We start from the raw sequence: 72,089 nt of genomic DNA, 5'->3' as shown, positions 1-72,089 counted from the left end.
TCCAAACGGCTAAACCATTATAACTCATGATTTTGGGTTCAGTTGTCCTAAGACTTTGAATTTGGTAAAAAACCACCTACCCAGGTGGTTAAATTGTTGACCCAATATATATATATTAAAACTTGTCCTCCCTTGTCAGCACAGCTCTACTCGTAGGAAACCCCCTTTCCTAATTCTCTATTTTTTTAAATTCTACATAAGTACCCATTAAACCAATAAGGTATACCTAACTATTTCTAACAACCATAAAGCTTTTCTAATGTTTAGCCAAGTGGCACCACTTTCCCCCACTTCCTCCTAAATTGTCTCTAATTCCTATTTATCTCCTAAATTATCTCTAACTCTTATTTATCTCTTAAATTATCTCTAACTTAGTAGAGAGATTCTCTCCTAAACTATCTCTAATTCCTATTTATCCTCTCCCCCACTTTTTATCAATATCTATTTAAAGAAAGTTTCAATTAAAAAAAATCAGAACTATTTAAATGTTATAAGAAAATTATATATTATTAATAGATTTAATAATATTCATATTATTAATAATTCATTATTTTTACAAAATTCATCATGAAATTATGTAGTAAAAATAAAATTTATAATTTTATGAATTATTCAATTTAAATGTTATTCAAATAATAAGAATTTAACATAAAAAATAAAACATTGTTTAAATATCTCAATAACTAAAAATCTTAAATAATTAATGATTTATGTAATATAAGTAAATAATATTGTAAATAACTAATTTCACTTATATCGATTAATAAATATAGAAAATAACTATCAACAAAATTATATTTATTAGTAATAATTTTACAATAAAAGTGTATATTCATTATATATTTATATTTACTATAATTAATATTTATTTTATTTTCAATAATTATTTATTGTTTTTAATAAATATGCTTTCAATAATTATTTTTAAATGTATTTTTATTTTGTTATTTAATAGAAAATTGTCAATAGTTATTGGAGATTAAAAAAACTATTATTTAACTTTTGAAATTTAATTTATCATATTTATAGTATTTTTGTTATAAATTTATTTTTAGTAATTATATATTTTTTATAATTTAAAGATTAATACTTATTAGAGATTAAACTATTATTTAAGATTATACTATTTATTGACTAATTTAGTATATTTTTAGTATTTATTATATTTTTGTAATTATTGTATTTTAATTATATATCTAGTATATTTTCATTATAAATTTATTTTCAATGATTGTGTACATTTGCTATAAATTTTCAATAATTATTGGAGATTAAACTATTGTTATTTATTAGAGATTAGACTATAAATTTAGTTGAAATTATGAGTGTTCAATGATTGATTCAATTCAGTTGTAGGCTACTTTGCTAACCAAATTGATCTGGTCAAGTCCATAGTTTGTCACTCGAAATCGATTGACCATTAGTGAAAACCCACAAACTCGGGTTGTATCGAATTGGGTATATTTTTGGTTTAGTTTGATTGTTCAAAAGATTTAAACTTAAAAAGTTAACTTTAAATTTCATAAATTACAATGATATTATTAAAAAATAAATTACAAAAATTAAATCTATGATATAAAATATTTTAGACTAACAAATATGTGAATTTTCCTACTTTTTTGTATTAAAAAATTAAATTTAAAATATAAAATAATTTATTAAACCAAAGCCAATCTAAAATACTAGAAAACCAACTAACTTGGGTTGAGTTTGAACGGATTGTTTATTAAAAAGTTCAAATATAAAACAATTATATACTTTTATGTATTTCTATTGTTTAACTTTCACTTAACAAAGCACAGGTCCTCGTCACCATACCTCTCCTTGCTCCATTATCCCTACCCTGCATTCTCTTTGACTTTCTCTCCTCTCCCCTTCCCACCACTCCCGTTAAGCCATGTCACCCAACTACCTAAAAATATTCCTATAATCTCTCTCCTAAGATATCTCATTTAAACCAATGGGAAAGTATCATGTTGCCTCACTCCCTAATGAATTCCTAAAATGCATCCCCCCCAATTTATATCCACTATCTCTTGTTTAAAATATTCATATTAATTAATAAATAGTTAAATACAGTTAATATTTAATCCCACCCATATTCAATGAGTATTAAATAGTGTTATTACCAAAAGTTAATAAATACGGTTAGTAAATTACCAAAACTCTTTAACTAGTTTATATAAAATTGAGAAATAAATTTAACAATTATCAAAAATTATAAAATTTTAGTTATTGTTATTATTATAATTAATAACCAAATACAAATGGGGGAACAAAATATTATAATGTTAGAAAATGAAACTATTAACTAATTTATATTGAAAAATAAAGATAAATTAGTGTAATTTTGTTAGTAAACTACCAAATAAAAATATATATTTAATAATTTTAAAATTTTTCAATAAATCCATATAGTTACACAAATGTAATAAAATTTTCAAAAATTTTCATAAAACTACATTTTCATAAAATAACATTTTTGAAATTAAAAGATATAAAGTATTTGAAAGTTTATATAAAATGCATTAAATAATTATTGAAAATTATTAGAATATTTTGGAAATTTTAGGAAAATATATTACATTTGATAGGTTTTGGAAAATCATTGAAAATTTATGTAATTTTCATTGCAAATTATTGAAAATTATTAAAGATAAATGACTATGGGAAACAAAAAACTATAATTTGAACAAATAATGACACAAATTATTAAGATAAATTAGTATAATATTGGAAAAAGGAAATTATTGGTTAGTTTATATTAGAAATTATAAGATAAATTAGTATAATTCTATAAGTAAACCATTTAAAAAGAAAATAAATTATTTAATAAAATTTTCAAATTACACAAGTACAATAAATTTTCCAAAATTTTCAGAAAATTATATTTTTTAATATTAAAAACAATTTAGTGTACTTTTAGAAATTTACCAAGTGTTTGATACTCAATATATCATTTTGATCATTTCTATCATCAAATTGAATATTGGGTTGACGGGGATAGTGTTTTCAAAACTAGATCAAACCAGATGGTTAGACCAAAAAATTGGGATTTGGACACCGTTTCTCCATAAAACCTTTTTTTTGTCCAAAAACTGTTTATTCGGTTAGTGAACCGCTGACTTGGGCGGTCAAATCATCAACCCGGACAACAGTTTTTGGTTTTTCTTGTTTTTTCTATTTTCTATTTTTTATTTTTGTCAAAGTGGGTTATCCATTTGACAAATAGGCCGTTCGACCCCAAAATTGTTCCATATCCAGTCCAATTTTGAAAACCTTGGACTGGGAGGGGTGCCTTGCCTTAAGATTGGCTTGGTGTGTGGCATGGCCTTGCCCAAGATTCGGTCCATGGACCAACCTAACCCACGACATTGCACAACCCTGTGTAGGCTCGAGCCATGGGTCATGTTGAACCAACCCCCCAAATTATCCTAGAGGAGGGAGGCATGGCCTAGGACACCTCGTGGGCCAGCATGACACGACTCGCACTTTGTGCGAGCCACATGCAGGTCGTGTCGTGTCGACCCAGCACGACCCAATTTACACCTCTACTTGAACCTGCCCAATATTGGGGATGGGGCAGGAAAATTCGAGGATTCCCCATTCTTGATGAGGAGTGGGGTGCCTTGCCCTTGAACTTGTTCAACATTGAGGAGTGGTTACCTTGACCTAAACCTGCGTGACACTGGGGATAAGGCAGGGATGGGGTGCCCTGCCCTGAATCCACCCCGTTGTCATTCCTATATAATTGTTAATTATTAGTGGAATTAATAAAAATGTTAGGTTTTATAATTATTTTTATTTATTTTAAAAGTAATCAAAATTTCTTTTAAAAATAATAAAAAGAATAAAAATTATTAATAAAACTAAATTTATTAAAAAATATTTATTCATATTCAATTAATAATTATAATTTTTTATAAATTAACATTAAATGAAAAATAAAATTATTAAATCTTTCAGATTTTTCCCGTGCATCACGCACGTCCCTGCTATATATATATAATTTAAGAGTACATAGATTTGTGCTTGGATGTTTGATTGGGGTGTTCTTTTAGATAATTTTTCGATACCCATGTGTCCCAATGTGCCTTGCCCTCCTATTTTCCTAAAAAAATATTTTTTGGTTTTAAATCTTTTTTACAAATAAATAAAAAATTAAAAACTAAAAGTATATTTTAAACATAAATTAATACATGTATATATATTATATTTAGAAAACATAATTATATATTAATATATTGAAACAATACGTGTTTATAACTTATATAAATATGGTTTTACATTCAACAATGTATACTTACATTCAACTAATCACCACGTCTTATGTTGCACATGCAGAAGATACACCATATATTTTGTCATAAATTAATAAAACACAGAAATGATCCCTTTTTGTTTTGAATTCCAATCACAAGAGTGCAAGACAATATATATATATATATATATGATGTAGCACAATCCGATCACTCCTATCTGGCGCTCGCGTGGCTCCTGAGATGCACTTGAAACGAGAGGAAGGAGGAAGAACTCCCGGGGGGTTTCCCGGTGGGAATGCTCCGATGCTTAAGTTAGTATTGCATATAGGAAGCAAAGAGAGAACGAAGGCTAAGAGTGTTGGTTGCGCTAGTGATTTTTAGATACCTTGTTCCTTGAGGGTAAGTTCCTTATAGCTGAATTCCGTTGCTCGCGGCCCTCTGACTTCTGACAGGGCAAATATAACCACCACTGTCAGTCTACCGTAGCCACTACAGGCAGAGCTGGGTGCCACTCGCGGGGCCGTCGTGCAGGGTACATGTCTGTCAGGTGTGGGACGCTTTCCTAAAGGTGGCAAGCGCGGCGAGGGGACATGCCTGCAATTCGCAGGCTTGTTAGGTACGACAGTCGGGCAGGAAGCCCTCCTATGGTATACCGAGTTGTTCTCTTGTGAATTGCCCTGAGCTAGGCCGTCTCTTAAGTGATGGGCTGCCTGCATCTGGTTATGCCGAGCTAGTCGACTCGAGGTCTTTGTGCCTCGAGGCGTCCAAAGAAGAATCGATGTGTTCTTGCTTGGGAGTGGCCCGAGGTCCATTGGGAGGAGCTCGGGTCTCAAAAAGGGGTCAAGGTGCCCCAAACTCGGGACCCCCCGAAGTCCCTTAACCTCGGGGAGGAGGTGCGAGCGAGGCGGATTTCGACGAGTAGTTTAACTGCCGAGTTGCCGTGCTCAACTCGATGGGACTTCCCCACCGAGTTGTGCTCTTGCCCGTTGTGCTGTCATGCTGAGTCACTGTTTGAGCTAGGTCATGCCTACATGTACCCGAGCTACGAGGTTGGACCAAATCACCCCCCATCAATTGCCCCCCACTCCCTGCGCTAGTGGCGGTGACCCAACGCGGGGAGGTCATGACGCGTCGGGTGGATTTGGCGTCAGTGTTTGTGTTGCGTCATCGCCCATTCCATCTAGTTGTGCCGGTCTAGTGCCTGGCTTGACCGAAAAGAGATTCGGGTCGCATCCAGGTTACACGCGGACTTCACGCGACTTGAACTTCACATACGTCAAAAACGCGCTAAATCAAATTCGCCTCAAAGAACCTGCGGTTGCGGCTATAAATAGGGGGTCCCTTGGCCATTTTCTCCACCACAAAGCCTTCATCGTTAGCGTTTGAGCTCGCGCCAGAGGTTTCTTAGCTCGGGTCCTTCAGTTCGTTCTGTTCTTCTAGTCCGGTCACGTTTCTTTGGTGAGTCCTCCCGAGCTTCCTTTTCCCTTCTAGTTCGCTTTTTTCTGTTAGTCCGGTATGTCATCTAGTCTAGACGATCTCATCGACGAGCTCGAGGTAGGTACCTTGGCTCGGGATGTCCCCTCTACTACCCATCCATCCGAAGTACGGGTGGCTTCGGGTCATCTGGCGTCTACCTCCCACCGAGGTCAGGAACCAGATCAGTTCGGGCCTTCCATAATGACCTCGAAGAGGCTTCAGAACCTCATACAGAGGTTCCGCCTCCCTAGCGAGTACTCATATAGTCTTCCCACCGGCAACTTCCCATGGGAGCACGGTCCCAACGAGATCGTGATCTTCAAGGAGCAACTGATAGCCGGACTCAGACTTCCACTTCACCCTTTAATCGTTGAGGTGTTGGTACACTTTAACATTACCCTGGACCAACTCCACCCGAACTCCATACGGAATGTGGTGGGGTCAATTTCTCTTTGTTTTGACCATTCCCTTTCCATAGATTTAGATGTTCTTAGTATGATATTGACTATAAAGAAGAGCGCTTCGGGCGCTCTCCCCGGGCATAGGCGGTCTTACTACCTGTCCCCCCGCCCGGGTTTTAAAATCATACACAACCTCCTGAGCAAAGTCCCAACTTGGAAGCGGGACTACTTTGTAGTCTGGAGCAGCACGGGGTGGCCCTTTCCCACCGACTGAAGGATAGCTACTCAAGACCCTGGTGTCATCCTGGACGGGAAGACCAAGGAGGAGCTCCAGTCACTGGCTAAGCTCGGGTTGCATTATAAAGACTTCACCTCTGAGGAGAAGCTCGTCCGAGCGGGCTTGAGTCCGGGTAGGTTTTTCCCCCTTTGGCTTTTCCACTCATATATTTGCTTCGAGTTACTGATGTCGTACTTCACCGCAGGTCCTACGGAGGCGGAAAAGATAGACAACCAGAGACTCTTCCACCAGATGAAGAGGAAGAAACGCATAGTAAAGAAGGCGCGTGTTGGGTCCCCACCAGCTCCAACCGAGCCTTGACTTCCGCAGACCTCTACCTCGGGGCCTGAGGTGGCAGCCGTGCCCGTCATAGACATGGAAGAGGGGGCTGTGCCGAAGGGGCCCGAGGTGACGGTGGAGCCCGTTGCTAAGCCTACGCGACTTGCTAGGGAAAGCGTCACCGAGGCTAACGCCGCTACTACTAGGGCTCATCCTGCTGAAGATGCTGCCGAGAGCTTCGAGAGCTCCACTCACGATGTGGAGATGACGGCTTCCAGCTCGGAGGGTCAGGGGAGCCAATCCGTCCTGAACCCCAAGTGCAGCCTGAAGAAGAGTACGCTTGCTGCATACCCAGGGGAGGTCAGCGAGTGGGCTGAACTCACTCCTGGTCAGCTCGGCGCCCGAGCTGCCACTCATACTATGGTGGTGAGTTTCTCTTCTTTTTCTCTTTTTCCTTCTCTTTTTTTTTGATTGGTTTCCCTTTCGTAGGTGAACACTGCCATCCGCACATTGACCCTCCAATCAGATCGGCACCTGAGGCGGGCTCTGGAGGCTGAGGAGTCGTCTCGCGCAGCCCATACTGAGTTGAGGGCAGCTCGTTGTCAGGTTCACCGCTTGGAGAGTGACGCCTTGGCTCAAAAAAGCTTCATCGAAATGTTAATGGCAGAGAAGGGGTAGCTGGCCCGAGACAAGGACAAGTTGAGGGCTGAGGTGAACGACCTTAAGGTCGGTTAGGAGGCCTTAGGGCTTGAGGTGAGCAGCTTCAAGGCTGAGTGGGATGCCTTGAAGCTCGAGGTGCAAGGCCTCAAGGAGGCGAAGGGGAAGCTGGAGCATGAAGTGGGGTACCTCCAAGAGGACATAAGGGAGAAGACTGCAATCTCCGAAGTTATTTTGAGGAGGCCAAGACCCAAGTTGTCATTGACTACGTCAAGTCTTTGAGATTCGACGATGTGATGACGGAGGCCTACCGTAAGGGCTTCAAGCTCAGTCGGTGGCTGATTAGGCACCTCTACCCCGAGCTAGACATGAGCTTCATTACTACTTCGCGGATCACTAACGACATCATGCATCAGTCAAACGATGACCCCAATTCCAAGGATGAAGGTCCCGAAGATGGAGTAGAGGATGCCGGTCCAGACACTGTCCCCGAGGGGGTCCCTGATAGAGGCGGCGAGTCCCTGAAGTAGTTTGCTCCTTATATTTGTAACTTAATTTTTTTTTTCTTTCTGAACTGTGAATGTATCATCCTAAGCCTTCGAGCTTGGGTGAAAACTCTTTTACCTGAACTCTCTTTTTAATGAAATATAGTTTCTTTCGAGTACCTCTGAATGCAAAAATACTTCTAAGAGTGAGCGGACTCCAAACTGGTCAGTTTAATGTATGGGTTTCCCGAGCTGTCAAGCCACCGAGTTGGTGGTAAGGGTGACTGAGTGAAGTTGTGTTACTTCGGGTTGCACGGGTTACCGAGCTGAGTAAGAGCAGCAAGGGTATAGACACCATAGGGTTCACAGCCGAGCTGTCTTTCCCTTAAGGGTTAGAGATAACCAGGTTTTGGTCAGTTTGCTATGCCGAAGTGACAACTAGGGTTTTCTTGTGGCCCTTAGGCTTAAGAAGGGACCCGTAGTCTGTTCTTAGGTTTCACCCAGGCCAAAGTGGCGACTGGGGTCTTCTTGTGGCCCTTAGGCTTAGGGAGGGACCCGTAGTCCGCTCCTAGATTTCATTCAAGCCAAAGTGGTGGCTAGGTCTTATGTGTCGAGGTCATGTTAGCTCGGTATTCTGGCCCTTAGGCTTGGGGAGTGGCTCGTGGCTTACTCGATTCTTACAAATAATATTGTCTTAGGTTGACAATATTCCATGCTCGAGGTATTTGTTTCCCTTTGAGGGTCTCGAGTTTGTATGTTCCTTCCTCGAGCACTCGTTTCACTCGATAAGGACCTTCCCAGTTGAACCCAAACTTGCCAGCGCTGGGCTCAGGTACCATAACTTTACGATGGACCAGGTCACCAACGCGGAGGTTCCGCTTCTTGACCCTGGCGTTATAGTACCGAGCTACTCTTAGCTGGTAGGCTGCGGTCCTAATGTACCCGAGGTCCCTTACTTTGTCAAGTAGATCGAGGTTGGTACGTAGCTCATCTTCGTTTGTTTGATCACTGTATTCTTCTAGTCGTAGCGTAGGTACTTCGATCTCTGCGGGGATCACTGCTTCGGTGCCGTAGGTGAGATTGAATGGTGTTTCTCCCGTGGCAGTCTTCTCCGTGGTTCGGTAGGTCGACAGGACACTGGGTAGTTCATTTTCCCACAATCCTTTAGCTCGGTGGTTCGTTACTTCTGCCTGACCGTTTGCTTGAAGGTGCGCAATTGAAGTAAAGTTCTGTTGGATCCCCATGTCTCGGCACCAATCTTGAAATTTGATGTCCTTGAATTGTTTGCCATTGTCGAAAATCAATACGGTAGTCCGAAGCGGCATACGATGTTCTTTCAAAAGAAGTTTTGGACATTTCGGGTTGTGATCATCACGAGGGGCTCGACTTCTACCCACTTGGTAAAATAGTCCACCGCCACTACTAAGAACTTTCTTCCACCCATTGCTGGCGGGAATGACCCGAGTAGATCGATGCCCCACTGCACAAAGGGCCACGGGCTGGTGAGATACTTGAGGTCGACAGCGGGTTGGCGGTGAATATTGGCATGTCTCTGGCATTTGTCACATTTTCTGATGAGCTTAATAGCGTCTGCCTTCATTGTTGGCCAATAGTACCCTTGTCAAAGTGCCTTTTGGGCGAGGGCCTTGCCCCCTAGGTGCCCACCGCACAGACCCGCATGAATGTCACGGAGTACGAGATTAGCTTCGATAGGTCGCAAGCAGCGCAAGTAGGGGAGCGTGTAAGATCTCCGATATAGTTATTCGTCTATCATGACATATTTGGCTACTTGGCAATGCACCCTTCTAGCCACATTGTGGTCTGCAGGGAGGGTCCCGTGTAGTAAGAAGCTCGCGAGCGGATCAATCCAGCTCGGCTATGCTTAAACGACGGGAGCGACCTCCTCTGCTCCCTGAGAATGCTAGGCCGAGACAGGTCCTCTATGTATACGGTTCTCATGGTGATGTCGCTGGTGCTGGCTAACTTGGACAGGGCGTCGGCCTCAGTGTTGTCTGACCTAGGGATTTGTCTGATAAAGTGTGACTGGAAGTTGAGCAGGGCCTTTCTGACTTTGGCTAAGTAGGCGATCATGGTTGGCTCGCGAGCTTCGTAATCGCCGGTGACCTGGTTGACCACAAGATGGGAGTCGCTGCAGATAACAATGTGCTTGGCTTTTACTTCTCTAACTAGAGCTAGTCCAGCTATCAACGCCTCATATTCTGCTTCATTGTTGGATGCCTTGAACTCGAAGCATAGTGCGTACTCCAATTTTATGCCGCTTGGGCCGTGCAGAACTATTTCAGCACCGTTGCCCTGTTGGTTCGATGAACCATCTACGTGAAGGATCCAGGGCTCCTCATCCCAGCTCGCAGTTGGCCGAGCTAGGAGAGGTGTCACACTGGCTACTACTTCACGGGGTTCAGACTCGACCAATCCGGGAGCTTTAGGCTCACCCGAGGTGGGAGCCTCGCGCTCATCCAGACTGGGAACTTCGGAGCTGAATGTGCATTCGACTATGAAATCTGCTAAGGCTTGGGCCTTAATGGCAGTTCGCGGCTTGTACTGGAGGTCGTACTCACTGAGCTCAATGGCCCACTTCGTCAACCGACCAGAGACCTCAAGCTTAAGCAAGACTTGCCTCAGAGGTTTGTCAGTAAGGACGATGACAGTATGAGCTTGGAAGTACGGGCGGAGCTTCCGAGCTGCAATTATCAATGCGTATGCTAGCTTCTCCATCCCCGGGTATCTCATTTTTGCTCCCTACAATAGTTTACTAACATAATATATGGGTCATTGGACCCGATCTACTTCCTTTATTAGTTTCGAACTGACCACTTCGTCGCTCGCTGAGAGGTACAATTCCAAAATGTCACCCTCCTCGGGTCGGGTTAAGATTGGCACGCTAGCGAGGTAATTCTTGAGCTCGTCAAACGTGAGCTGACAGTCTTGGGTCCACTCAAACCCTTTGCTCTTGATTGCCTTAAAGAACGACAGATAGCGGTCCACCGGTTTGGACATGAAGCGGCTCAGGGCGGTTATGCGGCCATTCAACCTCTGAACCTCCTTCAACTTATAGGGTGATCTCATGTCTAAGATGGCCTTAACCTTATCCGGGTTGGCTTCAATGTCGTGCCGGTTAATGATGTATCCCAGGAATTTACCTGAGGTCACACCGAACACACACTTGTTCGGATTTAATCTCATGTTAAACTTATGCAAAATTTCCAAAACAGAATGCAAGTCTTTTATTAATTCATGTGAGAATTGAGTTTTGACGACCATGTCGTCTAGATAGCATTCTACTTTTCTACCAATTAACGACGCAAACAATTTATTTACAAGCCTTTGAAAGGTTCCCCCTGCGTTTTTTAACCTGAAGGGCATTACCTTGTAACAATATAGGCCAAACTTCGTGATGAAGGCACTCTTTTCTTCGTCCGTTGGGTCCATTTTGATTTGGTTATAGCCTAAATAAGCGTCCAAGAAACTTAGCAACTCATACCCTGAGGTCGCGTCCACTAAACAGTTGATTCTGGGGAGCGGGAAGCAGTCTTTCGGGCAAGCCCGGTTCAGGTCGGTGTAGTCGACGCACATGCACCACCTGCCGTTGGCCTTCTTTACCAGGATGGGGTTGGCTACCCAGCTCGGGTAGTGGACTTCTCTTATGAAGTCCGTTGCGAGGAGCTTCCCGACTTCCTCGTCGACCGCTTTCCACCGTTCTAGGGATAGGTTGCGTTTCTTCTGTCTAACGGGCCTAACTACAGGATCAGTGTTCAGCTCATGAGTTATGATTTCGGGGTCTAAAATTTGAAGTAAAAAACTTACCAGTTCGAATCATAGGGGCTCTTGGATGAAAGCGTCGATCTGAAGTGTCCAAGTTGGGTCTGCTGTTGAGGTCGGGACCGCAATTGTTTCTTCTGTGGGTGCGGCTCGCTCTTCGCCTTGCTCCGTGGGTCGTTCCAGTTCGAGGTCATCGGCCACCTTGGTTTTCCCCTTTAGAGCGGCGACGTAGCACATGCGGGACTTGAGCTGGTCGCCCCGCGCTGCTCCCACATCGAAATCTGTTGAGAAATTCATAGCCAAGTGGTAAGTGGAGACCACCGCCCATAGGACATGGGTGATCGGTCGACCTATTATGGCATTGTAGGGAGAGGGGGTCGCTACCACCAGGAAGTTGTGTTTGAATCTGGCCACACAAGGCCATATGCCGATCTCTACAGGTATTGTTATTTTCCCAAGGGGTGGACTTCCTCTCCGCTGAAGCCCACTAAAGGGGTGTCCGTAGGCCTCAGATCGCTTATCTACAACTGAAGCTGGTCAAATGCAGCTTTGAAGAGGATGTCGGTTGAGCTGCTTGAGTCCAGGAGTATGCGCCTGACCTCGAAGTCGTTAATTCTTAGCTTTATTACGAGTGTGTAATGATGGGGGTAGTGGACCCCTCGCGCATCGTCTTCTGTGAAGAAAATTGGATCTCTCGACTTCACCCACTTGGGGGGTTCTGCTATTCCCGGGTGGCCTCACGAACTGATGTCTGAGCTGCTGCTAAGGTTTAACCCGCAATGATCGAACATCCCACTATCATGTGGATGGTCCCCCGAACTGGCCTCTCCTTCGGAGGCTACCTCTGCAATTGTTTGACTGGCCTGCTGTTGGACTCGAGAGCATCTTTACCGTGCTCTCCTTGCTGACCTGTTTTATTGCTATTGTTATTATTATTATTTTGTACAAAGTTTCTCAAATATCCGCCATGAATGAACTCCTCTATCTCATCGCGGAGGTTTTTACAACTCTCGGTACTGTGACTGTGGTCTTTGTGAAAACTGTAATACAAATTCTTATTTCTATCATTGGGATTCCCCCTCAGACGAGGTGGCCACTTCACGTACAGGGCATCCTTGATCGCCATCAGAATTTTGGCCCGCTTTGCGTTCAGTGGAGTGTAATCAGCTCGGTCTGGAGCAGGAGCTCGGAACAGCTGACCCGACTTTGCTCCCCGAACTGTTTCCTTTTTTCTTCAGGTGTCCCCTTGACTGGAAGGCTCTCCTTCTCTCTTTCTTTTTTCGGGTGCGCCTTCGCCCTTCTGGTTGATCTCCTCTTCAGTGGCTATGAACTTATCTGCAAGCTTTAGAAACTCGGTTATGGTCACGGGTTGGTTGATGACCATGTGCCACTTGAACTCTTTGTGCATCACGCCCTTCTTGACTGCAGCAAGGCGTACGACGGGGTCTATGCGCGATATCAGCATACAAGCATCGTTGAACCTTTTGATATAGCTCCGGATGGACTCTCCCTCTTTTTGTGCTACATTGGAGATGCTTTCTTCAGTTCGCAGGCACCGTTTGCTGGTGACGAAGTGGGACGTGAAAGCTTGTGCAAACTGCGCCCAACTTCTTATTGACCCAGGCGCCAAGTTTCGGTACCACGTGCGGGCTTCTCCCCTAAAAGTAGTGGAGAAGGCCACGCACATGCACGACTCGCTGGCTTGGGCTAGGTGCATCTGTGGCTGAAAGGCGTCTACATGATCATTCGAGTCAAACGACCCGTCATACTTATCAAGAAGAGGGAGCTTGAAATCCTTGGGCATCGGGACAGCCAGGAGTTCGAAAGACAGGGGGGACGGAACTGAGAGAAGGGGAGCTTTGGCTTCGGCCGAGCCTACCTCTTCTTTGCCCATGAGCTCTGGCAAATCTTGGGTGGCAGATCGGCGAGCTCGGCATCGGCGCATCTACTTCCTGACGGGCTCGGCGTTTGTGCTACTCACTTCCGCGCTATCCAGAATAGTTTACGCCGGGGATAGCCCGGTCCGTTGGTGATGGCTACGGACAGAAGGGGCTTGCCTGATGTCTGCTACTAGGATTTCGAACCGATTCTCAAGGATCGGGGTTCCAAACTTCGACTGTCGGGGCGATGTTGACCGGCTGGACCGGGGTCCTCCCGACCTGTTCGCCCACGGCGAGATCAGGGTAGCCAGTCTCTCCCGTCTGCCGTGGGGGGAGGCTTGGTTTTTTGGGAGATTTTGGGGGGCCTCTCCTCGGCTGGAGTGCTCACTCTGGCGGCGAGACTTGACTTGCTGTGAGACCCGGTGCTGAGGCTGGAGCTGAGGCTATTGAAGTTGAGGTTGGGGCAGTTGAGGGAACTGCTGCTGATACTGGTACTGGGAGACTTGGTGCAGCACGTGCTATTGATAGAGCTGGAGCTGTTGGAACTGTTGCATTTGGGCCTGCATGGCCCTCATGCACTACAGTAGGTCCTCCAGTTGGTTTGAGCTGGCCGCTAGGGGCACGGCCGAAGGTTCGGTGAATGTTGTTCCGACTATAGAAGGAAGTGGGGCGATGACAGGTGCCATTGTGAGAGGCACATTCAAGCTGGGGATTCCGTCCGCTGAGAGGGGGACGGTGAACTATCCGATACAGACAGTAGGGAGCTGGGGTTGTTCCCTGGAGTTATCTATCTCTGTGCTTCGTCTGACATTGCTAGAGGAAGCCATGAGCGTTGGATTGTTTCAAGGAACTGGAAAAGTTTAGAGAGATAAGGCTTTTTGAAGCGATTCCCACCTGAGACGTACCTGAAACAAGAGGAAGGAGGAAGAACTCCCGAGGGGTTTCCTGGCGGGAACGCTCCGGTGCTTAAGTTAGTATTGCGTACAGGAAGCAAAGAGAGAATGAAGGCTAAGAGTGTTGGTTGCGCTAGTGATTTTCAGATACCTTGTTCCTTGAGGGTAAGTTCCTTATAGCTGAATTCCGTTGCTCGCAACCCTTTGACTTTTGACAGGGTAGGTATAACTGCCACTGTCAGTCTGTCGTAGCCACTACAGGCAGGGCTGAGGTGGCACGCGTGGGGCCGTCGTGCAGGGTACGTGTCTGTCAGGTGTGGGACGCTTTCCTAAAGGTGGCAGGCGCGACGAGGGGACATGCCTGCAATTCGCAGGTTTGTCAGGTACGGCGGTCGGGCAGGAAGCCCTCATATGGTATATCGAGCTGTTCTCATGCGAATTGCCCTGAGCTGGGCCGTCCCTTAAGTGACGGGCTACCTGCAGGCGGTTATGCCGAGCTAGCCAACCTGAGGTCTTTGTGCCTCGGGGCGTCCAAAGAAGAATCAGTGCGTTCTTGCTTGGGAGTGGCCCGAGGTCCATTGGGAGGAGCTTGGGTCTCAAAAAGGGGTCAGGGTGCCCCGAACTCGGGACCCCCCGAAGTCCCTTGACCCCGGGGAGGAGGTGCGGGCGAGGCGGCTTTCGACGAGTAGTTTACCTGTCGAGTTTCCATGCTGAACTCGGTGGGACTTTCCCACCGAGTTGTGCTCTTGCACGTTGTGCTATCATGCTGAGTCACTGTTTGAGCTAGGTCACGCCTACGTGTACCCGAGCTATAAGGTCGGGCCAAATCACCCTCCATCAATATCCTTTAGTTATTTATTGGGTTTGACAAAATTTTTTGTTGCAACCATGGTTGCAAATTTTTCTTATTCTACAAATCTTATTCTTCATGGGACTACACAATGGGGCAATAGTGGAAAAACTGTCAAAACTCCCCATCAATTTCAATTTCGATGAACACCCCAACTATAGGGTTAGACTATAATATTTTTTTAAGGTTCGACCAAAACTTATAACCAATCAGCATGGTTTTCAAAACTGAATCGAACCGGACGGTCGGACTGGAAAAATCGGGAACCGGTTAGATGATTGGTTCCATTTTATCTAAAACCATTATTTCGTAAAAAAATCGTTGATTTGATCATCAAACAACTAACTCGAGTGGTCAAACTGTTCAAACCGTCTAATGCTTTTGGCTGTTTTTTTTTTTATTTTTTTGTTAGAGCGGACTGTCTATTTGGCTCAAACGACCGAACTGTTTGACTCGGGAATCGGATCCATGACCAATTCAGTTTTAAAAACCTCACCAATTAGTGCCATAAAAATGGTAAGCAAGTAAGTGGTATTCATCAAAATTTAAAAATCCTCCGCCCCCTATAAAGTTGGATGAAAACTCTTCTAGCATCATAATCATGTCTCGTCATTGCCATTCCGTTGTAAATGCAAAAAAAAAAACAAAAAGTCAATAGTGTATTATCTATATGCTAAGGGTGGGGATGAATTTGATATAAGAAAACCAATAATAGTAATAATATAGAGAAGAGAATCAATGTGCCGATATATTAGCTATTTTAGCTTTAAATACATCTAACAGTTATAATTTTCTGTCGTACCCTCAATCTGAAGTTTATCAGTATATCGTATTCTTATGTATGATGAGAGGGGAGGTGCTCAATGGTGTAGTGTAGTGTAGTTAATGTAGTTTGTTTCTTTAATATAGTCATCCTTTGGATAAAAAACAAGGAAAACAAAAACCCTATAGTAGTTGGAGCACTATAAATATGGGTGATCATATTTATGATAGTAAAAAAAATAATATTTAAAAATTTTAAAATCCTGCTTTCACCCATGAAAAACATTATTGCGATGGATATTTATTGAATTACCCAAAAAAGGCAGTTCACTTTATTTACGTGAATATAATTATTTGTTGCACTAGTTAGGAGAGGTGATTTTTTACATATTTAAAGGATTAGAAAAACTTCGGCTATATAAAAAATGACATGGATAAAAGTAGTAAGAAATGATTTAAGCATTAATAATTTAATATTGGATATGACTTTAAATAAAATAAATTGGCAAAACAAAAATCATATAGCCAACCCTGTATAATTGGGATATGACAAGTATAATGACAATGATAAATTGTTTATTTTATCTAGCAAACAACAAATGCTAAGTTAGAGGAACTTACCCCCCGCAAGGATCACTTTGGAAAGAGTACAAATACAAATATATACTATGCAAATACATACAAAATACAAGATTTTGCACCCTACATATTTGTATTTGTACTCACTCTTTCCTTTCTGGTGCAAATACGTGCAAGGAAAAGGTGCATTTTTTATTGAAACACGAAGGAGGTTTTTTATAGAGGTCAAAGTACATATGGGGTTTAAGCATATGTTCGGCATTGATGTTGCAGATGCGTAACCGTTTTCTGAGAAAACGGTGCCTTTGTTTTTGTCTGGAATCATTGCTGCCAGGTAGGATGTTTCTTGCAGCAACAACAACTTCTTTTGTTTGGTACCATTGTTCCAAGAAACGTTTTTAGCACGAGTACCCATTATCCAATGCCACATCACTACCTTGTTGTCAGCAACGAGCTGCAACTTTAAGAAACACAAAATTTGTTGTTGCTCCAAGCCATGGCTTCTCGATTTCAGAGGCATGGCTTGGAGCACTATTTTTTTATGAAAAAAACCGTTTCAAACAAATGCTCGTTTCTTGGAGCACCATTTTTTCTGATGTGGCGTTGATGTGGTGTCGTTGCTCCTCTAGGAAACGACAACGATGCCAAACAGCCACTAAGTAAACAAAGTCATGAACATTGGTAAACACCAACCTTTATTCTTGGTAGGGGTGTTAATGGTATTTGAAAATCCGATTTTAAATTCAAAATTCGACAATAATCAAATCGAATTCGGATAATTCGAATATCTAATTGGTCGAATTCGGATATGACTTGATTCAATTTGATTCTATAAATATCCTAATTCAATCGGTTATTTAACTATTATATATAATTTATGCATAAAATAATTAAATTATATAAATAATTTATATATTTATATACTCTATATAAATAAAATATTTAATTTATATTTATTAATTATCTAAAATAATTAACTGGTCGAATTTGAATCAAATTGAATATTCAAATATTTAATCAGATTTGAACTCGAATATTAATTTTCAATATCAATCGGATATCGGATTTGAATTCGGATAGTACTTGATTCAATTCGAATTCAATCTGTTTACACCCCTAATCCTTGGACAATTTTTTTTAGTATAATAGATCCATGTAGCCAAGATAAGTAATTTACAAAGCCATAAAAGTGGATAGCTGAACTCACAAAACTCTTCCTAGTTCCTCCTAAGTAGGGTGTGAGTCGGGTATCTGATTTGAAGAATTTACTTTGCTATATTGCATTAGACCTAGGGGTGTTCGCATTAAATGTCAAACCAACCCAAACCGAGTTGGTCGGTTTTTCAAAACCAGCAGTTGGTTTCAATTTGTGTGAGAAAATAAACCGACAACTTGGTTTGGTATCCAAACCGAACCAATCTTGTATGTTTAAGTAATTACTAATTAGTCCCTACCCTATATATTAAATATTAATATATTTTATTTGTGTTTTGTTTGAACTAAAAAAAAAAGATTATTTATGAGAAAAACTAAAAGAGTAAAACCAATACAAATATAATACAATGGTATAATATTTAATTTAGTTTTGTATATATATATAAATCGACTAAATTGATAAACCGACCCAAACCAACCTTTCATGTTTGGATTGGTTTTATTTCAAGGTCAATCGATTTCGATTTAATCAATAAGTAAATTTACTAGACCGAATCGATTGAAGAAAATTACTCAAATCGAACCATGAACACCCCTTTCAAACCCAAGCTTTTGGGATTGGGTCCTTTGAAATTGTATCAATTCCCTGACTCAAGCTGGCTTAAGTTGCATACCAATATTTTTATTGGAGCACACGATTAAAAAAAAAAGGTTATTTTGTGATTCATTGTATGATTCATGCGTTCATGTAGTTTCACGATTTATTTTTGACTGTATTATCAATCATCAAATAGAAAAAAGTTATAAAAAGCAGTGTTTTTTTTTTTAAAAAAAAAAACGTCATTCATGAACCACAGCATATAGGACGTTGGTTGTATTCATGAACAAATGAAATACAAGTACAACCACAAACCCAACACCCCCTAAACTGATAGAAAATTTAGATCTCTCGTCAACGAGAACAACAATTGGCACAACTCCACAAGATATTACAACCATACATTGACAATCTCATACTCATATGTCGTCACTCATGAGAGATGTTCCTGATATATGGTTCTAGTATGGTTGTTGATCTAGACGGTTGAACTGTTTGACTCGGGAAACCGTTTAAGTAATTGGTTCCATTTTACCCTAAATCCAGTTCACTCACATTGGACTGGATTGGATTGGATCAAGTCCAGTCCAATTGACATCCCTAGTCCAATGGGATGCAATATGCATGAAGGAAGAGGACATAGAAATTAACTTTTCAAAATTGCATTTGGCAAAATAGCAAGAGGATAAATTACACCTATGAACTTACCTCTTTTAGTGTAGGGTCAAGTCACTAAGTGTGCTAAAACACTTTTAACACGGCAATCCAATCGCACATCAGGAACATCTCCCTTACAAGGTCCCAACTGATTGGTTGGTAAGGTTTCCTGTTGGTTGTAGCAGAGGCTTGAATTTGAATCCCACCTGAAACAAGGTTGGCCGTAGGGAAGGTTTGTGGATCCCCCTTGTCGTCTTATTGTATAGTCCTATAAAAAAGGTTTTTATAGTTCACTCCACCCCTAGGGTGGAACTAAGGTTTCTAGGGGTGGATTGAATCCTGCCCGTGGATTAATACCAAATTCATGAGCAAGATGCGGTTTATGAGGGGGCTACTAATAGACTAAGAAGGGGCTGTAATTTCAGATTTCTGAGGTAGATTATAATCCATTTATCCCTAAAAGAAAGCAGGAACATGGCCCTTATCATTCTTGTGGAGATAATGATGATTGTGAATGGATTGTCATGTTAAAATCAATGTCAGAATGCTTTTATTAGCAGCAAATCCTGACTCTGTGACTCACTTGTTCCACCTCTCAACTAACATGTTATATTCCCAACTTTATTATATAATGCCGACACTTGCTTTGGTCTCATGTCCTGATCTTAATAAGTGCCCTTCCACTACTTTCAATTAAGACTTTCAAGTCCATTTCACCCTCTTTTTTTTGTACCTTGTTGTATATTATATGGACACAAATATTTCATTTTATTCTTTTTAAAAGTGACAGTTTTCTCTACCATAGTATATTAATTAAGTTGAAAAATATGTTTTTTTTTTCTGAAATTAAAAACAAAGTTTGAGAGTATAAAATTATATGCATTTTATAAACAAAGAACCAAAGATATGCTCTTTTTTCAATTTCATAATATGTATGGTTTTGAAGCAAAAATTAATACTATATTGCTTAGGGCATTTTGATAAAATATCTATTTTCCATCTTAATTACCCTCTGTAGTTTTTGATCGGAGTATAAATTTATATCAAATAAACCAATATAAAGAATTGGATAAATATCTATATTATATATAAAGTGGATGCTTGCCTTTCATTCCATATAGGTCAAAAGTTAAATCCAGCCACATATAAATAGCACATACTCTTACAATAATTTGAATAAAAGTATATATCTAAATTGAATATCAGTTCCTTTTAATTTGCATAACTCTGTTTTGCTTTTGCCATTGATGATTGGAACATTTTGCTTTTGCCATTGATGATTGGAACATGTGAAGGTTGTAGTTTGAATAGCATTTTCTCAGAGGGAGTGAACTAAAGTCAGCAGAAAGAACAAAATGCCTTAGTGGATGTGAGAAAAAAGAAAATGCTTTAGTGGTTAGCATTTTTAAAGGGGTTATTATTAGCATTGCCCTCTTGTTGGAATGTTGCATGATGAGACATGCTAATTAACCCAAATCTCAAATCCAACTACTGTTTACAAAATGAAAAGAGAAAAAAAATGTAAGAAATGATGTAATATTGATCCCCACAAAGATATATATATATAAAAGTTGTATCCTAACATGAGGTCACTACACCATCAGCCACTAATTAGAAAGACGCATGTATTGTACAGCCAAATTTAGCTTTTGGTTCAGTTTGGAAAGAGTACCAATGCAAACATGTATAATACAAATAATACAAAATACAAGGTTTTGCATTTTATATATTTGTATTTGTATTCCTTTCAAACTGAATTGAGGTATTTATATATCCCAATTTGGATTTGTGAGTATTTAATTGTCATACAAAAATGCAACGATGATTAAGAGGCCAAAAATGTTTTTTTTTGACATCTTTGTATCTCGAGGAGAGCATGTTTTCCATTTTTTAGATACAAACTTGTGCTCTTTGGTAGTTGGGAGCGTTTAATGTTTGCTCCCATATTTTGCACCGATTTCAAACAAACAAGAAAAGCACAGAAATGAGTTATATTGTGAATTCACTTTGTATTCTTGAACCGAAAAGTGGGTATTTATGTAGAGTATATATTTGCATTTATACTGCAACCAAATACAGCCTTAAAAGCAACTTGGATAAGGTCATCCGGACCCAATAAAGTTAAGTTGAGGTGGGTTAGGTTTAATTTTAGGTTGTTAATAACATGAACCTGACTCAACTGAATTGGATTAGGGTCAAGGCATTGGACAACCAAATTCAACCTGCAAAACCCAATAGTTTATATGTTTGTATATATAAATATGTATGTATGCATGCATGTCTGTGCTCAATTATGTATGAATAAATATATGTATCAACAATTTTAAATTCAAATTAAGGTGAAAAAAATTAGTTTAGCATGTATAAACATTCATAAAGCAACACAGCTTTGTCCTTAAATATAGAATAATGCCAAAATCAATCAATATTGATGTGCTAAAAGAAGTAAAGAAATTTGACCAACCTGAAACCACAAGCTCAAATCAACCCAAAACAATTGAGTTAGATGTGAAACAACTCAGATTAGATTAAGGTTGACCTCAACCTGACTTAGCACCTTGATCCACTCCCATGCAATAAGTACTGGGTTCAAGATAGTTGAATGACTTCGGTGGTGTTTGATTGCTCTGAATAAATTCTGAAAATATAATAACTTGCTTTATAGAGGTTGGGTCAAGTTTGTGTTAATGTCTGAACCATTATCTCTTAAAAATGACAAAAAGGTGTGATTTAGTAAGGCGCAGTTTAATGATTAAAGTCCCATCATTTCTTTTTTAGACATCAGGCAGTGGAAAAGGGTTTTCTGTGAGTCCGGATTTTCTGCACAGTACTTTCTGAAAACCTTTTTGTATATCCAATCAAAGAGTGCCATTTAAGCACTCTTCTTTCTTATTTTTAGTATAAATTCATAAAAACAACAAGTAAAATCGATCTTAACCGTGATCAATCATTGGAAGTTAAGATTACAGAAAATAATCTGAAATATATTTTTGCAAATATGTCGAAGAAAAGATGCTCGATGACTTACCTGTGTTTTTCCTATTTCTGTTCAAAGTAAAACCACCGGTCGCTGAGCTCTGAGAAAGATCTGACTCTTCTATTCCCACTTTTTCTTCCCATGAAAGAAAACCAAGGAAAAATCCTTCTGGAGTTAAAACAGAAATCAGTCAAGGATCCTCTGTATAAAATGCAACCAAAGGAGAAAAGAGAAAGAAAGCCTCTGAAGAGGGGTGTTGAAGAAGAACACGTTTATCAGTTGAAGAATTGTCTCTGTGTTCACGTGTTTAATTCCTAGAAATCGGAAGTCAAGGTGGAACTCTTATTCTCCCTTATTTGATTGTTGATTCTAGTTGGTTTCTCAGTCTGAGAATTGTCTCAGCGTTTAATTCCTAGAATCGAAAGTCAAGGCGGAAGTCTTATTCTCCATTGTTTAAGTTTATTGTTTTATATTCGAGTGAAATAGGAAAAAGAAATTTAGCCGTATTTTTATTTGTTTTAAAATTTTAATATACTAAAATTAGGGAAGATGTTTGAAACGTCTCTCACTCTAACTCACACGTGTGAACTTTTAACACAAGAGAGTGCTTACATGGCACTCTTTGATTGGATGTACATCCTCCAATAACATATTTAACGCCAATGATTTAAAATGGACCTGAAACCAAAACCACTTTGGCCACCGGTTTTTGGTCAGTGGTTCAGCTGTCTGGTTTGAATGTACAATCTATTGCAATTAAAATAAATAATAAATGATAATTAAAGCAAAAAAAAAGGCTAAAATCTCTTATTCGGGTTGAACAGGTCGATGGTTCAATCACACACACCCAAGTCAGCAGGCTGTTGATCAAATCAATGATTTCTGGCAAAAGGGCAGTTCAAGTGAACCAGAACTGGTTATCTAGATGGTTTTTGGCCAAACGGTCCAACCATCTGGGTCAACTATGTTTGGAAACCATGCTTAACACAATAGCTTAGAAGGTCTCCTTATGGTGACTCGGAGAACAGTTAAACAAAAGAGTTGCCTACAGGTAGGGGTGCAAATGGATTGATCCAATCCAATATGAGATCTGATCCTATTTGGTCGAATTCGGGTCACCCTTCGGATCAGGTCGAATCAGATTCAGATTCCCCTATCTGATCTTATATGTATTATATATTTATAAATATAAATATATATAACACATATATATTATTTATTTATTTATTTATAAATAAATATATATTTTTATAAGTAAAAAACATGTATATATGACAAAAATAATTAAAGAATATTTGTATTTTTTTTTATTTTTACTTTATTTAAATTAGTATATTTATTTATTTTAATAATTTATTAATTTTTAAAGAAAATAAGTCAATTCGGATTAAATCCAATAATCCAACTTACGGATAGGATTCAAATTCAAATTGAGTCATATTAAATCCGACCAGATCTTCGGATCGGATTTGAATCTGCATCCTTTCTACATGGACAAAAATGAATAAAAATAAAGGTTTGATAGAAAACAAAAAGAGAACAGAAAGTTGAGGAAAAAGTTATTAAAGTTCTAATAAATTTCCCTCAACTTTGTGTTTCTATAGTTTCTACGGGGCCAAAACAGCTTTAAGAATTTGATGATATTGAGATATATAGATTTTGACATCTTGTCTTTCAAGGGGACAAAACGTTAAAGAAAAACTGGTCCCACACCACGGGATAGTAAAAAGGAATAAACCTAGGGACCTACCAAGAATGAATGGTGGGGAAAATACACCCTAAAACAGGACAGTGAATTGCCTTGAATGGATTATTCCCCAATAGCCACTCCTTGGGGTTAGTTAGAGGAGGTTTGATACATAAATTGACATCAGTTGATTTTAATTTGGAAACTAAAGCTTTTATGGCCAGGAAAATTCCTTGTGAAAAGCCATTACTTCGTTATGAGGAAAGAGGACACTTTTGATAAGGAAAAGGGGAAAAAAAAAACCCTAAAAATGTTTCAATTGTGATCTTCTTGCCTCAAGTAGGCTGCAGGAATGGTGGGGTTAGTATTTATTTTGATCCCCCAAAGGAGAAGGCTGGGGCCAATTGTCACGCGGAGAAATAAGCAATTGATGAGAGGAATAACCTTTAGAAGGGGGACAATACTCACAGATTCTAATTAACCTATTGAGTGGAGTGAAGATAGCCACAATATTGAGAGTGAGTTGATGAGGTTATTGTTTGATGACTCCTTGAGTTGAAGTTGAATGGTTGTTAAATAGCAAGTATAAAGAAATCAGATTGTTCTCAATTGTTGTGCAGTGAAGAGACTTTTACATAGGAATTGGACATTGTATTTAACCAAAAAGATTTAGTCATTAGGTTGTAGGTCAATTCTTGTATAAGTTATTTGTATTATTATTTCTTTCCACTGTGAGATTCTACACACATGCATCATGACACCAATAAATAATAACTAGTAACATTTGTTGTTGTACTTGTCTTAGTGAGCAAAGTGAACAAAAAATTGCAAATTGACAATAAGAAAAAAGCTATTTGTTTCAAACTTAAGGGCATATAAGAAGAAGAAGGGTCATGCCAATAAAGCACATGAATTGGGATAATGAAAAATTATCTAAAGTGATTTGAGATCTCATAATTTAGCAATGGATATAACACAAAATAAAGTGGAATCATGGAATAGGATTCATATCCCCAACCTAGTATACTTGGGACAGGCCTGAGCTGAGTGCAGAGTGCACCTGGAGTAGAAATTCTTATGTGCCTGACTTTATGTGTTTTGATGATAACGAACTCATTGAAATGCATCTAAGTGTGCAGCAATTATTTATTGAGTTTCTTCATGCTACATAAGTATTAAAGTTAGAATGCTACAATTGATGGAGTAGAAATTTTGTTGAAGTGGTTGGTAGTGCTTCAATGATCATCTATAACATCATCATCATCTCTCCAACTAAAGAAGCTCCAAGTATATCAAGCATCAAGGCTAATGAAGAATTGAATGGTGTTAAAACTAATCAAAGATGATTTGCTACAACATCTCACAAGGAGAAGATTACATAAAGTTTTATTTAATTATTTTTTTAAGATTTTGATGTAATCAATTGTATGTTGCACTTCATAGGTGTTCAACAAGATCGAACTCAATCAATCTCCTCAGAAACCATAAATTTTATTGGATTTGATTCCTAGGTTTTATTGATCTTAAACAAAAGATAAGAATTAGGAAAACACATGTTGAAAGCTAATAGAAGTGTTTTCAAACATTTGGACATAATTTTCCAACATTTCTAAGTGACTGGGATGTCTTTTAGGCAAATTGGCCTTGATTCTGAAAAGTAGTTGACTACCCCAAAATGTGTCAAGTATCTGACAAAGAAAAACCAATTTGAGGAGATCTATCAACCACCTTAGATAGGTTGCGTTCACAACTTACTAGTTATTTGATAAAGAAAAACCAACCGACCAAGAGAGAAAAAAAAGATTCCTTCTTTTATATTGTAGTCAACGAACAAATTACACAGTAGACTACTATGAAGACAATTTTGTCCATTTGAAGTTTCAAACAACTACTACTATTCTTGGAAGTCATTCTATCATGTTGAGGGAAATTTGAATCATTTACAAAGAGATTAAAGTTCCTTCAATGGATGAAAAATGATCACTTGCTCTCAAATCCTCTATAAATAAAAGGAGTTTAGCTTTATTTAAAAAACAAGGGAATAAGAATAAAATTTTTGAGTCAAAGCTTGTGAAAAACAACTTGTGCAATCATTTTACATTTTGTAAATAATTATTTTTCAAAGAGAGCAAACTAGGTTAGAGCCATTTTGAGGAAGATGTCCCTAAGCTTCATCATTGTTGGAGGTGAGCTTCTTTGATAAGCCATTGAGCTTATTTTCACCTATCTACTAGGTTCTTCTCTCCTGAGTTGAGCATCTATTGAGAACTTTGGCAACTTAGTTTAATTTGTGCTTGTATTGTGTATATCTACCTATTGAGAAGTTTCTCTTGCATGTGAGCCTACTCCATTGCTAAAGAAGTAAAGATATTTTAAGTAGGTAGGTGTTTAACTTTTTGAGCACCATTAAGGTCTTGTTGGTACCTCTATGAAGTTCAACTATAAGGCATTATAGGCACTCGAAAACCCTATTGATTTGGGTTTTATTGGCACCTGTGTAAGTTTAATTGGATCAAGTATTACAAACACCCGTAAAATCTTGCTAGTTGTAAAGTCTTGGCTAGCACTCGGGAAGTCCAATTGATTAGTGAAAATCCTTAGTGGTAGGGTTGTAAATAGATTAAATTTGAATTGAATTAAGCAACATCTAAATTTGAATTTTGTTAGAAAATTTGATATCTAAATTTGATTTGATATCTGATAGATATTGAAAATCAAAGTCCGAATTTGAATTTGATTAAATAATTGAATATTCGATTTGTCCAAATTCGACTAACTAATTATTTTAAGTAATTATAAATAAAATATGTAAATGTCTTTATATAACTTAAATATTGTATATATAAATTATATAAAACATTTAAATATTTTATGTATTATATATAATAATTAAATAATAGGTCAAGTTCAGATATTTATCGAATTGAATCAAGTCATATCTGAATTCAATTTGATTACTTAAATAATATGAACAAGATATCCGGATTTGATTCTATTATGTTGAACTTTAAATTCAAACTCAAATTTTTAAATTCCGTTGACACCCCTACTTAGTGGTGGTCTAATGTAGAGGACGTAGGTAGGATTGACCGAAGCACTATAAAAATCTTGTGTATATTATTTGTTTCTTTTCTTTCAAGTTTTGCAGTTTGCTTTATTTGCTAACATTTTTCTTATAACTGCATTAACTTGAATCCTTGAGATCTTGTAGATTCTTTTTATTTTGTTTTTCTTTGATTTTATTTGTAAGATACAAGATCTCTTGGTGTAGTTATAGAGCTACTAACATTATTGGTTACACTTCAATGTTAGATCTATCTTTACATTTCAACGAAACTATTGTTTTCGTTGTTTATCTTTTTTATTCATTTACTATTGATTAACAACATTTACATTTCAGCGGTTAGATTTATTTCGGTAGCAATTGATAATTACTTGAATCTCAAGTTGATTGTAGGCTTAATAGCTAGTTTCAGCTATATTTGTGTAGTAGACCCTCTTCTTTGCTACAGTTTGTGCTTAGACACACTTCACTAGGTATAGGTTCTATTTACATTTGTGTTGATTTACTTTTAACTACTCCTTTGCATTTCTATAGTTATTTTCATTGTTATTATTCTATCATTAATTATAGGACCACTGACTAGATAACAAGCTATAGTTCTTAATTGCTTAATTTATTTATGAGTTACTGTCAACTTGTTAGAAGTCTTTGTTATTATTGTTCTTAATTATTCCATGCTAACCCCTCCAACTCCTATTACTTTTTTTATTCGTTATTATTAGTGAAGATTACCAATTCAATAGTTAAGTTAACCAAAGAGCTACATCATCTTGATTAACCGTTGAACTAGCCTAACCTAATTTAAAACGATGGTTTTCAAAATCGGACTGGATCGGACAGTCGGACTGGAAAAACCAGAAATCGGTCAGGTGATCGGTTCCGTTTTCCTCAAAAATTGGATTTTCCTTTAAAATTGTTGATTTTGGTCAGCGAACCACTGAACTGGGCGGTTAACCGTTCGAACGGTTTTGACATTTTTTTTGTTTTTTTTTTAATTTTTATTTATTTTTGTCAGAACGAGCCAAACGAACAGTTCGAATGATCGGACCGTTCGACCCGGTAACCGGACCCCTGATTGGTTCGTCCTCTGGGCCGGTTTTAAAAACTATGCTTAAAACTTCCATTGCATATTGATTGCTAAAAATGGCTTAGGTTTAGTTTGAGGGAAAGGTTTTTGAGCTTCACTTGGAGTTTAGATTTGAATTCAAGATATTTGTGTTTTTAAGCTTTACCCAATTCACCCCTTTTGGATAAGGCCGTTATTGGTCCCAGTAACAAGACACTATGGAGGCAAAATGGAAACATTTTCCATACTTTTATATTGTCAATCATGGGAGATATTCCCGATGTATGACTATAGTGTCTTGTGGGCAGTGTAGTAGTAGATCTGAAGTGGAGTATATAAACCAAAGAAATGTCTTATTTGAAATTCCAATGCTTTTGCTTTTGTCAATTGAAGCCAGCCAACATATTAAACATGAGGTAAAAGAGCATGGGTACCAAGATACATGAAGAAATCAATACTGACATAAAGAGAGTAAAACCTCTTGACATACAAAAGACCCACGACGATATATTGGATTATGACTTCAAAAGAGCTGTGTAAATAGTTTTGTTTACTCCACAAGAGTGCTAGTAGTAGTAACCAATCTAAAAAGCACAAACCTTATTGACTTATTAAGGCTTATCAATTCAAATAGTTATAACTCAACCAAGTAGAATTTGGCTGTTTTATTTTTAGATTTAGGCAAAAAGGGAGCTCTAAATGGGTCATATCCATTTTATGGCTACACCAAAACAGCTTGAAGACATTATTGATATTGAGCTAAACTTAAATTGAACATGTTAGGTTTTTTGCTTCCTAGCTTATTGGGCTAGCATTTCATGGATTAAATGTAGAAAATTAGACGAGACATGTGCAATTAAAAGTTGCCATGTTTGATGGGTTGCAAACAAAATCATGCACACCTGGCTGGGTGGGGATCCACATCTTATTCCAATGGAACATTGGCATGTTCAGTTGTGATAGGTTATATTGGTGTGCGTGATTCTATCTTGAACCATTTAGCCAATCAATCCAAGTAATTAGATTCTATTTCCTTATAAGAAGGAAGCAACATGGGTTGTACTTGAGTTTAAATAGTCTCATGTTTGAGTTTTTAGTATCTGTAAAAATTGTAAAAAGAAAATAGAAAATTTTGAAGGGATTGGGAAATAAAAAGAGGAAGAAAGCCACTCAAAATCATGGTTTTAAAAAATGATGCGGAAATGAAACCGTTTTGGCTACTGGTTTTCAAGTCGACAGTTCGACCATCTGGTTCGAACGGACGATACGTTCTAACAGAAAAATAAAATAAAAAATGGTCAAAAACTGTTGAATGGATCAACGGATCAACGGTTCAACCGCCAGGTCAATAAATTGTTGATTGATTCAACGGTTTTTGGCCAAGGACCGGATTTGAGGTAAAATAGAACTGATTGCCTGGACGGTTCCCAGTCCGGATGGTCTGACCGTTCGGGTCAATGGCACTTCGAAAATCATGCTCAAAATACTTCCATATAGGCAAATATCATATACAAAGACATATATTTGAATACAAGATATTTGTATCCACGAAAGTCTGATGAATTATCCATATACATCACTTTTTTTTTTTTAAATTCAACCATGATGTATTTACTAATATCGCCTGCACGTTATATCTTGTAAAATTTTCAAAATTATACCTTATTTTATTTTATTTTTACTTTTTAAATTGCGTAATCTCAATTCTAATAAGAACATGAGGTATCGCGCCCAGTCCATGGGATCAGCACATGTATTTGCCCATGAGAGAAACAGAGAGAGAGAGGCCCAAAAGAAAGCCCATCATTCTCTCAACATCCATGACACGGACAAAAGAAACTTCTAACAACCGCAGGATGCGCGTTACGCATACTCAAAAAATTTGCCCGTTCCTTATTATATCCATCTAACGTTATCAGCTTCTTTGCCATGGATTAACTTCTCCTCCCTCCTTCCATCTCTCCCGCTCTCTATTGGTCGGTTGTTTTTCAGCCTCTCTGGACCATGGAGGGTTTAATCACGAGTTTTGCAGCTCGATTCCCAACATGTTCGAAACAGTATTCAACTTCATATGGTTTTTGCAGCAGGACGAGAAAACCGTTTGTAACTCAGCCTTCGCCGAACTTCAGAGCTCTCCGAGTCGTTTGTATGGCGGTAAGTTATGTTTATAGTCTCGGATTCATAGAATTTGAGCAACATATTCAGTAGAGAGCTTATCAGACTGAGACTATCAACTTTCCTTGACTTTCAGTTCTGGATTACCAAATACTTTTCTTCTTTTGGTTTTTAATTGTTTTTGGTTAAATTGCAGGAACCCTATCTGATAACGAAGCTAGACTCCGCCGAGAAGACATGGAAAGAATTGTCGGTACGAATTTATTGAGAGGACTTGGTTTCTTGTTTGCACATAAATTTCCTTTTATAACCCACCGCACCCTTGCTGTTCACGTAAAGTTTCAAAAGAACGTACCTTTCAGAAAAGGAAAGGTTTTCCTCGACTCGATTAATTTTCAGCAACTTTGGTGCCATTATATTCGTAATCACTATCCCTTAGTTAAAGAGTTTTGCTTGTTTAGAGCATGAGCTACTTAGAACTTCTCAGTAGTTGACTTGGTTAGATGGAAGGGAGTGGCAGCACATTCTTCTACGTTGAAGTCCACCTATCACTAGCAACGGGTTCCCCCTAGCAGCAACAGGGTAAAGCTAAAGTTTGATGACAGCTCACTCTGTAATCCCGGCCCCTCAGGAATTGGGGGAGTATTTAGGGACGTAAGTGGATCTATTGTAGTGCATTTTTCGGTGCCCCATTGGGCATGGAGACTCCCTAACAGCAGAATTAGCCGCGTTATTGCAAGGGTTGAGGCTAGCTAAGCAGTTAAACATAAGGCAGGTTGAGGTTGAAGGAGATTCTTTTCTAGTGGTGGATTAGTTAAAAAACAACAGTCAGGTAGGTAGGTGTGCAAACACAAAACTGAGAGAAATCAGAAAGCTTGCATTATAAAGTTGGGGCTTCTTTCAAGTGGGTTAGAAGGTTAGCAAATAGTTTGGCTGATGCTTTGGCCAAACAAGTGGTTTCTAGGGATCATTTTTATTGGGTGTTTTTGAATGATAATGGAGGGTTGGCCTAGCTCTATGGAGCTGTTGGTTGTAATCCATTATTAAGCTTTTATTTTAATAAAATATTGTTTTTGATAAAAACGAACGTCTTAGAACAATGTCTGCATTTCAATACTAGAGTCGAGGTATTCAGAGACATTTTAGATGTGGACTTTTACTGGTCCATTTCTTAATCCGTATTATAATTCAGGGGATGCTCCTTATATCCCGTGATTGGAGCTTGGCCTAATCTAAGAGGTCACAGTTCTGTTTAATAACGTAATTGTATCAGAGATCAACAGCAGCATAGCTATAATTTCTTTGGGGCAATAATTGTAATTTTCTTATCTACTTAGGGCATTATTTGTGAAGCATCAATATCCAAGGCATTACCGGGTGATAAACTATCCAGTAATTGAAAATTCAGTTCACTGGAAAGTGCTTGTCCTATTGAGTGCATGTCATACATTGACAACCTATATATGATCAGATTTCACATTCAAGTTTCTCATTTGGTAAAGGATCCATATGCAACGCTTTATGGGTAGTAGGTGCATGAATCATGGTTTTCTGGTTTGTTAGATTTCTCGCCTGCACCTCCAATTTCTTTTACATGAGACAGGAATCCAAAATTTGATTGTTGCAGGTCAAATTGGCAGATCCTGATGTTGTCTCAAATCCCAGTGAATACCAAAAGCTTGCACAATCTATGGCAGAACTTGGTGAAGTAATAGAGATTGGATGTGATTCATTTCCTGGTTTATTTTCCTATTTTTGGAAATTTGCTGCTTCTCGTTTCTGATATCTGTTAAGCTTCTCTTGCCATTTCCTCTGTTAGATTTATTTATCTTGTTCTTTGATGTAGTAGGTTGTGTCAACCTATAGGAAATTCAAGGATTGTGAAAAGCAATTAGAAGAAGCAAAAGGTTGCCAAAGTGCCTTTTACTTTCCACTTAAAATCATTTACTAAGAATTCTAAAAAATTTGCAATCAACTAACCACCATCAATTTTCTTTTATTACTTTCTCCTTGACAGCTTTATCAGATGAGGATGGTACTGATGAAGAAATGGCAGAAATGATAGCTTTAGAAATTGAAACTTTATCTGACGAACTTAAGGAGCTCGAGGAGAAACTGAAGGTATTTTCCTCCTCTATGTGTGTGTGCATTCCTCACAGCATTCATCTGTTATACTCTGAAATGTTTCCTTTCTAAGGACCTGTAAGTTTGCAGAAAACTTATATGAGTTAAGTAATTATGGTGTCATTATAGATGTAAGTTATCTATACAAGAAGGTCAATATCTTGTAAATCCAATTTGTTTCAGTGGTTATGGCCATTTTAGTAACAACTTGTGAAAGGATTATAGAAGTTTCTATTTTTGGATCTATGCTGGACTGGAGTTGTCTTTTGTTTCTTTAGTTTTATAGGATTAGTAATGGTTATATAGAGTTGGTTTAATTACTAATGATTATATAGGTTGGTTTAGGAGTTAGGATCCATATTTCAGTACTTTTATGGGTTTTTATTAGTTCCAAAGCAATTAGAAGTTGTTTCTGGTCAATTTCCTAGTTTAAATTGGAGTTTGAAGGGAAGGGAGATCTATCATATGAATGACCGAACCTTGTAGGGTGGTTGGGCTAAATTTCAAAAATTTCTTTCTCCCTTCCAGGAATCATATTCCTAGTTTTAGAAAAACTGCATTTTTCAATGATCATTCTTGAAACAAAATAGACCAAATCTAAACCAAGATTAGGGAGAGGTATACCTGATACGGAATCCACGCAAAAGCTCCTTCCAATGTAGGTGTTCACACCCAAAGAGGTTACCAAATTCTTCCTCCACTGAAGATGACACAACTTAGGGTGAGGAGGAATCAGCAAGGGGTTCTTCAACAAGAACCTCAAATTCTTCAACAAGAATTGAACAGGGTTGTGAGCACAGCTTCAATATTGTTTCTTCTACCAAGAAACAATATCAAAATCCAATCTTGATTACTCCAAGAGGTAGAGATCGAACATGGTAGGGTGGCAAGAGCAGAGGGAGAGAGAACTAAATGTAGAAAACAACGGAACTGTATAACCCTTTTCCAGTTCGCCCTCCTCCTTTTATATAACCCTTAAAGAGTCGACCTCCTAATCTGATTAGGAGTTTCTTGATCCAAATCTTTATTTGGATCTGAACTCTTTAAGTGATAAGGTTTATCCCTTATCTTATCTGCAAATCAGGATTAGCTTCTCCTAATCAAATTAGAAGTTTTCTAATCCAAATCTCTATTCGGATCTAGACTTTTTAAGTGGATAAGAGTTGTCCTCCTATCATTTTCTACTGATCCATACCTAGATTCGCCCCCTATTTAATTAATCATATTAAGCCCAATTCGAATTGGGCTTTAGGCCCATTAAGCTTTCATGCTCATTTCCCTTTAAGTGTCGGCTAACTTGGTTCTCTTTGTATGGCGTGGGACCCTATCATTGATCTCCACATAAGCCACATGGGTTCAGCCCAACCTTTGTTACAAGGCCTTGCCGAATTCACTGCTGAATACAGTGAACCCCTGAGTCCATTAGTATGGGTTCTTAATGGGCCCAACATTTATACTAAATAGTCATTGGGTCCAGCCATCTTATGAAGGCCCAAGGACTATGGGCAGATGTGAGATTAGCCCATCAGGTTTATTATCTCTAAATGGTCTTACACTTAATCTCTTAGCCCATAATGATCAAACACTGCTCGACAAGAGATGACCTCTCCCTCGGATGCAAGGTATAGTGTTGCACTCTCTGCTCATATGGATCCCGGGAATTAAAAGCTTTTTGCAAACGTTTTGTGAAACCATAATATATACGTATATCTCTATATAAATATATTTTGCAAAACAAATTTCAACTAGTTTGAAATCAACTACCGACAATTTAGGTTTCCATAAGAGAGAGTGCATTCCCCGATCATTCACTTTGTCCGACAAAGGGACTGATCCTATCACTATGATCACCCACTCAGGTGAAGTCTTAGACTGTTCCAACATACCCAGGTTTTGACCTCCGCTTCTCACTGGTTGACATATCAAAGACAGCCCAATATGACACCTAATGCAGTACCATAATCGAGTCTAGGGTCAGGTGTAACATTCTAGTTTTGCCCATCTGTCTCCAAAGTCCAGGGCAATACTAGAATTTGGTCCGGTTCAGGATTTCAAGAAAACCCACATTGCATGTGCCTCAGGTCTCACCCTGGTAGCTGAGACAAGCCACCCCAGCCCACTTGGCAGCACATCGGTGTCAGCATTGGCAGGATAGAACCTCCCCAGGTCTATACAACGATTGTGAAGATTCTAAACTAACACGAGTCTCATAAGTGTCCAATTTAAGGTATTACATAGAAACACACCATAATAACATGAATCAATTATGCACTTTATTCATTTACAATAAATGTCAATAAGTACATCAATCTGATTGGAGCTAAGGGCATACCCTGTTTAATAAAGTTTATGAAGGGAGATCTAGACCCTTATGCTAGGTCTCTTCCTCCCTCCCTCCCTCCCTCCCTCTCTCTCTTTCTCTCTCTCTCTCTCTCTCTCTCTCTCTCTCTCCCCTCCCTCACATATTTCTTGCTCAATGATCTAAACCTTTTTGCTGTCTATTATGACAACAAAAGGTGTTATTCTTTCTAATTTCCTATTGGTTCTTTGGTGGATAGCAAGCTTTCTATTTGTTTATCCATCTCTATTCTTCATCAATTTTTTGGTGGAATCTCTGTTCTTCATTATCAGTCACCAAACTTACCTTCCATTGCTCTGCAAATGTCTAGTATCAGATCCAAAAGTTGTAGGACATCCTAAATGTCTACTATCAAACTGTCTATTTGAAGCTGAGGTTTCTATTTTTAGTTTTTTCCTGATCTCCTGCTCATGATTTTGCAATTTTACTGATAGGTACTGTTGCTTCCTAGTGATCCTCTTGATGCACGAAATATATTGCTTGAAGGTATGCTTTACATTTGTGCTATAGTATCAACTAAATTTATTACTACTTTGTCATCAATTACAAATTGATCCTGGGATACCCATTTTTGCACAAGATTATTATCTCACAGCTTTAATTTTCTACTTAGTAACTGATGCAATAAAACAATCTTGTTTTTTTTTTTTCTCACATTTCTCAGATATATTTTGTAATTTCCTTTGAATGCAGTAAAAAAGGTGATAACTGGTTATCTTTCTTTGTCTCTGAATGCTTCTTTACTCTGTTCTGTGTTATGCAACGAATTAGTTGTCACCTATAAATATGAGATGTTACCTTGTTCTTAGGTCCAATTGATATGCTTTGTTTGAATAAATACAGTGAATAGTATATTTTACATTAGTTAAAAACAATAGAACGTAAATAATTTCTTTGTTTCTTTACCTTTTCTTATTAGGATGATCTACTGGTACAATCAAATTTTAGGTATAGGATATTTTACTAAAAATTGAAGGCTAGAAGGGACTTCAGGAGAAAAGTGGAACCTGCTAAACTCAAAATCAGGGGCAAGGGGGGAAAATAGACTAAATTTGGTATTTATTGGACAATGTTCTACTAAAATACTTCCACTCCTCTTTTGCAGTGAGGGCAGGTACTGGTGGTGATGAAGCTGGACTATGGGCTGGTGATCTTGTAGGTACATATTACTTTTGTGCTGCTAATCATGGTTTTCAGAAATGTCATGTAAATCTTTGATATGTGTGGATGGACATTTTTATTTTAAACTTACAACACAATAATGGCAATAAGGTCTGCTGTTGAACTTATTTGGGTGTGCCTGATGCTTTGGAAGGTTGATAGTACAAAGATGGGACTAACACTTTAAAGTATATGCTATCCATGGTTCCTTGTTGTGCCATGATGATCAGGCCCAAAATTTTACTTGTCACAATCTTTTTTTTTATGAATAATAATAAATTTATTGATTCAGAAGCAGATTTAGAGTGAGTTCATACATCACCCCAGCGAGAGGCGCGAGCTGCAGCCCCTCCTTGAATCTTACAAGTAAACTAGGAAAGAAAAACAAGAATCACAACTGAGCCCAAAATAATTCTTCCCTATTTACCCCTTGCTTAGCTAACGTATCTGACAAAGTATTTGCTGATCTCTCCACCCACTGTACAGTGACTAACATAATCCTTGTCAACCAATTAAATTTCTTCATTTCATTCTTGTATCGCCACATAGCCTCTTCAGAATTTTTCAACCAACCCACCACCACTTTGGAGTCTCCCTCGATTATTAGTTGTTGTACCCCTAGCTAGTTTGCAAATTGCACCCTTTGTACAACAACTAAAAGTTCTGCCCTGATGGAGTTCCCAAATCCCAAGGGACCTGAGTAAAGCAACAAAATCTCTCCCTTCGCATTTCTCAAAGCACCCCCCATTCCGGATAAACCTGGATTACCCATGCTACTTCCATCAAAGTTCAACTTTAGTGAGCCTTCGGATGGAGGAGACCAGCTTGTAATTGATTTGTCCTTAGAGATGAACACCTTGCTACTACTGACCAATTTCTCCAAAGGTCACTAAAGGAGAATTGATGAAAGATTTCCAAGGTCTTCAGCCAATGTATTGCCCTATTTAACACAGTCTTTCAAATCCTAGCTGCTCCTTTTCTTTTCTTGAAAGATTCTAAGATTTCTTTCTTCCCAAAGAGTCCAAATCAAAACAGCACGAGCACATCTTCACATAATTCTCCCTATTTTTGTAGGCCAATAAAAGGTAGAATGGTTGAAGAGCATGTGAAATTCTGCTGGTAGACTCCACCTACCCCCAAACAACGAAAGTAGCCAAGCCCAAAGGTCTGCAGAAAAGGGACAAGATATTAATAGATGGTAACAATCCTCACCGTGAGCTCTACAGAAGATACACCAATTAGGAGAGATACAAAGGAAATGTCTTCTCTTTTGTAGGTTATCTAAAGTGTTTACTTTCCCATGGAATACTTCCCAACAAAATGCCATAATTTTTGGGGGAACTGGCCTACACCAAATTTCTTTTGACGGAAAGGGTTGGTGAGTAGAAAGTTGAGAGATGGACTTGAAGAAAGAAGCACAAGTGATAATTCCATTTGGTCTAGGAGTCCAAACCTTCTTATCTGGCTTGGAGGGATCCAAATAAACTTGATTAAGACAACCAAGCAAAGTAAAAAGAGAATCAATTTCATCATCCCTAAGACCTCTACGAAACCCAAAATCCCAAGTAGGATCTAAGGGTGTTCCCAAAGGTGAGACAAATTTTGAGACCACATTTTTTTTGTACAAAGAAATAGAAAATAGCGAAAGGAACAAATCCTTTAACGATGTGTCTCCTACCCAAATATCCTCCTAAAAAAGGACAGAGTTGCCAGAACAAACTTCATACCTGATAAAATTGAGGAGTTGCCAAAACAAACTTCATACCTGATAAAAAAGGACAGAGTTGCCAGAACAAACTTCCAAGGTGCTGCTAGGTTAGTTTGCCTCGATACACCAGCATCCCGTCCATTCTCTGACCTCCCATGAATGCTTCCCACCACCTCATGCCACAATCTCTCTCTTTCCAAAGGCCATCGCCATAACCATTTCCCTAACAGAGTTTGATTTTTTCTAGTTACCCTCCCAAGTCCCAAACCCCCTCTTCTTTACTTCTGCACACAATTTCCCAATTAACCAAGTGATCATTTTTTTCTTGTCCCGGCTCCCGTAAGAAATCTCTCATCAACTTCTCCATTTCCTAGCTTCCCTAACTGGTATCCTAAAAACAGACAAATAATAGGTAGGTAAGTTAGCCAAGGTAGCTCTTATTAGGGTAATTCTCCCTCCTAAAGAGATATAATTCCTCTTCCATGAGGCTAATCTCTTCTCAAACTTTTCTATCACTGGGGTCCAAAATCTACTCTCCCTAGGATTTGCCCCTAAAGGAAGCCCTAAATATGACTTAGGCCAAGCAGAAGTGGAACACTCAAGACACTCCACAATAGCCTCGACCTCCCCTACCTCCAAATTTATACCCACTATGCAGCTCTTTTCCAGATTTATTCTCAAATTAGAGATGCTTTCAAAACCTTTTATTAGCTCCTTTAGGTTTGCTACCTTTTTCGCTAAGACCTCCTTCACAAAAGATCATTAGGTCATTTGCAAACTGAAGATGGGTGATGAGAACTTGGTGTCTTTTACTTGTCACAATCTTAAGCCCCACAAAATAAGGTTCCCTCCTCCTGATGTAGGATTGGTTGCTTTAGAACCAAATTGTTGTAGGACCAACAGATTTGATACTGCTTGAAGTAGGATGATGAATCAAGGATGGATTCAAAAGGATTTGAATGGGTTTAGGGGTGATTTGAAGACCAAAAGGAGAGTGTGCTTAGGCTAGGAAAGGTCTCAGGCCTTAGATGCAAAAATTGCAGTTTTGTAAGATGGTGAAGAACTTCTGTAGGTATGTACTCCTTCAGACCCTCAGAACACAACAAACACTGGATTGATACCACATGGACGCCTGCGATCAACCCGTAGTTAACTTTCCCTTTGCAATGAACCCACGATGCATCGCAGGCCTGCGATGAACCCACAACGCGCATCGTAGGACCACGATAAACCCACGGTTCATCGCACACTCTTGACGAGCCCATTCACAGCTCGAACCAAGGCAAACCTGGGCTGGACCTGCGATGAGGTTCGCATGCACCGGGCCTTGCGATAAACCCTCAATCACTACAGTACCTTGGTCCGCTAAGGAACCGTGTCCACATGCCACCCACGCGCGCGATGTCATGGAGACGAACGTGGCAAGGAGCCACGTAAGTTTAACAAGACGTCGTCTGCCAGACGGTGACGTCACTAGCACCACGTCAATTAAGTAAGGCACGCAAGAGGTAGTAGCACACGTGAGTTATGAGGATCCCCAAGTGAAAGGAAAGTCAATCCTCGGAGGATCCCCATAGGGACACATGGCGAAACCCCAACAGAGCCCTTAATGATTTGATAATGAATCCAATATTCACTTTCCTAGTAGAAGACAAACGCCTTTAGTTCCTTCTTTTTAGGATCTCGGGATCTTCCCCATAAACAGAGATCCTTTTCATAATGAAACTCATTCATCCAACCATTGATTAACCCTATCACTGGACTCCCTGCTTAGTCGTCTCTTCACCCTCCTTGCCTTAACCTTCTGTTTGACTCCTCGTCCCCGGTCTTCCTCTGTCTTTCAAGGAGACCATCTTCCCTAGCCTAACCACCACCTTACTTACAACTTCAAAATAAGTAAAATAAATCAATGATAGAAAAATTTCATTGAAATTTTGTAGGTAGTAGAATAGACAATTGTAGAGGGAGATCAAGTTTGGGAAGGTTTGATGTTTGTCTTGCACAAAGAACAAAAAATATGTTTTATGAAGAAAACCTAAAATCAATGGGATCCGGGGTTCTAGGTGGAATTTTGAAATTAGACCTATAGGGATGAAAGGTTTTAAGGATCTATGGAAGTACAATACTCAATATGGGAAAAATCAAAGATAGTTTGGCACAAAAAGACATGCATGGTTGGAATGGAAAAAATTTGGGCTTTTAATTAAAAATAAAGGAAAAATTACCTAGATCTGTTCCAGTATTTTGAGAATATTGAAAATTCGACTTTTGATGAAAAAGTTATGATTGTTGATAGTTTAATGGGTGCTTACAAAATCAAGGAGAAAATATAAAGGGAAAACCCAGAATCACTAATTGGGGTGCCTAGAATCATTCTAGGGCATGGGAATCACTTACCACATGTAGCATAGGCTATAAGATTCCATATGTACTCCATTTTGCACTTATACACATGCATACATACACTCTATAAGGGTGATTTCTACTAGAAACAGGAAAAAGGAAAATGTTAAGACATAGAAAATTGCCACTATCATTAAAAAACTCAATATCTCCTAACTACTTAATTAATGACTGCAATTACAAACATAAACCAACTTTAACTAGACAAATCAAACTCTTAGATTGACCCACAAAAATATATAAAATGACCCAAATATCCCTATTGCATTCATATTTAGAAAATTCCAGCTTTAGCTTCTTTTCTCCTGCTTCAACTCCCTTCCTATCTTGGTCTAATATTAGCCTTATTTGTCTTTTGGACATTTGATGTGTTCCTCCTAAGATTTGGTGGGAACTAGAAAGTTGAGCTTCATCTTTGCTTATCGTGATAATTCTCACATCTAGTTGTTTCATTGATTTTTTTTTTGTTTTAATAGTTACATGGCTAATTCTTCTAAGTAGCTTAAACATTTCACTTTTTGTGGTTAACTACTTTCTAACACATTCTACTGGACCTGGCAATTAGGCTGGGTGGATCGGGTTCGGGTTGGGTCAAGACACTTCGGGTTGCATTTCGGGTTGGGTTGTCTAACACTAACCCTAAATGTTTGGGTTAGGGTTGACCCATGGGTCAATTCGGGTCATCCCAAAAAATAATTGAAATTTAAAAAAATAAAGAAAAAATACATGAAATGCCAAAACTAAAGGAATTAACCTAAAAATTCCAAATATAAAATAAAAAAACTTGAACATTTAACAATTCAAAGAGTAAACAATAAAGAGTAAAGACTAAATAGAAAAATTAAAGAGTGGAAATTTCTAGCAATGCATAAATAGTCCCAATTAGACCTGACAATCGGATCAACGGGTTGATCCATGACCCAACCCAACAACCAAGTTTTTTCGGGTTGGGTCGGGTTGGGTCATTTTCACATTCAGGCCTCCACTCACTCACACTTTTCTGAGGAAGAATGCACGCAAACCGTTATTGCACCCAACTGCAAAAAGCAACACATTAGCTGGTCCCTCTGCATGAATTCGTTAGAGCTCAAAGTTTGTTGAGATATTTTGTAACCCAAAACCATTATAAATATGGGTTGGCCAAATGAATGAAGCATGCAAATTGAATCTACTCTTCTCTCTCTCTATCTCTCTCTCTTTCTCTTTTCTCTTCATTTCTACGCAGGAGGAAGGGTCTCCCTTGAAGAGACTCCTAAGGTGAGCAGCAACTCATCAATTGGTATTAGAGCGTGGACGGCTAACCTGAATGATCGAAGATGACCAACACACGATCAGTAACTCTGGACAAGAGGGTGGACAAGATCGAAGTTGATCTCCACCAGGTGGTTACGGGGCTTAAGGATATCAAGGAAGCCATGTCGGTAATTGCATCTCAGAAGGAGAAAGCTTCTCTCGCCGCAGGCCGAGAAAGTGACAATGAAGAATCCAGCTGGGGCAGCAACAGGAGGGGAAATTATGTTCCAGGAAGAATCCCCAAACTGGATTTTCCAATGTTCTATGGAGGAGATCCGATTCCTTGGACTCCAGTGCATGACCATCTTTTCTTTTCATCTAGAAGGGGAGGCGGTTTTGTGGTTTCAGTGGTTCCGGTGCTCCTGTCCCCAAATCTCATGGCAAGAATTCACAGAGGCGTTGTGCATACGATTTGGTCCTACCGGGTACGACGACTATGACGAGATGCTCTCTAGGGTAAAACATATGGGAACGGTACGAGACTACCAAGTTGAGTTTGAACGGCTAGCCACCAGAGTATATGGGTGATCGAAGAAGGCATTGGTCGGTTGCTTTGTTGGAGGATTGAGAGACGACATCAAGGTAGAAGTGAAGGCCCTTAAACCCACTTCTCTGTGTGCGGCTGTAGATCTAGCAAGGTTGCAAGAGGCGCGGCTCAACTGACTAAGGAAGGTGGCGACTTGACCATTGGGGCCCCTGTTAAAAACCCTATCCCACTAAGATGGGTTTCTCCCTAGGCCCAAGACAGAACCCAACCTAATTGTTGGGGAGCCCACTCGGCCCACCCAAGGACCCACACCGCCAACTAAGAGCCCAGTCCCCTTCAAACGCCTCTCCTAGGCTGAAATGTAGGCCTGGCGTGAGAAGGGCCTGTGCTACAATTGTGATGAGAAATCTGGGCCTGATCACCGATGCAAAACCCAGAGGATGTTCTTGCTGCAATGGGAGGAGACTGGAGGGGAAGATGATGAAGAACTAGCTGAGGAGGAAAGGGATCCGAACAATACTCAATACGACAACCCCGAGAACTTTGTGCAAGCTTTGACGGGGCTGGCATCCCCCAAATCTATGAGGGTTGAAGGGAAGCTCAGAGGCCTCCGGGTATCCGTTCTCATAGACAGTGGAAGCACACTGAATTTTGTCACACAAGTATTGGCTCTTCAACTAGGTATGACAGTTCTCTACACTTCTCCATTTGCTGTTAGAGTGGCAGATAGTAACCACATTGAATGTGAAAGTATTTGTAAAAATGAAAAGCTGATAATCCAAGACCACACTTTCATCGTGGATTTGCATCCATTGGATTTCAGCGGGGCAGATGTAGTGTTGGGTGTACAATGGCTGAGCCAACTGGGCCCGGTCCTTTGTGATTGGGGACATATGACCGTGTTCTTCTATTGCGATGGGCTCCACTGCCATCTGCAAGGTCAGGAGATACCCGGCCCACTAATGGAAGGTCTACACTCCATGATAAAAGGGGGGTTTTGGAAAGGAACATGCTGATGCAGATGGGTCCGGTGCCTATTGGGCCTTTACTAAGGCTAGAAAATGCGGTCCAACCATCTGAGAAGGACCAAGATGACATACAAAGGGTGATAGGCCAATTCCCAAAAGTCTTTAGAGACCCAAACCAGCTTCCTCCAAACCGGTTCCAAGACCACCGCATACCCCTAACTCCAGGGGCAGCCCCTACCAACGTGCGGCCCTACAGATACCCGCACTTCCAAAAGACTGAGATTGAGAGGCTCGTGAAGGAGCTCCTGCACAAGCGATGGATACAGCCTAGTACAAGCCCATTCTCGTCCCCAGTGCTCCTTGTTAAAAAGAAAGACGGGTCCTGGCGTTTTTGCGTAGATCACCGGGTCCTGAACCGTATCACAGTCAAGGATAAGTTCTCGATCCCGGTTGTGGATGAGTTATTAGATGAGCTGGGGCAAGCCAAGTATTTCTCCAAAATGGACCTCCAACCCGGCTATCACCAAGTCCAGGTCCACCCTGAAGATATATACAAAACAGCCTTCAGAACCCATGATGGACACTATGAATTCCTAGTTATGCCGTTTGGGTTGTTCAACGCCCCTTCTACCTTTCAGGCCATCATGAATGATGTCTTCAGGCCCTACCTCCAACGTTTTATTCTGGTCTTCTTTGATGACATTCTGGTATACAGCAGGGATTGGGATTCACACCTCCAACACTTGGAACAAACATTGAGCTTGCTGAAACAACAACTGTTTGCCAAACTTTCAAAGTGTGTTTTTGGGCAGACTGAAGTCCATTATTTGGGCCATGTGGTTGCAGCTGGACGGGTCATGGCTGACCCAGAAAAAATAAATTGTATACAAGACTGGCCCACGCCCAAGACAGTCAAAGCCCTACACGGGTTTATGGGCCTTACTGGCTACTATCGGAGGTTCATATGCAACTATGGGTCACTAGCAGCCCCACTAACTGGGCTTCTCAAAAAAAACTGCTTCATTTGGACGGAGCAGGCCATGATCAACAGAGGACAGTTCTATGCTCTAGAAATACAACAATGAAAAGAGGAAGTTCAAGTGGCTCACCAAGGACATGGAAATCCATTGTACATGGATAAAGAGAAGTGCAAATGCATTGGCAGATGGTCTAGCTAGACAAGGGGTAAACAGAAATACTATATTTTGGGCTGTTTTGTAATTGTAATTGCTTCATGGTCAGGATGTACCTTGGGTAGTTGGAAGTTAAGATTCTTTAGCTCCCTCCTTTGTAATTCTAATTATCTCAATCTTTATTAAAATAAAATTTCATTGTTATTGATAAAAAAAGCAGGCCATGACCAGCCCACCAGTCCTAACCTTACCAAATTTCGAAGAGACCTTCGTGGTTGAATGTGATGCATTAGGTGTGGGAGTTGGAGCGGTGCTCATGCAAAATGGAAGGCCCATATCTTATTTCAGCAAGGCCCTCTCCACTAGAGCCCAAAACCAGTCAACATATACAAAGGAGCTTATGGCAATAGTACTGGCAGTCCATAAATGGCGACCATACTTGTTGGGTCGAAGGTTCATAATCCGAACTGATCAGAGAAGCTTGAAGTTTACACTGGACCAAAAGGCTCTCACCCCAGATCAACAAAAATGGGTAATGAAGTTAATGGGCCATGATTTTTTGATTGAATACAAGCCTGGAGTCACCAACCGAGCTGCGGATGCATTGTCACAGAAGGCTGAGTTGTCGTTGTTAGTGCACTCTTAGCCCCATTACCCTCTATTTGAAGCTTTATGAGAGGAGACCAGAAATGACCCCATCCTTGAAAAGGTGCAGCAAAGCTATTTGCAAGACCCCACCTCTACACCGGGATACACCATGAAGGGACCGGACTTGTTTTTTAAAGGGAGATTTGTTCTCTCTCCTACTTCAGCGCATTAGAAGTAGGGGTGGCAACGAGCCAAGCTTTTCACAAGCTGCTCGAGCTTGGCTCGTGAAAAGCTCGACACGACTCTTTTTCAGCCGAGCTCGAGCCCAATACAGTGGCTCGATTATTAAACGAGCCGAGCTCGAGCCTATTAGAGCTCGGCTCGTGAGGCTCGCGAGCTGGCTCGAATATGTATATATATAATAAAATTATAGAAAATAATATATATATAATAAAAATATTATAATTATTAATTATTATAATTCTTAATATTTTAAATATAAAATAAAAAATTTATATATGATTTTTATTTTTATAAAATATAAAAGGAGCTGAGCCGAGCCGAGCTCGAGCTTATGAACTTTTGACTTGAGCCGAGCTTGAGCTCAAGGTTCTGGCTCGAACCGAGCTCGAGCCTTGTAGAATAGTCTCGAGCCGAGCTTGAGCCTGGCACTATTCGGCTCGGCTCGAATCCACCCTTAATCAGAAGACCTTGCTAGAGCTCTATCATGATTCGGTGTTGGGTGGACATTCAAGTATTTTTCGGACCTATAAGAGGGTACCATCACATTTTTATTGGCCCAACATGAAGAAGGCAGTCGAGCAGCATGTAGCACAATGTACAGTATGCCAGCAACAAAAGTACTCGGCCTAATCCCCTCCTGGTTTCCTGCAACCCCTCCCAATTCCATCACAGGTTTGGGAAGATATATCCCTGGACTTCATCACTGGTCTTCCATCCTCTAGGGGCAAGGCAGTGATTATGGTGGTAGTCAACAGGCTCTCTAAGTATGGGCACTTCGTTGCCCTATCTCATCCCTACACCACAACTTCAGTAGCTGAAATCTTCATCAAAGAGGTGACACAACTCCATGGTACCCCCAAATCAATCATCTTAGATCGGGATCCAGCCTTCCTCAGTCAGTTTTGGAAGGAATATTTCTGTTTACAGGGGACAATGCTTCATCAATCTACTAGCTATCACCCTCAGTCTGACGGACAAACTGAAGTGCTGAATATATGCTTTGAAACTTACCTACGTTGTTTTGTGGGTTCCAAGCCCAAACATTGGACGGAGTGGCTCCCATGGGCCGAATATTGGTACAACACTACATTCCAGGCGGCAGCAGGCATGACACCATTCAAAGCCGTGTATGGAAGGGAACCACCACACATCCTTCCGTATGAAATGGGTTCAACCGCAGTGGCAGAAGTTGAAGCCCAGTTTGACAAGATGAGGTGCTCATCCTCCTGACGGAGAATTCATACAAGGCCCAACAGCTCTTGAAGAAGCAGTACGACAAAAAACATCGGGCCATCGACTTTCAGGTGGGGGACTACGTCTACCTCAAGCTACAGCCCTATCGACAGTCCTCTGTAGCAAAAAGGGTCTGGCATAAGCTCTCTCCTTGCTACTTTGGGCCGTTCAAGATAATTGAGAAGATAAGCTATGTTGCCTACTGACTGGACCTACCCAAGACAGCTTGTCTCCACCTAGTTTTTCACATTTCCTTGCTTAAGAAGTCTGTGGGGGATCCAACCAAGGTTAGCAGCAGCCTCCCAACATTTACAGAGGATGGAAACATTACCCTTACACCTGCCAAGATATTGGATTACCGTTGGGTCCATCACGGGAAGAACATAGTGCAAGAAGCCTTAGTAACTTGGACTGGGCTTTCCCACCATGACTCCAAGTGGGAACCGTATTGGCAGCTAAAAAATGAATTCCCAGATTTGGACCTTGAGGACAAGGCCCATCTTGAGGGAGCGGGAACTGTTGGGAACCAAGGCCCAGGCCTCCACTCACTCGCACTTACCTGAGGAAGAACGCATGCAAGCCGTTACAGCACCAACTGCAAAAGCAACACGTTAGCTGGTCCCTCTGCATGAATTCGTTAGAGCTCAAAGTTTGTTGAGATATTTTGTAACCCAAAACCATTATAAGTATGGGTTGGTCGAATTTATGAAGAATGCAAATTGAATCCACTTCTCTCTCTCTCTCTCTCTCTCTCTCTCTCTCTCTCTTTCTCTTTTCTCTTCATTTCTGCACAGGAGGAAGGGTCCTCCCTCGAAGAGACTCCTGAGGTGAGCAGCAACTCATCACTAACCCTGTTTTTTCGGGTTGGGTTGGGTCAGGTTCGCGGGTTGGGTCAACTTTTTTCCAGGTCTACGTTCTGCATTTCTGCTAAAGCGTTGGGGTAACTTTTACCATCCAAGATTCTAAATATCGATTGGGCATATTGATCTGTATTGGTTGGTGTTTTATTTTTTTAAGTTTGTTTTTTTCCTCAAACCTGTTCAGGGGGGTTGGTATAAGGCCTGTCTTCCCCCTGAAACAGGTCAAACGTGAAACAATGCCTATAATAGTGTCTCGGTGGGTCACCAATACGATATGTATCGGCTGATACAGGCCAATACATTGCGAAAATTTGATCCTTGTTACCCTCTGCTTTGTTAACAAGTTGCTGATACCCTACTGTTTTTGGAGTTTGTAAATCACTTGAATGTTCCTTTTTATAGCTCCCCCATTCTTCTTTTGGGCCTTATTTTTCAAGCTATTTCTTGTAATCTCTTTCTTTTTTGAGTGAAATCATAAGTGAGGAATTTTGGTAATCCCATCAGGAGAAAAAAACCTTGAAAGGAGGCTGTTACAAGTCATTTTCAAACTTGGCTACATTGGGAAGAAAAGGCTTTGCGATGTTTGCAGCCTATACTGTAAAAGGGTCTTCTGTACATTTTTGGACTAATATACATTGGCATTTCTTTGGCTACCTTCCGTTTTTGATAAACTGGGCACATCCCTAGTGAAAAGATAAAGAAACAATTGTTTCTATGATAGAAGTCAAAAACATGATGATGCGTTTGTCATTTCAAACATGTAGTTCTTGTCTCATGCTTAGGGGTGTGCTCCCTTTATCAAAAAATTGGATCTGTTCAAATGACTGCTAAAATATTAATTAAAAAGTTTGATTACTTCTAAGAAAATTTGTTTGTGACAATTCTTCTGTTATTATTTATCAACATTTTATGGGTTAGTTTGCACAGTTACTAGGCTTCTCAATGGATGTATTCATTTTGTTTATAAAAACTCTATAGTCCTGCAATATATAATATTCTGCATATACAGACTAGAACAACATGACTTAAACCTCCTGTTAGCGGCACTAAAACCATTTTTTGTGATGTTGGAAGCTGGTTATGAAAAAGTGAGCAAGGAAATTCTTTTTTTATAATCACAATTTTCTTTTCTACTTCATTTAGGTCCGCATGTATCAGAAGTATAGTGAACGTAATTCTTGGAAGTACACCACAGTTTCAAGTTCAGAGGTATTTATGTTAGCAGCCTACTAAATTCTGAAAGCTTACAGTTAGTAATGCCAATATCTGAATGCATCTTCATTTTCAGGCTGAAAAAGGTGGTTTCAAGACATATGTGATGGAGGTTAAAGGAAATCGTGTCTATAGCAAACTAAAATATGAATCTGGTGTTCACCGTGTACAACGTGTTCCTCAGACAGAAGCTCAGGGCCGTGTGCACACTTCTACTGCCACTATAGCAATCATGCCAGAGGTACTGTATTTCTCTTTTGTTTGATCTTTTTTTGTTCTCTTTTTTGCACTGTTATTTTTAATATTTTGTACCGAACAGAATGGAATGGTGAAACAAGATTCATGTAACCGATCCCATATAGCTGGAACAAGGCTTACATATTATTACTATTATTATTATTATTATTATTATTATTATTATTATTATTATTACTATTGTTGTTGTTGTTGTTGTTATATTTTCTTGTCCAAGTTACTGGCTTTTTTTCCCATCATGTCATAGAACTGCTATGTAATTCATGATGTCCCATGTTTTTTTTTTGGTTGATAAGAAACTTGACAAGATACATACATAACTTGGTAAGGGAAGATCATAAATTCCAAAAGTGCAGTAGTTTTGATTTCTTGCTATTAGAATTTAGAGGAATAGTAGTAAGCATCAATTCATGCAACTCCTGCTGTCTTGCATTCTTTGCCCAAAATATGGTGGGATCCATGTAGGCATATAGTACAAGACAAGGTTGGGCATGTCTTTGAGGGTTGTCTTTACTTTTGCATTTTATGTAGTTGTTATTTTTGCATTGAATTTTGGTGCTTGTTGCCATGTTTGGTTTGTTTCTACATTCTTATTATCCTCTATTTAGTAGAATCTTTTGTTATTTAAAGAAAATACTACATTTGGTCCAGGCTGATGAGGTTGAGGTGGTAATAGATCCAAAAGATATTGAGCTTACAACAGCAAGGTCTGGTGGTGCTGGAGGTAGGAGCTACTGAGAACTAAAATAATCCTTCTTATCAAGTGTATTTAAATGGTTCTTTAATCTTTATACAGAAGCATGTTATTCACGTTGACCTCTACTATTTAATAATCTCTAAGCATTTGGTTTCAAGGGCTGGATGTTGGTGTCAAACTCCAATCTTGGTCCCTTTGGAATAGGAGGTTGATGATTTTACAAATTTTTGGAACTTTGGACAATTAGCAAATGCATGGATTTGGTAGGCACCAATCCAATTTTACTCTAAGAGATGAAGGAATCATAGGGGACATGCTACTCATTGTACTAAATATAAACAAACATTTGTAAATTGGAACAATAGAAATAAACTAATTTGGCCAGATACGTTTTGATAACTTACTTGAGGTTCCAAGCCGGCCATTGGGCTTGCAAATCACTAGCTGGGCCATAACCAATTAAAGGTCTTTACCCAATGCCGTTCCCAGCTATCTGGATATGGTCCTGACCTTTGGTATTGTTTGCACCAAGTGGCCGCTCTCAGACTTGAACCCGGGTCAAATTTGTGAAAGCATAGAACTTCAAGTGATGATTAAAAAAAGAGAACTTAGTGTGCTGATTCTGGAGCTCGATTGCCCTATCATCCTCTAGGAAACAAAAGGTCTCGGAGACCTGGAGTCCCCCAAGTGGTGGGTGGATGAAGCTGAGTTTTGATGGAAGTGGCTGTGCTAATCCAGGGCCTTCCGGTATTGGTGGAGTGTTCAGAGATGAGAATGGGAATATATGTGGCTTGTATTCAGGTTCTATTGATCAAGGTGATTCAGTGAGAGTTGAATTTTTGGCTGCTATTGTTGGGGTGCAAAAAGCCAAGGATATGGAAATAAGATGTTGTTGGCTAAACTTGTTGTTGAATGGTTGAAAAAAGGAGTAGGGGTTCTATTGGCAATTCTGAAATGATCTAAGAAGAATCAGGATAATATCAAGAGATATGCAAATCCATGTTAGATGGGTCAGGAGGTCTGCAAATGGGTTGGCTAAGCAAGGAACTCATAGACAGCAGTTGTTTTGGGCCCAATGTTAATTGTGTGTGTGTGTGGTGGGGGGGGGGGTGGGGGGGGGAGGGGTTTCTTTGCTGTAAAGGGGCCTTTGGCCTAACAACTTCTTGTATTTTTTTTGTTCCTTAATCTTAATAAAATTTTCCTGAGTTGCTGATAAAAAAAAAAAAAAAAGATATTCTGAGCTCATGGCTTAATGTGAAGCACACTTTATCTGATCAGATCCTTTAGGATTTATGCCCACTCAGCTACAATGTAATGTTTCATATAGGTAAAAAATGAAAAAAAAAAGAAATATTAGCATTTGTACAAAAATAGTGGCCTGACCAGGACTTGGCATCTTTGGCCAAGCCCAGCCTAGCCTGGACTTGATAAGTTTCCGGTGTACTTGGGCTTGGCCATGGCGTTAAAGCTTAGGTGCAGACCAATTTTGGGTCCATGATGGGCTCCCTGTTGGCACAACTACATTGGAGCCTTATATATATTGGCATAATGATATTTGGTCCTAGTTATAATTTTTCTGTTACTTTAACATTTCTTGTTGGACATATTGAAAATAATATTAGCCAATAGGGTTTCACATATTAAACCGTTTTTATATTTGACTTGTATTCCCTCTTAAAACAACTTTATTAAGTCATATCACTTGCATTGAATTACTATACAGGACAGAATGTCAACAAGGTGGAGACAGCTATTGATCTCTACCACAAACCAAGTGGAATCCGCATCTTTTGCACTGAAGAACGGACACAGCTTCAGAACAAGAATCGTGCTTTTCAGTTGCTTCGAGCAAAATTGTGAGTTCAATACAAGTTGCTTGGATTATTTCATGGTATCTAAATAGTATTAGTAGCCATGATATTGTTATGTATACTGTATTACTATGTTATGATAAGTAATGAAAATTAATTTTATTAAATAGGAAATGCACTAAGTAACAAAAGAGAAGTTAATCGCAGCCTGAACCATGTAGTTGGTCTCTCTTGTACAAGATATGGAAAGAGAGGAATTGTTGCAGTGTCAAAGACCAGTATAGCTGGCTCTTAACATTTGAAGGAAGAATTAAAATTCTATTTTCTTTTGGTTTTCAATTCTTGAGGACTTGTCAAGGTTAAAATCCTCTGATCGTTTCTATGATTGGACACCATTATTTATACCTCATCTTGTTTTTCTTTCTTTGTTCTTCTGAATTCTAATGGAAAGAGTCTTATCATTTTGTCTGCCTTGTGCTTTGTGGAGGCTTCCGATCCTAGAGCATTCAATTGCAAGGTAAGTTTTCTTGGAAGAGTGCCATTGCCTCCTCCCTGGTGGTTCCTCACTGCATTGGGTGACAAAAACCATATTTTCTTATCACATGTTTAGTGTGGTTCCATAAAATTGAGAAATGCATTGGTAGTGGGGCTTTATTGTAAGGATCTCCATTATGGAGATACATAAAGAAAATATTTACTACTTTTAACTTTATGCTGTCAGCCTATTGCAGTGAGCAGATTTAATTTTGGTGCAGGTCAGCATAAATATTACTGAAAATTTCCACATGTCATTATGCACATCATATGGAAAAATATTCAGCAAGTTTTTTTTTTTTTTTTTTTGGAAATGACGGAACTATATACTTCCTATCTATACTTCAGTCTGGAGGTCTGATATGTATCATTTGGATTCAATTTAATGATTGTTATATTCCATTTCTAGTTTCAATTATTGCAGTTTTCTCCCTTTGCTTTCGGTTGATCTTGATATACTTTAGAAAGTTGTGATGTTGTTATTTATCTATGGTACACTGTATATTGGCTACAGGTATGAGATCAAAGTGAGGGAGCAGCAAGAGTTGATAAGGAATCAGCGAAAATTACAGGTCTGCTGTCTTATTTTGTGTGTAAAATTGTAAGCCATCATTTTGTGGTTGGATCTGATAAGCACATGAGGTTTTTTAGTTTTGTTAACATGAAAATCTACATGATACTTTATAAAAGTTCATTATGTTGGGTTTCCATGTCTGCTTCTTTAGGTGGTAACTTGCATCATTTAGTACTTAGTATAATGCCCAGAAGCATAGTTATGGGTTATGTCAGAATTTGACTGTCATTGCTTTTGAATGAAGACTGAGATAAAGATAATGAGTGACAATATTCAGGAAGATGAGAGATATAGTAGATAACCTAGATTTTTTTTTTTTTGGGGGGGGGGAGACATGTAAAAGCTGTCCTTGTCAAGAAATATTGGATCATGTTCTCAGGCATACGAAATAGAGATGCAGTATGACAATGCAAATTTGAATTTCATGTCTGTTTTTAATCAGACCTGGAGCTACGTTTTATCTTCTTTTTTCTTTTTGGATTCGTAACCAAATCAAGAGAAGAGCTTCTTTTATGTTATCAAGGTTGATGGCATGTAACTAAGAACTTGACTGTGAAGTTGATTTGAAAGAAAATCTAGAGGATATGGTTTGCTATTCCTGTAGAAGTGGCCTCCTGAAACTGTGTTTGGATCTTAGAGTTGAATTGCATTAGGAAATGCCTGAGCAAGTGGGTAGTTTTTTTATTGGTAAGTAAGAGGCGGAGTTTTTTTTTTTCGCTCAAAGTTTATGATTCTTGTGTATTATTTAGAGCCATTAGTTAGATGAAGGCTGGAGGGGTCCTATAGTTTTAGAAAAACGGATTTGAGCTAAAGCACCAAAGTTATAGTCTGAACTCAGTGTTTATAATAGGTAAAGAGATTAGTCTAGTAATAAAACTTTGGGTTTAAGTAAGAATTGAGGTTGTGAAGATGTTAGGGTTGGGATATTGAACAAATGATGAATTACAGGGCAGGGTTGCCTGTGGAGTTGTAGTTGGGTTCTTTGAACTCCAGATTTCATGAATTAGGGTAGGCAAAGTATGCACTGCTGTGGGGTTTTCATGGATTGATCTCAATAAAGAAAATGAACTCAACAATGAAATTAACATAGAGACTGGGAAGTGGCTGAGGTGGTGAACCTGCTAAGTAGCCTAAATAGTTTCTCCTTTCAACCCCAAGAAAGAGACAAATAGACATGGGCCTGGGCTGCAGATGGAATTTTCTCGGTTAGATCCTTTGCGGATGGTCTGATTGGGGGAAGGATTGCAGACTTCCCTTGTATGCAAGTATGGATTCCCTCTTCCCCTTCCAAAATTAATTTCCTGGTCTGGACCTCTGCACTTGGGAAATGCCTAATGTAAAATAAGAGTAAACAGAGGAAGAAGAAGAATTTGTTGTATTATTCATCAATCTCGTGTGTATATATACAAGTTACAAATTCTATGTTAGGAAAGAATATATTAGGAAAGAAGACTAATCAAATTCCTACAAATCAGTCCTACAATCAAGGTAAATCATATCTCCCTAGTATTTACTTCCTATTTTAGTTATACAGTCTGTAACATCATATCTCCCTAGTATTTACTTCCTATTTTAATTATACAGCCTGTAACATCTTCCAATTTTAATTATACAGTCTGTAACACTCCCCCTCAAGCTGGAGCATAGATATTAATCATGCCCAGCTTGTTACAAAGATAATCAACCCTAACCCCATTAAGAGCCTTCGTGAAGATATCTCCCAGTTGTTTTCCTGTTTTCACATAACCTGTGGAAATCAAACCTTGCTGAATCTTTTCACGAACGAAATGGCAATCAATCTTGATATGCTTAGTTCGTTAATGAAAAACAGGATTAGATGCAATGTGAAGAGCAGCTTGGTTATCACACCACAACTTGACTGGTACTGAAGTTTTAAGACCAACTTTAGTCAGAAGCTGATATATCCACATTATTTCACACACAGACTTGGCCATAGCTCTATATTCCGATTCTGCACTCGAACGTGAGACAACATTCTGCTTCTTGCTCTTCCATGAAACTAGATTCCCTCCAACAAATACACAATAGCCTGAAGTAGACCTTCGATCTTCCTTGGATCCTCTATCCAGTCAGCATCTGAAAAACATTCAATTCTAGTATGACCATGATTGCCATACAAAATTCCTCGCCCAGGTGCTCCTTTTAAGTAGCACAAAATTTGTTCTACAACTGTCCAGTGATTAACTGTTGGAGAGGACATGTACTGATTCACCACACAAACTGAATACGCAATATCTGGACGAGTTACAGTAAGATAATTCAGCTTTCCAACCAATCTTCTATATCTCTCAGGATCTTCAAATAATTCACCATCTTTTGTGAGCTGCAAGTTAGGAACCATTGGAGTGCTACATGGCTTAGCTCCCAACTTTCCCGTCTCAGACAAGAAGTCAAGTACATATTTCCTTTGAGATAAGAATATTCCCTTCTTACTTCTTGTTACCTCAACACCCAATAAGTATTTCAACATTCCCAAATCTTTGGTATGAAACTGAGTGTGGAGAAAGGATTTAAGGGATGAAATCCTTGTAGTATCACTCCCTGTAATGACAATATCATCCACATACACAACTAACAAAATGATGCCGACAGCAGAGTGCTTGAAGAAAACAGAATGATCAAACTTACTTTTCTTCATACCAAAATTCTCGACTTCCTGACTAAACTTTCCAAACCAGGCACAAGGACTCTGCTCCAACCCATATAGAGACTTATGAAGATAGCAAACTTTCCCATACTTCCCCTGAGCAACAAAGCCAGGCGGTTGCTCCATATAAACTTCTTCTTGAAGATCCCCATGAAGAAAAGCATTCTTGATGTCTAACTAATGAAGGGGCCAATTATAAGTAGCTGCCATAGAGATAAACAACCTGACAGAAGTAAGTTTAGCAACAGGAGAAAAGGTATCAGAATAATCCACTCCATAAGTCTGAGCATATCCTTTAGCAACAAGACGGACTTTCAATCGGGCAATGGACCCATCAGGATTGACTTTAACTGTAAACACCCATTTACACCCAATAACCTTCTTATTTGCAGGTAAATTTACCAAGGTCCAAGTACCATTGTCCTCTAAAGCATTCATCTCCTCAATCATAGCATTACGCCATCCAGGGTGAGAAAAGGGTTTCTTTAACAGTCTTAGAAATAGAGATAGAATCAAGAGATGCAATAAAAGAACAAGAAGAGGACGACAAATGATTATAAGACACAAATGAAGATACTGGATAAGTACACTTACGCTTACCTTTATGAAGAGCAATAGGAAGATCATCATTAGAGACTGGTTCTGATGACGAAGGAACAGGATCAGTTGAGACTGGATTTGCCGACGAAGGAGCTAGTGCAGGACATGGATTCGGAGGGGTTGGTCGCCGAGCAGATTCAATAGGATGTGAACCAGATGATGTGACAGTATAGATTAACAAATCATCATCCTCCCCCTGACTTGAATGAGCAGTAGATGGAAAGAAAGGTGTATCTTCTAGGAAATTAACATCACCTGACACCAGATATCTGTGAAGAGTAGGACAATAACATCTATACCCTTTTTGAACACGAGAATACCCAAGAAAAACACACTTCAAAGATTTTGGATCTAGTTTGGTAACCTGAGGACAAACATCCCGAACAAAGCATGTACACCCAAATACCCTAGGCTCAATAGGAAACAATGTTTTATTTGGAAACAGAACATGATAAGGAGTCTTACCCTGAAGGACAGATGAAGACATACGGTTAATCAAAAAACATGCTATGGAAACTACATCAGCCCAGAAAGGTTTAGGAACCTTCATTTGAAATAACAAAGCTCTTGCAGTTTCAAGAAGGTGTCTATTTTTCTGTTCAGCAACCCCATTTTGAGATGGTGTATCTACACAAGAAGTTTGATGAAGAATGCCATGCCAAAGCATGTAAGTTTGAAAGGATTCTGACAAGTACTCCTTAGCATTATCAATTCTCAATATTTGTATAGAAACATTAAATTGAGTTTTAACTTCAGCACAGAAAACAGAAAAAATGAGAAAACACCTCAGAACGATTTTTCATTAAATATAACCATGTCATACGAGAGTAATCATCAACAAAAGTAACAAAATACTTAAACCCAGTTTTGGACTCAACTGGACACGGACCCCAAACATCTGAATGGACTAATTCAAAAGGAGCACTAGCTCGTTTATTGACTTTAGGACTCGAACTAAGATGATGGTGTTTAGCAAACTGACAAGACTCACAATTTAATGACAACAAATTCTGAAATTGAGGACAAATTTACTTTAACACATGGAGAGAGGGGTGGCCCAACTGACAATGTGCTTCAAAAGGGGTTACAACTCCAGAACAGGCTATGGATCTTGGAACTTGTGTATCAAGGATGTAGAGACCTCCAGACTCATGTCCCTTACCAATAATCTTCTTCATCGTAAGATCCCGAAATAAACAATAATCAATAAAAAATGAGACACAACAATTAAGGGTACGAGTGAGTTTGCTAACAGAAATTAAATTAAATGATAACTGAGGTAAACTAAGAACATATGACAAAGGAAGTAATGGTGTTGGACTAATTGTGCCAGACCCAATAACACAAGATGTTGACCCATCTGCTAAAGTAACAGGAGAGGTAGATTTATGTGACTGAAAGGTAGAAAACAAACTTGAATTACCTGTCATATGATCTGTAGCTCCAGAATCAATGACCCATTTTGAAGAGGAGGAAACAAGACATGTATTGGGTTTACCTGACTCGACGATGGCAGTAACAGGAGTAGATTGAGGTTTCAATGATTCTTGGTACTGAGCAAATTTGGCATATTCATCTACAGATATCATAACAGACTTCTTAGAAGTATCCGTGGTGGATGCAATATGGGCTGACTAAGTTTTCTTGTTCTGCAACTTCCTGCAATCCCACTTCATATGTCCTGGCTTATGACAATAATGACACACTATCTCTCCTAACTCCTGTCCACGAGTATTAGTATTCCTGTCATAGTTACTTGACCTACCACTACCACTCCTGTATTGTTGTCTCCCTGATATGGCCTACCACTACCACTCCTGTATTGTTGTCTCCCTGATTCAGATGTATTATTGCGGCTGACAAGGGCACTACTAGGCTGAACAGGTGGAGAACATTCTGTACAAAGGACCCTACTGAAAGCATCTTGTAGAGAAGAGATCTCTGAACTGGAAAGAATCTGAGATTTAGTAGTCTCAAATTCAGAAGGTAGGCCAGCTAAAAAACTCATAACAGTCATCTTTTCTCGTTGAGCTTGTTGAACAGTCACATCAGTACTAAACGGAAGCAACATATTAAGTTCTTCATATTTTTTCTTGAAATCCATGAAATAGCTTGTAAGAGATCTATCGCCTTTGTCCGCCTCGTAAAAGGCTTTGCACACATCATAAATGCGGGAAATATTCCCCTTTCCGGAGTACAAGAACTCTAGATAGTTCATTAATTCCTTAACAAATCCATAGTGAGTGACTAAACCAACCACCTCACTTTCAATGGAGTTGCGTATCTGCAAGAACAAACGGGCATCCTCCCTCAACCAAGACTTTCTCGAGTCATCATTAGGAGGGTCATCAGTCAAATGGTTATCCATAGCAATACTCAGCAAATATAGTTGAACAATTTTACTCTAATCCAGATAATTAGAGCCTTTAAGCTTATGCTCAGTTATTTTTGACATCACTGGAATAACATCTGACATAACTACTGATTTCTTGTCTGCCATAATCTCAAAATTCAAATAAACAGAATATTTTGAACACCGAAAATCAACAGAGCACACCTGTTGAAAACACTGGAATGGATATGCACGTAACAAAGCACAAATATGTGCTATACAGGACGAGACGAGCCAAAAGACAACGACCGAAAAAATTTTCCGGCGACAGATGCGCTTTCACGTGCCGGTGCGCGTGACTGTGGCAGAATCTTCAGGCGGTGTGTGAGACACGCGCAGGGCTGCTGACAACCGGACTTTGCAGAGACTAGATGCTCTAATTGCTCCAAGGAGGTGACCCGAAACATCTGGAAATTTTCCTCTACCTACTGTTTACTTGAAAAAAAAACAAAAGGGCAGGCAGAGACTAGATGCTCTGATACCATGTAAAATAAGAGTAAACAGAGGAAGAAGAAGAATTTGTTGTATTATTCATCAATCTCGTATATATATATACAAGTTACAAATTCTATGTTAGGAAAGAAGACTAATCAAATTCCCACAAATCAGTCCTACAATCAAGGAAAATCATATCTCCCTAGTATTTACTTCCTATTTTAGTTATACAGTCTGTAACATCATATCTCCCTAGTATTTACTTCCTATTTTAATTATACAGTTTGTAACATCTTCCTATTTTAATTATACAGTCTGTAACACCTAACAAGAAGTAATTTGGCTAAGAGGGGATTCAGTTTATAGGACCTAAGTTGTGGAAACTGTGGTCTGGTCGAGGAATTCATGGACCACCTATGCATTCATTGCGATCTTTCATGGAAGATCTGGTCCCATTTCATTTCTTCTGTGAGTATATGCTGGGTTATGCCGAGCAATGTAAAGGAGCTGTTAAATGGCTGGCACCTTCCAGGCTTATCAAAAAGAGGCAAGCTCATTTGGAGATCTATCCCTGTGGCAGTTATCAGCTTGATTTGGTATGAGAGGAATGGCAGAATCTTCAGAGGAGAGAAGAAAAGCCCTGAGGTGTTGATCCAGTGTATTGTGGCTAAGGTAGCATCCTGGATGTCAGTCCTACCTGAGTTTTATGATCAGAATGTATTGTTGAGGCTAAAGTCAGTCAGTATATGGGATCTCTGATTTCTTTGTGAGGGGGATCTGTTTTCTTCCCTCTTTGTATAACTATTTTTCTTTTTAATAACATTTACTTTACCTTTTTCAAAAAAAAAAAATAACATAGAGATTTTCTGGTGAAGGACATGGTCACATAGGTTGCATTTAGGATGATGGCTGACCATATAAAATTTAAACCTCAACTCAAATCTGGAAAATAGTAAACCTGCATGGCTTATTTGGTCCATGCATGAATTAATGGAGATCAAGTTGCACATACTTGGATATAAACTTGATCAATCTCACTAGCAACCCATGCTCTAGAGACATGGGTGTTGCATCAACCATGGATTTGATCTTAATTATAACTTAATATTGAAGTGTCGGAAACTCAAAAGATAAACTATAATGATTTCTCCCTGTTCTTATAATCTTAAATAAACAAAAAGGTATTCTGGGTCTGGGTCACGGCAAACTTTTTAGACTTCTTTCATGCTGAGTTGCTATCGTTTGTGCAAGGGCTGAAATTGGCTACTAGCCTACTATCTTGGGATATGAGAGTGGAAATTGACTGAGACTCTGAAGTTGTCATTGGATGGATGAGGGGTGATGAATTGGGTCCTTTTTTGTACCTATTACCATCTATGCAGTATGAACACCTCATTTATCTGGATCCAAGGATATGCTAACTCTTTAATTCATCAAAAAAAAAAAAAAAAAAAGATCTGCCAACTCTTTAGTGGAGTCCCTGGCCAGGGAACATGCTGCTTTCAGGGTTCTTCTGGCTATGTTAGGTTTGCTCCCCCCTTTCCTAAATATGTTCTTGTAGTTCTTCTCTCAGAAAACAAACATTCATTGATCTGTTGTCATTAAAATAGAAAAGGAACTTAGACTCGTACAATGAGATGGAAGCAGAAAGTAAAACCAAATGATCATGGGCCAAGGTTTCTTTTTCTTTTTTTTTTTTGGTATGTCATGAACCAAGGTTTTTGATATTGAGTTTAGCTCTTAACTGGACCAAAAGGTGCTGTTTGAGTTTTTGAGGCTTTTGTACAACCATTCCTATGCAGAGCAGTGCCTCGGAAGTCAAAATATTGCTCTTTCCTCAGAAAGTTAATCTTATAGAAATATTTATGGAGAGGGTTGAAGTTGAATAGATTTACATGTAAAACTCCATTCCATTTTTGTACATTTCCATACCTGATAGTTGTTGGATTTTACATGCTCATGTATTTTTATGCATCAGATGGAAGTATTGATAATGTGATATTTTCTGAAATGCCAGGTTGGTACTGGTGCTCGTGCTGAGAAGATCCGGACATACAATTACAAGGTACACTATAAAAATTGTTTAGATTCCTTGTGCAGACTGTATAAATTCCTGGTCCTTGATGAAACACAGAAACCATTTTAAAAAACATGACCAGGGACTAGCATCTTTGTGGACAAGTCAGATCATTCTTGGTAGCCAGTTGTCATGGTATCCTCCAATGCTCTTTTTGCTATGTTGGCTGCTACTTGAGAGCTTCAATAGTATGGAAAATAGTGAGACATCGAGAACTTGTGCATTTGGCTTCTTATTGGCGGCCAGGCAAAGGCAACTTTTTTATTGGAGAAACATTGTTTTTGTTAATTATAAAGGAATGGTTTAATTACATATGGTACATAGAATTATATATGTCATGGGTGTGGCTAATATGATGGACACATCTTATTATATTTCTGTAGCAATATAGGCAATTTTTTATGGATAACATTACTTTTTTACCCTATTTATTTCCCTTTTTATTCAATCATTTATTTTTCTTTTATAGGACAATAGAGTCACGGATCATCGGTTGAAGATGAACTTTGAACTTACATCCTTTCTTGATGGTGATATAGAGACAGCTGTCCAGGTACACATTCTTGTTGCATCAATCAATAGTTATCAATCATGTCATTTTTGGGGGGTCTCCTTAATTATTATTTTTTTTCTGGTAGAGGATAGAAGGTATATCCTGGATATCAGAAACTATGAAATGGCTCCATTTTATCTCTTTTTTCATGAATAAAGTGCAATTCTAGGGCCTTTCATCCCACAATTTATCTGCTCAAGTGTGAGGGTGGGTATTTTTAAAACATTTTCTGAGAAACTTCGTCTCTAACAAATTTAACTACTTAGAGTTCAAAGCCAGCTAATTTTGTTGTTAAAATCCAATTTATTTTGGCATGTGAGCTATGGTTTTGCATTGGATGATAAGGAGGAAACATTAGTGGAACATTAAGGTTTTCCTTTCGTCTAATTAAAGTTTGTTGCAGTCTTGTGCTGCGATGGAACAGAAGGAACTTTTGGAAGAACTTGCCGAATCTGTAGGTGCATCTGCTGGTTAGTCATGGCTTGCTCTGGATTTTTTTGGGTTATTGACCAATGGGTGTGGCTGGCTCACAGTTTGAGTTTGCAACAAATTATGGATTTTATGGGGTGGAGGCCACGCCTTATTTATCTTCTGGTATATTTTTTGTACAGAGAGTTCTTACATGATTGATCAGAGAAAAAAGAACAAGAAAATTTCTTTGTAATAATAATTCCTGTTCTTTGATTGCATATTTCCATGATTAGATCTAGTGTCTTAATTCTTGGATTTTTTTACTTTAAGAGGTAACAGCATGGATTAACTAAATCACCAATCTTCTTGATAGGTTAACATGCAAGAATGTTAAATAAAATTGACAATATGTTATTGCCACGGGTATATTTTGATAACCTTTGCATCCATGACAAAATGGAGTTTCCATTGGCAACACTGGAAACACGACTTGCAATATGTTCTTTTACATTTACTTACCTTCTATATCAACTAATCAGCTCTATTCTTTAAAAGAAGGGATTATAATCCAAAAGTTCTGGCACTGGTTGGGCTTATTCATCATGTTGAATGGGCCGATTTGTGTTTAGTTTATTTTCTTTTAAATTAAAAAGTTGTTGGGCTTTGAGCCCATTAGTTTTTATTTTTAAAAGATTTGTAACTATTTAGTTTGAGTTGCCGCCTTACTAAGTGCATCTTTGTAATATCTCATATTTAAGTTAAATATAAATAGAATGAGGGACTGGCGGCTAGGGTTATGATACACAATCCTAATTGATGGGTAATCGAGTATGGTGACATCATTGCAGTCTTTTTGGTAGAAATGTTGATATTTGGCCATTGTTATATATAAATTAATACATATTATATTATATTTATTATTAATATATATTATATGTATAGAATAATCGAATTCGAATATTAATAGAATCAGATCAAGTGAATTCATATTTGATTCGATAAATGAATTGGTATTGTTTTATAAATTCGAATTCAACCATTAAATTTATCGAACTATCCAAATTTGATTCATTTATATTGGATATCGAATTAGAAATCGGATAATCGGATGCCATGTATACGCTTAGCGGGACCTATCATAATATGAGATTTGTGGTGTTAGATAATGTTAGTATGTTGTTGGAACATAATTTATTGGTAGGACAAGTCTAAACCACCTGCCAACAAAATGCATTCCAATAGCGTATCAACATCATTTGACACCATACACCTCATGGTAAATCCGATCTCATGGTAAGATGTGCAGCGTGAAATCAAGATAGTAGGGGATTGGAATAGAGATGTAAATTGGGTTGGGTCGTGGGTGGCTCGGCATGGCCCGATACGATTTTGGATCGGCTTGTCTCGGCATGACACGGAGGTACGTGCCATGCTGGGCCAGGGGATTGAGGCCCATGGGTGGGCATAGCATGGCACGACATGACTCGCAGAGCCAGTTCGGCCCACCCGGAATATAACCGTTGCACCTCCCCCCTTCCCCCCCCCCCCAAGGGGCCCAATGGCTAATTTCAGCTTTTTGGAGGGGTTTATAGAAATACCCGCCAAAAAGCTATAAACAACCATATTAGGGGGGTATTTGTGTATTTTGCTTATAGGGGTTAAAAAATGACATAAATGCCCCCCTCCCCTAGCAGTTATATAACAAGTAGTTTAGGGGGCATTTTGGATAAAGTTATAAGTAACTTTACAATGACAGAAACACTCCTCCCAACCACCAAATAACATATAGTTTTTTAGGTATTTTGGGCAATTGAATTATGTTCAATTTCTATAAATAGCCCTACCCTCCACCATTCTCATCACACAAATTCAACAATTCTCTTAATCTCTTCTCTCTCTCCCAGACTCATACATTCTCAATTATCTGCAATCTAGAAATTCTGAATAGTTTATTGTCTAATTCTGCATTCTCCAATTCTCAAGTCTCAACTTTATTGAAGTTTCGACTTTCAACAAGAAGAAGGCTTGCTCAACCAGCTCAAGTATATCAATTTGGGAGGCTTGGACGTTGAAAGGCTTCAATTGTTGAAATCAAGTTGGGATTTTGAACTGAAAATCTGGGTAAGTTGAATTGGATTAAATTTTATCTTTTTAGAATTAAAAAAAAGGCCGGCTCTTTTGAAAACCGATTCCCCAACATGTTCACTATTGATGATATTCAATCGCATCATGATAGTGTTAGCACTAATGTGATTGGTGTCAATGGAAGTGAAACTTTCACCCGGTTGTAGTGATGCTAGGGGAAAAAGGAGGGTTTCTAAGTTGAGTAGCTCAGTTTGGAAAGTTTTCAAAGTAGAAGATATTAAGGAGAAGGGGAAAATGACCATTTGCCAAAAATGTAGGAAAGACTTTAGTTGTTGTAGCAAGGGTGGTATGGGTCATTTGAGCAGACATCTGCTCACACATGAGCAAGAGGAAGATGAAGGGAGAGAAACAACCCAAACACAGATTGGGAAGGGGACTAGTTTTAGTACTTTTAAATATTTACAAGAAAAAATGAGACAAGAACTTGCTAAGTATATTGTACATGCAGAACAACCATTTATATTAGTTGAAGATCCAAAGCTAGAAAAATGGTTGTGTAGTTCTATAAACACATAATATAAAAAAGTTTCTAGGAATACTAGAAGAACTGATGCTTTAAAAAAATGTATTCATATAAACAAAATTTAATTTCTTTGTTAGTAAATCTTAATTCTAAAGTTGCAATTACTTCGGATGTCTAGACATCCAAATTTAATATTAGTTATATTTGTGTTACCGGTCATTTCATTAATGAAAATTGGCTTTTGAATAAAAGAATTTTAAGTTTTACTAGGCTTGAATGACCACATAGTGGCCCATCTATTGCTACAAGTATTTTAAATACTTTGCATGCTTATGAATACAATTAGTTTTGATAATGCCAGCAATAATGATTCTGCAATAAATATTTTAAAATCTCAATTAAAACTATGCTTAAATGGTAAATTATTTCATATTAGATGTGCATGTCACATCTTAAATTTATGTATTCAAGATGCCTTGAATATTATTTCTACTCATTTCAAAAATTTGAAATTGTATTATATATTGGGCAAGAAAACAAGAATTTAAATATTTATGTCAAAATTGTGGTTTAAAATATAAACATCTTATATTAGATGTAAAGCATAGGTGGAATTCTACCTATGCTATGTTAGCAAGTTGTATATCTCATAAACAAATTCTCTCTGATTTTTATAATTTAAAAATGCCTAATGATATAATATTTGAGGAAGACTAGGAAATGGCAATATGTATAAGAGATTTTTTAAAACATTTTTATGATGCGATTAATGAATTATCTAGAATTTATTATCCAACTATCTGTAATTTACCTTATCAATTAATGGTAATTAGTGATTGTTTTGCAAAACAAAAAATAATCCACAATTTCAGTATCTTATTGAAATTATGGAAAATAAAGTTAAAAAATATTGGGAGAACATTTCTCCCATTTATTGTTTAGCTACAATATTAGACCCTAGGATTAGGAAAGATGGTTTAGATATTTTACTTAAATCATATTGTGAAAATATGAATATTGATATAGGAAATTAAAAAGAAAAAATTAATAATTTATTATTTGAAATATACATTTTGTATGAATCTGATCATCATCTTCTTCTACTTCTGACCTTGAGCCCAGTAGTAGAAGAGAAAAACTTTTTTATTTAATAAGTAGAAGGCAGGAATCTCCTAGTTCTACAATAAGTTCATTTACTAAATTTAAATTTTATTTACAATAATTTTTTCCAATTTAGGTGAATGATCAAATAATTTTGATATTTTAGCATGGTGGAGTGAACATTTGAAAAATTATCCAGCTCTCATCGCCATGACACGTGATCTACTAACCCCTCCGGTGTCTACAGTTCCATCGGAGTCTTGTTTTAGTGCAAGTACTAGGGTGCTAGATGACAAAAGAAATTGCATGAACGATGAGAGCATAGAGATGTGCATCTTCTTCAGGGATTGGCTAGATGTAGAAAATAGATTATAAGACAAGGGAGGGCATGATACTACACTGGATATTTCACCCGAAATAGATGATGAAAGTCATGAATGATGATTCATGAGTTTGACAATGTACTTTTGTATTTTCAATTTGTAACCATATTGTATTTTTTATATTTTATTAGTTTATTCCATTTTCATATTTCATTCATGATTCATCCAAGTATGCAATGATCCAATCATTGTATTTGTAATTCACTAATTTGTACCATACAAATTTAAATGAAATAAAATTCTTATTTTTCTTCCAATTTGTTATTCCATCATTCTTATTTCAATTTGGTAAGTTTTTTTTTTTCATTTATGTCATTATGTGTTAGATAGTTTAGTGCCAGTTTGGCAAGTCTTTTTTAGAAGATTTGTTGCAAGATCTGATGGTTAAAAGACTTGGTGAGCTTTTGCAAATAGATCTTGAAAGACCAACGACTATTTGGTTGAAACATTTTTAATAGATCTCCCGAAAGACCATAAAAGTTAGAAGACTGTTTAGTAATGTGATAAAAATATGTGTTATGTATATATGAATGTCTCATATGTGGGCCAACAAACCATAACATTTAACACATATGGGGCCCACATATAGGTCTAAATGTGCATTTCATAGTTGCGAGTCCCACATGCAATCACCATAAATGGGCCCCACATGTATTTTTCCAATGTGGGCCCCACATATGCATATCCTTCATTATGGAGTCCAAAACTATTTTTTCAATGTGGGCCCTAAATAAATTTCAACATATATATAATACGTAATATGGACCCCATAAACATTTCAACATACGCATAATAGTGTGGGTCTCATGTGCAATTCCAACTATATATCCCTCATTATGGAGTCAAACTATTTTTTCAATGTGGGCCCCACATACATTTCAACATATGCTTAATGTGTAATGTGGGCCCTGCATGTAAGTCTACTTATGCATATCCTTCATTTTGAAGCCTATAAATAATTTTCATGGTGGGCCTCACATACATTTCAACATATATATAATACGTAATGTGGGCCCCACATGTATATACCATTAGTGGGCCCACTTACATATTCAAGATTTTTGTACATGTTAATAGCATAATAACCTTAATTTTAATATTACTTTAATATTGTGCAAGTATAAAGCATATCCGAAATGGAAAATCCATACACCAATTCATGATAGGGTATACTAACCTCACTTATAGTGATATCTATTTTACTTCTAGACCAACAAAATGATAATCAAAATTAGCATAAAAAGGATCAAACACATAATGGCACAGCAACAAGCACAAGCCTCCATTGCAACAACCCGCTCTTTCTTGTGATTTACATGTTCATGAGTAATATGATGTTGTTCAATGATGTAGACTTTGGGTTCTCTTGGGGTGTAGTTATCTGCCCACATAAAGTCATATTCATGTGGCTAGAAGAAAAAAAATGTTAATAATTTTCAATCCATGTCAGACACAAATATCGATCAATATGGGTTTTGGGGGTATTAGACTTATACCTCACTGATTGGACATTTATAAAACCATATTCTGTAATTTTTCTCGGTTTTTGCCATCCACAATTTCATATGTCCACGCCCACATGGACACATCGGCCCCCTTCGATTTGTTGCCATAACTAAATAATAAAACAATTGAACATCACATCACAATAAAATTATTTTTGACCTAACAAATGATTTGTGAAATTTCCAACAAGCACATGATCACTGCCATAATTTTATAGTTAAAAAAACACATAACAATTAATTGTTCAATAGTTCATTGAAATCCCTAACTAATTTGATTGCCTCCTACATATACTTCTTGGGCGGGTAAGATTGACACGTAAGTTGTAATGATCAGCCATTTTGGACATAATTTCATCACAAACTTGTTCCATCCGTCTAGATGCCTGGGATCCTATGTCGATAGTTGCTAATGTTGTACCATGAAACATTCCTCCCTCTCCTTCAACAGGAACACCATCTTGAAGGAAACAACTCCAAAAAACATCTTGTATTCTCGATAATCGAATGAAATTATGTAGCATATAACAAGCAAATACAATTCTAATATGCTTGTAAAGTGGTTATGGAAGCATCAACTTTAGTATTGGAAATCTTGCCTTAAGAACATCGAAGCAACATTCTATGGCATTCCTTAATGAAGAATGAACATAATTAAAATATTCTTCGGCATTCTTGGATCAACCACCTCTTCCTTGAAAGTCTCTCAAATAGTATCTCTCTGATCGATATGGAGACAGAAATCCAGACATATTTGTATAACCCAAGTCAACTATGTAATATTTTCCTATATGATAGCACAAATGTTGGTTAGTATATTGAATAAAAAAATCCTGTGAGTTATTTGATAGTTTTGCTAACCTTCTAGTAGTAGCGGGAACATATTGGCAAGGTTCTGAACTGTTTCCAAGAAAACTCTTGAATCATGTATAGACTCTCCCATCCTGTCTCAACAAAAGTGAAGAGCATGTCAAACGAACATGCACACATCACATTCCGGGTGGTTGTTGATTTTCTTCCCCTAAATGGAACTTGATCACCAGATGGAACATAAGCATGAACATGTGCTCCATCTATTGCACCTACACAATTCTGCATATGAAAAATTGATCAAGTTTGGTGATAGATTTTTTATTGAAGAATAAAGAATTAAAAAAATATCTCTCATATAGTATGAGATACCTCAAACCATGGATAATATTTTGGATTGTTGAGTATCTCAGGTGGTATAACAGTTAGATCACTGGGTCATACAACTTCCTTGCCAAATTCACAAATTGCCTTCAATGCGGAATTAAAGTGTCATGAAATGGTTTCCCCAGAGTGTTGAATGCGGTCTGTAGTATCTCGATTTGATTTATCGTGTCCTACGATCTTTAAAAGAATTCCAACATGCTCATCATCTGATACGTATCTACTATCTTTCACTAACCCTTGTTGTCTCAGTGCACCTACTAGGCTAACAAATGATTCTGGGTTCATTCTAAACATTTCCAAACACCTATTACCTTCATTGCATATGACATTTTTCAACCACTCTAACCCGGTCAAAATGTCATTGTGGTAAGGTGTCTTGGAGAGATACATTTCATCTTCCTTTTCAAGTTCCTTGACAATGAGGACATTTGTCATCATTCGCTGCTCTTCATCATCTATGACAGCAACCAAAATTGCTGGCAACACTACCCTCTTGGTCGGACTATCAACCATTGTGAATCTGACACAACAATTACATATAAATATAAGGCTCTTTGTATTTGATTAATTGCAAACCTGCATTTCATAAATTAAGGACCAAATGTGCTACTATGTCCATTATACCATCCAACAATATTCATTAAGCAATCAACAAAACCATAATACCATATAAATTGTAGCTATTGAAACTATTGTTCAATCCTACACTTGTGAAGTAGTTTAAGAAGTAATAACGATTCTAAAAAAAGTATTCATCTAAAACATTAAAAGAAAAAGGGTTCATGGATGAGAACATGACATTCATGAGTCTAACGATTAAGCACATCCAACACCCAATTCTTCCTAAGATTAGTAGGCATGTTCATGAACCACTCTCTTGCATCCAGTTTCTCAAATACTTCATAAAGTTCATTATGATCCAGTTCTTCGATAGAATCCAACTCTGATAAAACATTGCTCATAGAGAAATGGTCTTTCGGCTTTTGATTCATTCCATTAATTACATCCACCAACTTCTCAAATCTCTTATCTGCCAATACATTTTGTTCAGCAATTGCTTCAGAAAATTTAGATGGCCTCTTCCTACAAGTATTTTGCTTAGTGGTTGTAGTAAAAATTTGATCACCATCAATATTGGTTGAATCAGCAATGCCAAGTGATGGTCGTTGAACTTCTTCAAGAGGTGGATCATTGGAGACACGCCCGTCCTCCCGGGGTGGAGACTCTATGCCACGTGCCAAAGATGCAGAGAACCTTACTGTTGGTGTGGTACACCCAAATATAATTTCAATGCTGTTATACTCTAGACAACCCATAGTACGGAACTTTTTCGCCTTGGGGTTAGCCTAAAAAGATAAGGGACACCAATCAATATATACATTTCCATACATATAAAATCCCAAATAATGATGATCTCTAAATAAATTCAAAGTTCAGCAAATACCAGAAAATAATTCTCTTGTATCTTTGGTGAGGCTACAACCATCTGCTTCTCTTCATCCCAGCCAAATCTTGTTTGCCCGAACCTCAATTTCTTAAACTCTTTATACTTACTTTTTAGATCTTGTATTTTGTTACTGAAGGATTTAGTGTTGAACTTCAACCCAACTTGTGCAAAAAAGCTTTGTCGAACCTCCTTCCAACCAATTGGTTTCAGACACCTAGAAACCATTCCCCCTACTCTGTACTTGAACTACTAGTAAATCTATGAAAATATATTCTTGCGCAAGAGCCCAATTTGCATTAATAATGGGTGCATCGTCAAATGTTGTGGAATTGAAGTGCTAGAATCATTTTAAATTTGTATTGAAAAAGCAAATAATACAAATATGGAATTAATTGCAATGATAAGAGTTACATGTGGTAGATGAACCCAAAAAATATGCAAATGGATGTACTATAAAGCTGCACAAAAAAAGAAAACAGAGTTTGATAGCTTCAGCAAATTTGCAAATTTGCTAGTACAACCCCCAAGCAACCAAGTTCACCAACTAATAAAGAAACATTAAAAAATAGTAGATACATGTAAACAGGTGTTTTTACATCAGATATACAACATAAAGCTTATGATGAAACCAAACAATTTAATAGTAGAGAAGTATATTTAAAGAAGTTTTAGAGAAGTGGGGTCCCCTCTATCTATGCCTTGGGATTCTTATGAGTTGTTTGCTACGGTCCTTAACATCCAAAGAGAATAGGAATTAGATCAGTTCTACTTCTAATTTTATTTCTTTTTGCTCAAATAGTGCTGATTGCAGCCACCGAAATGGACCTCCATAGACTTTTTCTAGCTTTGATAAACCTTGCAGCTCCCAACATTACAGACCTCATGACCCAATCAAGATCCAAGCAGAAAAGTAATGATTCCAGATCTTAGCCGAGATAGGACAGTGAAGAAAAAGATGATTACTATCCTCCAAATCTTGGCCGCAAAGCACATAAAGCAATTCTTGAAGCTGAAATCCTCTGTTTCAAGAAAGCATTTCAGTTATATCTAAAAATGTTTTTGACTGATAACTGGGTTATCCTCTATCTTGTTCAAGAGCAACTTTAAAACTAAGTTCTCTAGTGATGGTACCTAGATAGATATTTATGCCACACCTTGAAGAATTATTATTAAGTCAAACACACTTACAGCCATATTAAAATGATAAAAACCACTGAGCATATGCACGTAAAGATTCAAAATTAAAGGTTTTAAGAAGGTGGAACCAACAAGTTGAGATTTAATGTATCACTTGCGAAAATGATATATATATATATACATATACATAGGTGGAAGAGCATGACACCATATACACGTTTAAACTATGCAAATTTGTTTTACTTGTATTGAATTTGTTTCAGCTCTAGTTTTCAGGACTTGAGTTGTTACATGAATTTTACTTACATATATATGGTTTTCATGACACCATATACATGAATTTTACTTACAAAGAATCAACAAAGAATGTTAAGCATAAATAAAGCTCATGTCTTTCTGGATAATATTCAACTTGATGGTGGAGTACTTATGATTTTCAAATAAAAGGGCCATCCAGCAATTTCATGGTCATCATATTAAACAAACAATTTCTGGCCCATGAGATCTCCAAGATGGGGAATCTAGTCATATGTCTCCTTCTGCAGATACAAAAAACTTCAATTTGGATTAAAGCCCAGATTTGGGTTCTAATTAAATCCCAGGAAATCCCTCTCAACCAATGTCCCCCTTGGCTGATACAGAGGTTCTAATTAAAGCCCATGAAATCCCTCTCAACCAATGCCCCCCTTTGTTTCAAGAAAGCCGAAAACCCAATGCCCCCCTTGGCTGATATAGAAAACTTCAATCTGGATTAAAGCCCAATTGGCTAATATAGAGAACTTCAATCTGCAACTGCATTGTTGATTGTTGTCACAAGATGAACTGTTTTAAAATTTCAACTATTGGATTAACTTTAAAACCTTCTCTGAGATTAGACCCCTCTCAACCATGTGATCCCAAAATAGGCCTAAGATGCTGTTGTCACTGACATAGGAAGCAGTAAAAGATTTATAGATTTTAAGTATTATCATCAATTTCTTCTTAGCCATGTCATCAAACATCTCTCAAGCAGCAATTGACTTCCCAGCTTTCATATATGCAAAGGCCACACTGGTGTACACAATGCTAATAAATCTTCATACATCATATGCATTGAATCTGTTCTCATGATTTTTACATTCCTGCAGCTAATTTGTGGGGGGCTAGCTGGATATACTACAACATTTTTTACAACTCCTTTTGATGTTGTGAAGACAAGATTACAAACACAGGTGTATAGTTTAAACTATGCAAAATTGTATCCATAAGTATCAATGCATGGAAGTGTTCATATGAAAAAATGTATGCAAGCACAAGATTATCAACAAGTATCAGTGCATGGAAGAGATAGACCCTCATCAGAAGGGATTCCGGACGAAGAAGGGAAATAACAACAGCTAGAAGAGATTCCAGATGAAGGACTGGAAGCAGTAGGTTTGTCTTTAGAGCTCAGGGTTACGGCTCGAAACATTTGCGAGTTTTTATTGAAAGATCACTATTTTCTCACAAGCTCGAAGAAACTAGAAGATTGCAAAAGCTTCAATCGAAGCTTCCCGAAAAAGCTCAATTTTGGGCTTCTCGTGTCTTCAATGGTTTGCATCTTTTTCGGAACAGATCTACCATTTACCTAACGGGAAAAGCCTGAAATTCAGGCTTTCGGGCTTCTAAACAGCCCAAAACTAGCACAAAAAGACTTACCAAACGCGGCCTTAGATTTCTCATTTCTTAACTTTTTAAATAGTTCCCAATTTTCAAAGTTCAAAGGAAAGTTAAATATTTTAGTTTTACAATTTTACTTAGAAAAGAAATCAAAATTTTCAAAAAAAATAGTGTAGCCCGTTTCGACTTTGGCCCAAAGCCCGCCTTATGGCCCAACCCGACACGGCCCAAGCCCACGACACAGCCTATAACCCAGTTCGGCCTAAGCCCACAACACGACACAGGCCGGACCCGCTTAGACCTGTGCCATAGGTCGTGCCAAACCGACCCCCAAAATTTCCACTAGGAAGGGTGGCACAGCCCGTGACGACCCACAAGCCAGCAGGCACAACCC

General features: G+C 38.4%; 1 protein-coding gene across 1 annotated transcript; it reads left to right on the top strand.

The window, feature by feature from the left end:
* Positions 1-29,607: 29,607 nt before the first annotated feature.
* Positions 29,608-60,971, top strand: APG3 (Peptide chain release factor 1). The gene is made up of 15 exons (XM_088977609.1): positions 29,608-29,939; positions 30,097-30,153; positions 31,528-31,608; positions 31,750-31,807; positions 31,918-32,021; positions 34,818-34,869; positions 35,489-35,538; positions 47,604-47,669; positions 47,749-47,913; positions 48,579-48,651; positions 50,348-50,480; positions 51,484-51,541; positions 59,656-59,703; positions 60,185-60,268; positions 60,672-60,971. Exons 1-15 carry the CDS (start codon positions 29,790-29,792, stop codon positions 60,741-60,743), a joined length of 1,251 nt encoding a protein of 416 aa, XP_088833735.1. The 5' UTR covers positions 29,608-29,789; the 3' UTR covers positions 60,744-60,971.
* The last annotated feature ends 11,118 nt before the right edge of the window (positions 60,972-72,089 follow it).

This window comes from Nelumbo lutea, chromosome 3 (assembly GCF_056320005.1).
Source record: "Nelumbo lutea isolate HS-2025 chromosome 3, American lotus-T2T, whole genome shotgun sequence".
In the NCBI taxonomy this organism is placed as follows: Eukaryota; Viridiplantae; Streptophyta; class Magnoliopsida; order Proteales; family Nelumbonaceae; genus Nelumbo; species Nelumbo lutea.
This window is presented reverse-complemented; position numbering and strand designations above follow the sequence as displayed.

What these genes read in the sequence shown, in the direction of transcription:
- APG3 (XM_088977609.1), top strand. Translation starts at nt 29,790, where the DNA reads ATGGAGGGTTTAATCACGAGTTTTGCAGCTCGATTCCCAACATGTTCG. An exon ending in GACTATGGGCTGGTGATCTT is followed by an intron (nt 35,539 to 47,603) that starts GTAGGTACATAT and finishes TACTTCATTTAG; the next exon opens with GTCCGCATGTATCAGAAGTA. An exon ending in CTATAGCAATCATGCCAGAG is followed by an intron (nt 47,914 to 48,578) that starts GTACTGTATTTC and finishes CATTTGGTCCAG; the next exon opens with GCTGATGAGGTTGAGGTGGT.